Source organism: Gossypium hirsutum, chromosome A02 (assembly GCF_007990345.1).
Source record: "Gossypium hirsutum isolate 1008001.06 chromosome A02, Gossypium_hirsutum_v2.1, whole genome shotgun sequence".
Classification (NCBI taxonomy): domain Eukaryota; kingdom Viridiplantae; phylum Streptophyta; class Magnoliopsida; order Malvales; family Malvaceae; genus Gossypium; species Gossypium hirsutum.
In genome coordinates, this window is record NC_053425.1 from 9,648,367 (window position 1) to 9,720,455 (window position 72,089).

The window sequence follows — 72,089 nt, forward strand, 5'->3', positions numbered from 1 at the left end:
ATCCTCGTTGAAGTTCCCCCCGCTCCCGAAGCAGAGAAATACCACCGATGAAGGAGGTTGTTCATCCAACCATTTCATGATATCAGAACTTTGATGGACCTCACTTTTACGCTCGAGATCCAATATAGGTCCCACTGGATAAACTACCATTAAAAAGAGAACTGATTGCATGAGATTCTAGCTCCCAAAAAGTGCTTATCATTATCCCCTTGGCTTTTCTCAGCCATCTTACCAAGGTAGTCGCCGTAGAATTAGATTCAGGATTGAGCAAAATAGTGGGGAAGAGTTTAGATGAAACAGGGTTGAGATAGGAGGGTATGGTGAACTCAGTGTCCGAGTCCTTTAACTCAACGATGTTAACATTTTGCTCATCCTGAAGGGCTAGTGCATGAGATTGAAAGCCGAGAAAAGCTGCACTCGATGCGTAGAAAACATAACTAGGAACACCCAACTGGTTTCCCACATCGATGAACGGAGTTAGAAACAAGTCGATAACAAACCCGATGAATCGAGAGCTGGAGTAGTGAAGTATGTTGTTGGTAGCGTCTTTCACTAAGGGTGCATGGGCTTGCAAATTACTGATATGATTGGAGAAAGAGATATCTTTTTGGGTTTCAGGTTGAGGGAGTTGAATGAATTTGATGCGAGTGGCAGTGAGAGAGTGGATGTAGGCAGTGACTTGTGCATCGGGGTTTAACTTCAAGATGAGGACGGTAATGGAGAGTTCGGAATGGAGATCCACCAAAAGCTGAGCCAGTTCGACCATAGATGCGAAATGGCCCATTCGAGGCATTGGGATGAACACTAGCTCCGCCATCACCACCACTGAAACAGAAACGGAAAACAGTGAAGCGATGGAACTCTACAGAAGACAATGAGGTCGGTAGATATCATAGATAAAGCGGAGGCCATCAAGGGAAAGGACATAAATAGGTCATACACGTTATCCGTATTTTTCTTAATAATTTAATATTGCATCAAAATTTTTATTTTAAATTTTAAAATTTCTGTTTTAAAAATAATTAAGTTCAAATAAAAATCCATTAAATTACTGACTTGACGTAGAACATCAAGTGGTCCAAGTTGTAATAAACTTAGAAACATTTCTAGAAGGGTTAGCCTATATTAGATTAAGAAATTTGGGAAGAAAAAAAAATATAATATATACTAGATTTGGGTGATTATGACATTGTAATAGCCAATTTTGGCCTAAAAATCTAAACCAATAAAATAAAAAATAAACTCACCAAATCAATAATAAAAGTCTAAATTTTCAGTCCATTTTTACAAATATCATGGCTAAATTCATTAAATCAAACCCCAAACTCAAATAACAACAAGCCCAAACCAACCCTAGCCCAGTAGCTATCAACATTTTCAGGAAACAAAAAAAACCTTAGCCACCAAGCCTTTAGCCGCCGCATGCTAGGCCAACCATTGGCCACCTTGCGCAGAACCTTCCCCGCACGCCACCACCGGCCTCCCACGCCTCTAACACCTGCAGAGAGAAATTAATACAAAGTAGCAGAAGAAATAATGGCAAAACGACAAAAAGAATGGATGTAAAAGGTTGTAATTTGGCCTTAAAAGCCAGAGGATCCCTTTTGTAGCTTTTTTACACACAATGAGTAATTAAAAACGCAGAACAGAAATTTAAAAAGGTTGATCTTGGTTTTCTTTTCTTTGTTTTCTGTTCGTTTTTAGCTTCTTCTTTTTTTTTACTACAAATCTATTTTAAATAAAGGTGGGCATAAAATAAATAAAGGGAAAGAGAGGAAAAGATCTCACCGGATTCGCTTACGGTCACGTTGTCGAAGACCCCTTCTTCGTCGTCGGGATCGAGTCTAAGAGGGAGGGAGAGACCCCCTTTTCTTTCACATTTTTCGGGCTAGAAATGATTTGTCCTTGATCCAGTCTAAAAAAGGGCTGAAAGAGCTCGATATTGTGCAATTCCGGCCATCGCTCACGGCGGAGACGTGGTCAGACGTTGGCGATGATGGGTATAAAACCCAAGCAAAAAAGAGGAAAATAAGAGAGGGGGCTAATCTCTTTTTTTAAAAAATAGAATGACAGAAATGAGTATTTAAAAAAAATAGCTTTAATAGCCCAGCAAAACGTTACCATTTTGCAACCACCCCTACGCCTCAAAACAGCGTTGTTTAGAGGGGAAAACCGCGTGACCCGACCCGCACCCACGGAGGATCCTCACATTTTGACCTACTGGTCTATTTACGCGTTGGATCCCTCCGCTTTTATAATGCGTTTCAATGTGGTCCCGTGTTACCTTTTTATTTTGATTTTTGCCCCAGAATTTTGCCTCTGTTTCAATTTGGTCCTCCGGCCATTTGAAGAAGCAGACCCTTGAAACGCTGCGCATAAGGGGGTTGGGATTATTTTCCCATTCAATCCCTCAATGTTTTAGCACATTTCAAATCGGTCCGCTGCTTCATTTTTTGTCTGAATTTCCCCTTTAATTTTATTTAGATTTTGATTTAGTCCTTTTTAAATACTTGCATTTATTTTATTTGAATTTGGACCTTAAAATTTCATTTTATTTGCAATCTAACCCTCTTTCATGTAAATTTTGATTCTTTGATCTTTTATTATTACTATTTATTTTAAACTATTTTATTTATCATAAATTTCATATATTAAACTGTTTTAGATTGTTTTAGATGTATTATTCTAAATTATTTCATACACTATATACTTTAAATTGTTTTGTATATATTTCTAAACTTATTTTTATGTACAATACACGGAATACCATTAAAAATTAAAGGCAAACTTTTTCTTGAGAGCACAAAGTGTCGTGTCCTAACTCACGCGATGTGACGTTTTATTACTTCGAGACGAGAGAGTCTTTAACACTTTTTTCTCAGCCTAAGTCAAGCGTTTTTTAAAATCGACGTTAATAAAAAGGATCGTATTTTAAATCCGTTCCCGATTTTCAACTTTTAACAAGACACTAACTAATCAATTCGTTACCAATTTTTGGGCGTGACGAGGGTGCTAATCATTCCTCTCACGTAACCGACTCCCGAACCCGTTCTCTCGAGTTTCGTAGACCAAAAATGTCGTTTTAGTAAACTAAAATGTTTTATTAAAGCAAAGGTGATCCAATCACAACTAATAAAGATCGATGGCAACTCCCGTTTTAATCTTCGCTTTCAAACAAAGTCGATTCCCGTCTTTCAAAAAATGGTTTCGACAGCTTGGCGACTCCACTGAGACTTTGAGAGTTGAGCCATAAGTTAATTAATTTTTGTCCTTTGTCGAAAATTGAAAATTCGTTTTAAATTTATGATCCCGTCATTGCATTTCATCTTTGTGGTTTTTGTCTTTATATATGATTGGCTTTTGGTTTGAGTCTCTTAGTATACTTTTGCGCATCATATTGCATTATTGGTCAATTTTACCCATTTAAGTGGGAGTGAGAAACTATTCCTTCATGAGGTCTTCACCTTCGTATAGGATAGTGGATCACTTTCGGGACACATCCGTACCTGCGTCTTCGTGAGATTTTCATCTCCGTATAGCCGTAGGAAAATGTATTCCCCTGAACTAAACTCGGTCTGTATGAGCCTATAATGGATGAGGATCGAGGAATCTGCCGATTCAGGTACCTTTACTCTAGAACCAAACCACATGTTATGAGCCCTAAGAGTCTACCCTAGGTAGAACCACGCCAAACCCTAGTGGTTACCCGAATAGGTGCTTGATTATTTCCTGTTTGCTTTGAGTTCTAGTCATTGTATATAATACTGAATGGTAGTGTTTTACTGTTATTGCATGGCATCTTATCATAAAAAGGTGTTGATTCACGTTCGGTTACTAGATAGAAAAGCTTGGCATGGAAAACGGGCTTCTTGATAGAGTGGAGGATAATGCGGCCGTCCGAGTATGGTCCGAGAGGACACAGCAAGAGAAAGATGATAGTTTGACCGAGGGATATGAGTCGAAATTGTGGGATTTCACTCGCATCATTGTGACTCAAAATGACCTACAAGAATTAAAGGAGATATGGAATAGTTGGAACAACGAGATCAAGCAACTCTTCTACTATAATTATGACGACTTACCCTATTTGCTCGATGTAAAGGTGGACAAGTACTTGTTTCGAGCCCTCGCGCAGTTTTGGAATCCAGCCTACAGTTGTTTCACCTTCAGAAGAGTCGATTTGGCACCTATTGTGGAAGAGTACATGGCTTTACTTCGTTACCCGAAGATTCAGCCTAACAAGGCCTATTCAAGAGCTGTTAACGTCCCGACCTTCTTGAAGAAGTTGATGAATATCACGGGGATGAGCGAACAGTGGGTTGTAAGCTGAATTAAGCAGAAATGAGACAGTAAATGTATTCCTTGGAAGAATTTGAAGGACTTGATCTTAGCACACCTGGATATGAAGAAGAGGGTTGACGTTTTCGCCTTGAGCATTTATGGTTTGGTTGTCTTTCCCAAGGCACTAGGACATGTAGATGAATCAGTCTTAGACCTATTCGACTGACTTGATAAAGGGGTCGCACCCGTCTTGGCAATCCTAGCAGAAACTTTCAGATCCTTGAATATATGCAGGAGGATAGACGAAGGAAGATTCATAGGATTTACGTAGTTATTGTTGACTTGGTTCCACAGTCACTTTTGAAAAGTAGAAAAGCTCTCCTATCGAGTTTTCTCAGAGAACTATTCCCCATTAAGAGAATTAGTGGCTACACCGAGGAGAGACAAAATCTCAAAAGAGAAATTGATAGCTATTCTCCAGAATTTGCAAGTCGAAGATGTTGAATAGAGGGCTCCATGGATGATCCCCAACACAATCTTATATCGGTGCAGTGATTTTGACTGGGTTCATCTACCTGAAATATGGGGAGCCATTGGATACGCTCCACTACTTATGTTAAGGCAGTATCGATCAAGGCAGTTTATACCGGCGACACAAGGGTTTGCTCAATGTGAATTCTCTTATAAAGATGACAATTATAAGAAAAAGGTTTGTGAGATATCAGATACTTGGAACCAAACTCGAAGAATAAAAGGATTCACCACGGGCCCGATGACGACCCCTGAGTATGAATGGTGGTGGGGTAAGAGAGTCAACGACAATATCCCTAGGTTGAAACAAGGGAACACTCGACCGATAGAAGAGCATTTACGAGTCAACCCGTCTGAGTTAGATATCATCAAGAAAGACGTTGAGAAAAGAAGTTTGGAATTGGGAAGGAAAATAGAGCAGTTAGAAGAGGAGAAGATGAAGTTAGGATTAGACGTTGATATCTACAAGCTAGAGGCTGAGAAATCGAGGAAGGGAAAGAATAAGGCTGAGGAAGATTTAGATAGTCTAAAAATTGATTACAAGAAGCTGCTTATGTCGATAAGAACTGCCGATTTAGGTAAAACATCAGAACAGTGGCGTCAAGAAATTAAAGAAGAAAGGACTAGAGCCGATCATTGGGAGAAGAAGTTTAAAGACGTCCGAGTACAGGATGACACTCTGAAATAGAGTTTTTTGGAAAGCCAAAGCGAAAGAGAGAGGTTACGAGATCGGGTGGCCGACTTGGAAAAATTACTACATCAGCATCGTAGTTGTAACTGGTAATTGAGTTGAAGGCCAGTCTAAGCAAGATCGAGGAGTTGAGAGGGAAAATAAAGGAACTCGAGACTGCATTACGAGATAGCAAAATTTGAGTGGAACTCATTAAGACAAACAATGAACATTGCAAAGAACAGCTTCACCGCTCTCAAGATCAGATTAGAGATAGAGATTATGTCATTGGCAAAGCTGTGGCCTAAGTTAGAGAGGTAGCCGATCATTTGCAAACCTTGGCAGTTCAGGTTGATGTATTAAGCTTAAAATACGAGTCAGAATCAGATCGATGTTGAAATTTAGCTTGGCTTCTTAGGAAGGTTAAGGCTTTAGGCATTAGGGCAAAGTCATATATGTAATTATCCGCTCTATGTAAATAAATTTTTCTTCTAGTAAAGTTGTTCTAATGAAATTGAATCAGAATCATTGACCTCTTTTTGCATTCATTTCATCCATTTGCATTACATTTCATCATATGCATTAAATTTTACAAAAAGACCCTAATTAAACAAAATTATTTCAATTAATCTGGAAACCAACAAGAATCAACCAACCAAATACCGCTACAATACCCGTCGCAAAACCAAAGTAATGGATCGGAGACTAGAAAGATTGGAATAGATGCAAAGGGACATGAAAGAGCAATTACAAACACAGATGCAAGAGTAGTTAGCTAGAATCCAACAGGACGTGAGGGAACAAATGGAAGAATCCCAAAATAATATGATAGGTCAGTTGGCGCAGTTGCTAGCTAGAGAACGTGAAAAAGGGAAGAGCACTGCGTCAACTCAGGGATCGATAATGAAGACCCTATTTATCTCCCGGGTTTTACTCCTGTCAATGACCAGACACATCCAGAGGTGTACCCACGAGTGGTACCCGTCACTATCAGGCCCCAGCAATATCAGGCTGGTGCCTCGGCACCGATGAACTTTCTTATAGGCTCGGGCTCTAATCCTGGGGATAGTCCAACTAATCCAGTTGTCTTTGACCTTGATGACATGGTAGAAATAGAAAAGGCAAGAGTAGATCTGGCAAAACAACTCGACAATTGGTGCAAATGGCTTGAAGAAAAATTCAAAGCAATGGAGACCGCTGACTACCATTGCGGGATTGACGTCATAGATTTAAGCTTGGTCCCAGATTTGATTCTCCCATCAAAATTTAAAAACTCTGGAGTTTGAAAAGTACAACAGGACTAGCTGTCTCGAAGCTCACATCACAATGTTCTATCGAAGGATGGCAGGATATGTTAATAATGATCAATTATTAATTCACTGTTTCCAGGACAGTCTAGTCGGGTCTACGGCCAAATGGTACAACCAGCTAATCCGTGCCCAAATTCATTCATGGAAGGACTTGGCACAAGCTTTCATGAAGCAATATGGCCACGTGATAGACATAGCACGCGACCGAATCACATTACAAAACATGGAGAAGAAACCAAGTGAGAGCTTTAGGTAGTACGCCCAAAGATGGAGAGAGGTGGCAACGCAAGTCCAACCAACTCTTCTAGAGAAAGAAATGACCATGCTTTTTATCAATACTCTAAAGGCTCCATTCATCAACCACATGCTGGGAAGCACTACTAAGAGCTTTTCAGACATAGTGATGTCTGGAGAGATGATACAAAACGCGAAAAGATGTGGGAGGATAGACGCAAGGGAGAGCACCAAGAGATTAGCCCCGAGGAAGAAAGAAAATGGGATAAATAATGCGAGCATTTATAACAAGGGCTATTGAAAGCCAATTACTGTAAGCCAGCCAAGGATGGTGACTGCTAGCCGTCAGGGCCCCCCGAGGCAAGAATCCAATGCAAGGCCAAATACTAAAAGATTCTAGTTTACGCTGATCCCAATGACGTATAGGGAGCTTTACCAGAGTCTATTCGACGCACATGTGGTATCACCATTCTGCTTGAAACCCATGCAACCCCCATTCCCAAAATGGTATGACGCAAACGCCCAATATGAGTACCATGCAGGGATAACGGGGGCACTCAATCGAGAACTGCACTGCGTTTAAGAAATTGATTGAAAGACTCATTAAGATGGGTATCGTAAAGTTCGACAACCCATCAGGACCTAACGTAGCAGGAAATTTGTTATCCGATCATGCTGATAAAGGGATAAATACAATAGTCAAGAGTTTGGGCAAAAGAATCAAAGCTGACATAGCAGAAGTGAAAACCCCACTGAGTTGGGTTTGGAAGCAAATGGTCGATGAAGGCTTAATTACACAAGATTCGGAAGAAAGGCTCGAAGGAGCTGGAAAATACTGTAATTTTCATACTGATGAGGGTCATGACATCCAAGAATACACTGAATTTAGAACCATAGTACAAAACCTGATGGACAATAAAGAGATGAAATTTTACGAGGAAATCAAAAGATCAGAAGAATGAGAGGTTTACGCCTCAGAGGAATAATCAATAGAAAGGGTCCAAAAAGTTAATTACTCTGTGGTGATCATTTCATAACCAAGGAATGATGAAGCAGGAATACAGATAGTGCCAAGAGTCATAATCTAGAAACTTGTATCCTTTCCTTACAAAGATAGCAAAAGGGTTCCTTGGAATTACGACTGTAACGTGACGATCGCGGGAGAGGAAAACCCGGTTAGCACTTTAGAGGAAGGTCAAGATGAGGGTTTCTATACACGTAGTGGAAGGCGTTATACCCCGAACAAAAAAGTAGAACCAGTTAAAGAAAAATATGTGGTTGTTGAACAAAAAAGGGAGAAGACGACCAAACCTGAATCACCTGTCAATGAGTCTGTGACAGAAAATGAAGCTAAAAAATTCTTAAAATTCTTGAAGCATAGCTAGTACAACGTTGTAAAACAATTGCACAAACAACCAGCTTGTATATCGGTACAAGCCTTACTCTTGAGCTCAGAGACTCACTGCAGTGCATTGATGAAAGTGTTAAACGAAACATATGTTGCGGATGATATCTCTGTCAACAAGCTCGATCGTCTGGTCAATAATATCAGTGCCAATAATTTTATTTTCTTTAATGATGACGAAATACCACCACGAGGTATGGGATCTACAAAGGCTCTACACATCACCACTCGCTGCAAGGGATACACATTGCTGGGGGTATTGATTGATAATAGATCAGCGTTGAATATCCTACCCTTGTCCACGTTAAATAGGTTGCCAGTGGATAGCTCTCACATGAATACATGTCAAAACATAGTGAGAGCATTTGATGGTAGTGAAAGAAAAGTGATGGGAAGAATCGAGATACCTCTTTTGATTGGCCCAAACACATAAGAGGTGGACTTCTTGGTAATGGACATCAAGCCTTCTTACAATTTCCTGTTGGGGAGGCCGTGGATTCACTCGATGGGAAAGTGCCGTCGTCATTACACCAAAAATTAAAGTTCGTAACTGAGGGTAGATTGGTAACGATAAACGCGGAAGAAGACATCATTGCATCCGTTACCAGTAACCTACCGTACATAGGTGCGGACGATGAGGCGATAGAGTGTTCCTTTCGATCGCTAGAATTTGTCAATGCTACATTCATTGTCGAAGGGAACAAGATCCCATTTTCCAGAATATCCAAAACTATGAGGATAGGCTTGTGATTGACGATCAAAAAAGGAGTATTGCCAGGGAGAGGACTTGGAAGATGCCTCCAAGGAAGGATCGAAGTACCGATGCTAAAGGAAAAATGAGACCGCTTTGGCTTAAGATTTAAGTCAGATACGAAGCAAAAGAAGAAAGAGTTGGAGAAAAAGCAAGAGAGTAGAAGAGCGCGTCTGCATGGTGGTAAGTTCAAATGGAAACCAATGACCTTTCCTCATTTATCCAGAACATTTGTTTAGGGAGAAACTATCTACCCCGAACAGAAAATGGCGAGAAAGAAAACCATAAAAGAAATGTTGAGAAGTTTGAGCATTAACACCATATCTGAAGAAAGAACTGAAGAAAGAAAATTATCTGGAATTCGTCCTTACATCCCTGGAAGTGTTTTGAACAATTTGACCGCGGAGGAGATCCCTGTAACTTTTAGAATTAACTTAGAGTAATGTTCAAAATAAGCTTATTGCTCTAAGCCTAGGAGCAATAAGAATCCTTTTATGAAATAGGCATATGTCCAAATATCGTTATTTCAATAAAAAATACATTTTTGCGTATTATCTTGAGCAAATATTCTTTTATTCTTTCTACTTCATTCATAATCATACCACACAAATAAATATTCTTAGATTCTTTTATTCTTTGGATTTTTCTTCATCCCTATAACAGGTCTCCAGTTATCAATGATATAAGTAACACTGCTACTAACTCAGAGTCTCCTTTTGAGCAAGATATGTGTATGGAGGATCCTCAGGATTTTGAAGATAACCAAAACTGTAACCTATCTCCTGACTTGTTAATGGTGGTAGAGCAAGATGAGAAACAAATCCTACCTCACAAAGAGTCAGTAGAAATTGTAAGCTTAGAAGAGGGAAAAAAGGTGAAGATTGGAACTTGTATTGCCGCATAAACAAAGCGAGGCCTCATCGAGTTACTCCAAGAATTCAAAGATATCTTCGCATGGTTATATCAAGACATGTCCGGGTTTAATACTGATATTGTGGTACACCGACTCCTCATAAAGGAAGAGTACAAGCCAGTTCAACAGAAACTCTGAAGGATGAGACCTGATGTTTTGTTGAAGATAAATGAAGAGGTTAAGAAGCAATTCGACGCTGGTTTCTTACAAGTGGTTAAATACTCAGAATGGGTATCCAATATAGTCTCAGTTCCTAAGAAAAATGGGAAGGTACGAATGTGCGTGGACTATCGGGATTTGAACAAAGCCAGCCTAAAAGACAACTTCTCGTTGCCTCAGATTGATATATGAGTGGATAACACGGCAGGTTACTCACTTTTCTCCTTCACGGACGGCTTCTCGGGATACAATCAGATAAAGATGCATCCTGAAGACATGGAAAAGACCATATTCGTAACCATGTGGGGAACATTTTGTTATAAGGTAATGCCATTCAGACTGAAAAACGCAAGAGCGACATATCAGAGAGCCATGGTAACTCTGTTCCATGATATGATGTAGAAGAAGATTGAAGTTTATGCTGATGATATGATTGCAAAATCCAGAACAGAAAAGGAGCATGTGCAAGTTATGAGGAAACTATTCTTAAGGTTAAGGAAGTTCCACCTAAAGCTCAATCCTGTAAAATGTACCTTTGAGGCCATGTCAGGAAAACTGTTGGGATTCATAGTCAGTGAAAAGGGGATTGAGATTGACCCAGATAAAGTCAAGGCCATACAAGAATTACCTTCGCCGCGCACTCAAAAAGAAGTTCGAGGTTTCCTAGGAAGACTAAATTACATTGCTCAATTTATCTCACAACTGACGGAGAAATACGACCCCGTATTTCGTCTCCTTAGGAAGCACGATCTAGGTGTATGGGATGAGGAGTGCCAAAAAACTTTTGATAAGGTCAAGCATTACTTGTCCAATACCCCAGTACTGATGCCACCTTGCCTAGATAAACCACTGATACTGTACTTGGCAGTGTTCGAAAACTCCATGGGATGCGTACTAGGCCAACATGACGAGTCAGGAAGAAAATAAAAAGCAATATATTATTTCAGCAAGAAATTCACAGAATATGAGACAAGATATTCGTCGATCGAGAAGTTGTGTTGTGCTTTGATTTGGACAACCCGAAAACTAAGACAGTACATGTTGTACCACACAACTTGGCTCACAAAACTAGACCTTTTGAAGTACATGATGGAGTTAAATTCTTTGATTGAAAGAATGGCTTATTGGAAAATTTTACTTTCTGAGCTTGACATAGTCTACGTGAACCAAAAGGCTGTAAAAGGGAGTGCAATAGCAGATTTTCTGGCCAGTAGAGCTCTAGAAGATTATGAGCCTTTGAGCTTTGATTTCTCGAATGAGGATCTAATGTATGTTGCAACTGCTGAAGAAGACTCTCAAGAAGGCCATCCTTGGAAGCTAAATTTTGACGGAGCCTCAAACGTCGTAGGCAATGAAATCGGGGCTATTCTAGTATCCCCAAACGGAGATCATTATCCTTTTATTAGTAAATTGGATTTTGATTGCACAAATAACATGGCAGAATACGATGCATGCTTTATAGGCATCCATGCAGCCATAGAACGCAAGATCAATGTATTAGAGGTATACAGATATTTTGCATTAGTAATCTACCATCTTAAGGGTGAATGAAAGACAAGAGACCCTAATTTGATCAATTACCGAAGGATAGTTCTCGAGTTAATTGAGGAGTTTGACGATATCACTTTCTGCTACCTCCCACGAGATGAAAACCAGATGGCTGATGCCTTGGCAACCTTAGTTTCTATGATCAAAGTGAACAAGCAAGAGGATATGAAGCCTATCCAAATGAGTGTTTATAAGGCTTCGGATCATTGCTACAACATCGATGAAGAAGAAGAAAAAGATGATCACTCTTGGTATTAGGATATATTGCGATATGTAAGGAATCGTGAATACACAGACCAAGCGACTGAGAACGATAAAAGGACATTGAGAAAGTTGGCTAGTGGCTATATCTTGGATGGAGAGATCTTATATAAAAGAAAGAAGGATCAAGTGCTCCTAAGATGTGTAGACACTGTCGAGGCTAAGAAAATCTTGGAAGAGGTCTATGAGGGTGTTTGTGGAACGCACGCTAATAGTTTTAAAATGGCAAGATAGGTTATGAGATTCGGATATTATTGGTCCACTATGGAAGGGGATTGCATCAACTATGCCAAGAAGTGCCATAAATGCCAACTTTTATGGAGATAAAATTCATGTACCTCCTTCACCACTTCATGTCATGACTTCACCATGACCTTTCTCCATGTGGGGCATGGATGTCATAGGGCCGATCTCGCCGAAAACATCTAACGGGCATCGATTCATCTTTGTGGTCATCGATTACTTCACCAAGTGGGTAGAGACCACTTCTTACTCCAACGTCACAAAGTCGGCAGTTAGCAAGTTCTTAAAGAAAGAAATCATATGTCAATATGGGATACCTGAGAGAATCATATCAGATAATACACTGAACTTGAACAATAGCACGACAACAGAGGTCTGTAACCAATTCAAGATCAAACACCATAACTTGTTACCATATCGCCCAAAGATAAATGGTGCGGTGGAAGCGGCCAATAAAAACATCAAGAAGATTGTGGGGAAAATGACTGAGACTTACACAGATTAGCACGAGAAATTACCATTTGCCCTCTATGCCTACCGAGTGTTAGTCAAAACCTCTACCGGGGCAACGTCTTTCTCTTTGGTTTATGGAATGGAGGCAGTTCTGCCTATTGAGGTCAAGATTCCCTTTCTACGAGTACTGTCAGAACTAAAGTTAGATGAAGCAGAATGAATCCAGTCTCGATATGATCAGCTGAACTTAATTGAAGAAAAGAGGCTGAAAGCTATTCGTAATGGTCAAATATACCAAAAGCGAATGATGCGGGATTATAACAAGAAGGTATGCCCTAGAGAATTCCATAAAGGAGAACTTATTTTGAAGAAGATCCTCCCCATACAAAAGGACTTTAGAGAAAAATGGATGCCAAATTAGGAGGGACCTTATGTAATGAAAAAGGCTTTCTCTGGAGGAGCTCTGTAATAGCCTAAATTTTTAGTGGTGTCAGAACAGTGATTCGAGATCACTAAATCCGATAAATGAGTAGAAAATATTAATAATTTAGTGAATATAAGTTAAGTGTGAAGTTAGGAAAATTTTTGAAATAGCGAATAGTGTACTAGAAATAAAAATTTTAAAAATTAGAATCGGAAATGAGATATCGAGAGTTTAAAAATTTTAAAACGAGCCATAAATAGTTTTATAAATATTTATGGAGTGTTAATAAGTTAGTATTAAAGTTTCGTTAAGAAATTTTAAAGTTTCGATAGTTAATTGAATAAAAAAGATTAAATTGTAACAAATGTAAAATTATGAGAAATGATTAAATAGCTTAAATGATAAAAGAAAGAGGGTTTAAAAGGCAAAGAGACCCAAGGTCTATTTGAGCTGGACGGCAAGGTGCATGAAATCAGTAGGAAAATTGATGAATTAAGGGCAAAATTGGAATATTGCAAAATTTACTTAATAAACTAGGACTAAAGTGGAATTATCTAGAATTCTCATTATTTTTCTACATTCTCATCAGCAAAAACACCATAGAAGGGTTTTCTTAAGCTGGTTTTTCATATTTTTACTGCAAATCGAGAACCCGAAGCAAGTCGAGAAAAAGAAAAAGTAGCTGATTAGTCCCTGAACTTTCACAAATTTTGGAAATCGACCCAGGTAAGTTCATATGGTTGAAGTTTAATGATTATATGTTAATTTTATGAATTATACAATGTAATATGTATGATGAAATATATTTATTGATAAATAGAGAATAAAATAACAACATGAAAATCGAATAAATGATTAAATTGAGCGGAATGTCGGATTTGAGTACTTCTGATCAGTGACAAGGGTAGCCTCAGCTACACTTATCTGATCAGTGATAAGTGACAAGCGACAAGCGACAAGTGATAAGTGGTAGCTTTAGCTACACTTATCTGATCAGTGACAAGTGATAAGTGATAAGTGGTAGTTTTAGCTACACTTATCTGATCAGTGACAAGTGATAAATGTGATCAGTGTAAGACTGTGGCAGGACTATGACTTCAAAATGTGATAAGTGATCATACTCAAGACCATAGTTATACTATGGCAAAGTGAAAGTGAAGTACTCAATTTTCCATAACCATTCCCTAATTTGGTTAAAGAATGATATGTGACAAATGGGCCCAAAAGAATTAAAGGAAATGGATAAGTGGTAGTAAGTTTATACAAGAGAACTCACCAATGGCTGTGGTTGACAGGTGAACTTAATAATTGTGTATATTGTATAAGTGTATAAATATTTGGTAAGATTTATGTTTTATGCCTATGAACTTACTAAGCTTCTATAAGCTTACATGAGTGTAATCAATGTCTCTTGTAGATTGACGTGGAAATATACGGAGGATCGGATCAACACAGAGGATCACACTATCCAGATTATCTCCGGTAGCTTTCGTAAATTTCTTTTTGATTTATATGCCATGTATAAGGTTTGATGATTATATAAATACTAAGACTTGTTTAAGAAATATACATTAAAGTAAAGAATGATGAATATGTTAAATAATATAATTATAATAGTAGTATAATTTGGTATCAAATTGATTGAAATGAATTGGTTGGTTGGATTGGTCTCGATTTTAAAATTTACAGGGAAGGTTAGATATTTATAAAGGGGTTATATTGAGCAGAAAAAAAAATTAGGATTTTGCGAAAAATTCCCTATGGTTTCGATTTAATTCTGGTTTGGTCTCGAAGTATGTTTTGGGCTCTAGAGGCCCATCTAAAGGACACCATGACATGTTTTAGTAAATAAATAGTATTTAACTCGTATTAATGGAAAATAATTCGGTAAACTCCGGTAATGCCTCTTACCCTATTCTAGCGACGAATATGGGTAAGGGGTGTTACATTTAGTGGTATCAGAGCCCGGTTTAGCCAGTTCTCGGAACATGTGTTACGTGTAAAGTGTTTAGAAATACATGCCATATAAATTTGTGATAGTGTGATGTGTATGATCCGATCTAATCTTTGTCATTTTTATAGATATTCTTCGATTATAAAGATGTCAGATAGACCTGAACGTACTGAACAGGAGGAAGCTAACAGTAGAGTGCAGACTTTTGAACAAGGAACAAGTAGTGATATTCCAATTTCTATGATGCGAGAGCGAGAACTTAAAAATATGATTTATGAAGTTATGAATCAGTGGTATAAGGAGATGATACAAGAAAGAAGTCAGGCTCAACCACCTTCTCCCCCTACTGCACCACCTGTGGCACATCCGGTGGTTCCTCCACCTCCTTTAATAATTGAAACTAGTAAACGTTCTCCGATTGAAAAGCTTAGGAAGTTTGGAGCTGAGGAATTTCGAGGGAGATCAGATGATGACCCTGTAAAAGTTGAGTATTGGCTACAGAGTTTTGTAAGAATTTTTAAACAGATGGCTTGTTCTCCGGAGGATTATCTACGATGTGTTGTCTCATTGTTAAAAGAAGAAGCATATAACTGGTGGGAAATTGTGGAAGCTGTAGTACCTGCAGAGAAACTTACTTGGGAATTTTTCCAGAATGAGTTTAAAAAGAAATATGTGGCGAAAAGATATCTAGATAAGAAAAAGAGAGAATTTCTTGATCTACGGCAGGGAAATAATTCAATGGCTGAATACGAAAGAGAATTTGTCTACCTCAGCAAATATGCTCGAGACATTGTACTTACTGTAGAAGAAATGTGTATCAGATTTGAAGAAGGGTTAAATGATAAGATTAGAATGATGATTGGGGGTAATGAAATATGGGAGTTCGTTGTTCTGTCAGACCGTGCTCAAAAGCTCGAAGAAGTATATAACAGAAAAATGCAACGAGATCGAAAAAATAAAGAGTCATTTAAAAGAGGTGCTTCTAAGTCATTTTTAGATTTACCGGTGAAGAAATCTAGAGAAGAAATTAGTCGAACTACATCCGTGCCGGGAAGATTGGGTAGAGGTAGATCAAGACAATTTGATTTCGGGGTATTTGATAGACCTGCAGCAAGTGTGAGCAGTGTTTAGAATACTCCCCGGCCTAAGTGTCAATATTGTGGAAGACATCATTTCGGTGAATGCAGGACTAAGATGGGGGCTTGTTATAAATGTGGGGCTACTAATCATCTTATTCGAGATTGTCCCCAGCTGCAAAAAAGATGAAGTAGATCAGAAAAAGATACAGAAAACCACTCCTCAAATAAGTAGACGTTCGGGCCAGAGTAGTGCTACAGGGGCTACCCGTTCGGGTATGAGAGAACCAGTTAGTCAATCAGAAAATAGAGCACCAGCACGTACCTATGCCATTCGAGCAAGGGAAGAGGCTACGGCTCCTGATGTAATTGTTGGTATTTTCTACCTTTATGATGTTACTGTTTATGCATTAATAGACCCTGGGTCTACTCATTCATATATTTGCAATATGCTAGCATCTGAAAAGAAATTATCTGTTGAGTCCACTAATTATGATATACAAGTCACTAATCCATTAGGTCAAAGTGTGATGGTTAATTTAATATGTCGTAATTGTCCACTGAAAGTGAAAGGCTGTGAATTCCCTGCTGATTTGATGTTGTTACCCTTTCGGGAATTTGATATTATTCTGGGGATGGATTGGTTAACAAAACATGACGCTGTAGTAAACTGTCGAGAGAAATGAATTGATTTGAAAAATCAGACAGGAGAAATGATTTCGGCTGAGTTTGGAAATATGAAAGATAATGTCTGAATTATTTCAGCCTTTTCAGCTCAGAAGCTAATACGGAAGGGTAATGAAGCATATTTAGCTTATATTCTTGATACTTGGGATTCTGAATCAAAGTTGAAACAGTTTCCAGTTGTTAATGAATTTGCTGATGTGTTTCCTGAGGAATTTCCAGGTTTACCACCAGATCGTGAAGTTGAGTTTGTGATTGATGTGATCCCGGGAACAGCTCCAATATCCGTAGCACCATACAGAATGGCACCGACTGAATTAAAAGAGTTAAAGACTCAGTTGCAAGAATTTTTAGATAAGGGGTTTATTAGACCGAGTACATCTCCTTGGGGTGCACCTGTTTTGTTTGTGAAAAAGAAAGATGGTTCGTTGAGATTGTGTATAGATTACAGATAATTAAATAAGGTTACAATCAAGAACAAATATCCTTTGCCCCACATTGATGATTTGTTCAATCAATTGAAAGGTGCTACTGTGTTTTCAAAAATAGATCTTCGATCTGGGTATTATCAGCTGAAAGTTAAAGAATTGACGTGCCAAAAATTGCCTTCAGAACTCGGTATGGTCATTATGAGTTTCTGGTAATGCCATTTGGTTTAACTAATGCTCCTGCTGCATTTATGGACTTGATGAATCGGATTTTTCAACCTTATTTGGATAGATTCATGGTTGTATTTATTGATGATATATTGATCTATTCGAAGACCGAGCCTGATCATGCATAACACTTGAGAAGTGTGTTACAGACTTTGAGAGAGAAACAGTTGTATGCAAAGTTCAACAAGTGTGAATTTTGGCTACATGAGGTTGGATTTCTAGGTCATATTTTGGTTACATGAGGTTGGATTTCTAGGTCATATTGTTTTAGCTGAAGGAATTCGAGTAGATCCAAGTAAAGTGTCAGCAGTGGTGAATTGGAAAACTCCAAAGAACGTAACAGAAGTGCGAAGTTTCCTGGGATTAGCGGGATACTACCGCCGATTTGTTAAAATTTTTTCAATGATTGCCTTGCCGGTGACTCGACTACTTCAGAAGAATGTTGAATTTGTATGGTCTGAAGAGTGCCAACAAAGTTTTGACCAGTTGAAGAAGATGTTGACAGAAGCTCCAGTGTTAACTCAGCCAGAATCAGGTATACCATATGTTGTGTACAGTGATGCATCTTTAAATGGTTTGAGTTGTGTTTTAATGCAATCAGGGAAAGTAGTGGCATATGCTTCTCGATAATTAAAACCGCACGAGAAAAATTACCCTACCCATGATTTGGAGTTGGCCGCAATTGTGTTTGCTTTAAAAATCTGGAGACATTATTTATATGGGGAAAAATGTTATGTGTATACCGATCACAAAAGTCTGAAATATTTGATAACACAGAAAGTGTTGAACTTGAGACAGAGACGGTGGCTCGAACTATTGAAAGATTATGATCTTGTTATTGATTATCACCCGGGGAAAGCTAATGTGGTCGCTGATGCACTTAGCCGAAAATTATCATTGTTTGCAATTCGAGCAATGAATGTTCATTTGTCTGTTAATGAAGATGGCTCAGTATTAGTAGAATTGAAAGCAAAATCTACATTCCTTCAACGGATCCGTGAATTACAGAGTGATGATCCGAAACTAGTGCTGAAACGACAAATGGTTCAGGATAATTTGAGTTCAGAATAGAACGTTGATGATGGTGGTATGTTGCGTTATCATAATAGAATTTGTGTTCCGAATAATCCAGAATTGAAAATGATATTCTTGCTGAAGCTCATAATAGTAAGTATTCTATTCATCTGGGTAGTACAAAAATGTATTGCGATTTAAAAAGAATGTACTGGTGGCCTGGTATGAAGCGAGAGATTTGTGAATTTTTTTGCAAAATGTTTAATCTGTCAGCAGGTGAAAGTAGAGCATCAAGTACCAACTTGTTTATTACAACCTATTATGATTCCTGAATGGAAGTGGGAACACATTACGATGGATTTTGTATTAGGATTGCTTGTGACTCCAAAAAAGAAAGATTCAATCTGAGTTATCGTTGATAGATTGACAAAGTCGGCACATTTTATTCCAGTCAGATCAAATTTTTCATTGGAGAAGTTAGCGGAATTGTATATTTCTGAGATTGTGAGATTACATGAGTTCCGATATCTATTATTTCGGATCGAGATCCGAGATTTACTTCGAGATTTTAGAGTAAATTACAGGAGGCTTTGGGCACCAAATTAAATTTCAGCACAGCTTTTCATCCTCAGACAGACGGGCAGTCAGAGCGAGTGATTCAGATTTTAGAAGATATGTTAAGGTGTTGTGTACTTGAGTTTGGCGGCAGCTGAGAAAGGTATTTACCTTTAGTCGAATTTGCTTATAATAATAGTTATCAAACTAGTATTAAAATGGCACCATTTAAAGCTCTGTATGGAAGAAAGTGTAGAACTCCATTATATTGGTTTGAATTAAGTGAATGGAAACTAATGGGAGTGGACTTGATTCGGGAAACCGAAGAAAAAGTTCGTATTATTCGAGATTGTTTAAAAGCTGCCTTCGATCAGAAAAAATCATATGCAAATTTAAAGAGAAGAGATATAGAGTTTAATGTGAGTGATCGTGTATTCTTGAAAGTGTCACCGTGGAAGAAAGTTTTGCGGTTCGGTAGAAAGGGAAAACTCAGCCCACGATTTATCGGGCCGTATGAAATCATTGAAAGAATCGGTCCGGTAGCTTATAGATTGGCTTTGCCCCCGGAGCCTGAAAAGATTCATAACGTGTTTCATGTGTCTATGTTGAGACGGTACAGATCAGATCCATCACATGTAATCCCTTATACAGAAATAGAGCTCCAACCCGACATGACTTATTCAGAAGAACCGGTGAAAATTTTAGCTTGGGAAATTAAAGAGTTAATGAACAAATGGGTACCGTTAGTAAAAGTGTTGTGGCATTGACATGGTGTGGAGGAGGCAACCTGGGAAACAGAGGAATCAATGAGATCACAATATCCGAACCTATTTTCAGGTGACAAATTTCGAGGACGAAGTTTCTTAAGAGGGGGAGAATTGTAATAGCCTAAATTTTCAATGGTGTCGGAACAGTGATTCGAGATCACTAAATCTGAAAAATGAGTATAAAATATTAATAATTTAGTGAATATAAGTTAAGTGTGAAGTTAGGAAAATTTTTGAAATAGAGAATAGTGTACTAGAAATAAAAATTTTAAAAATTAGAATCGGAAATGAGATATCGAGAGTTTGAAAATTTTAAAACGAGCCATAAATATTTTTATAAATATTTATGGAGTGTTAATAAGTTAGTATTAAAGTTTCGTTAAAAAATTTTAAAGTTTCGATAGTTAATTGAATAAAAATGATTAAATTGTAACAAATATAAAATTATGAGAAATGATTAAATAGTTTAAATGATAAAAGAAAGAGGGTTTAAAAGGAAAATAGACCCAAGGTCTATTTGAGCTGGACAGCAAGGTGCATGAAATCAGCAGGAAAATTGATGAATTAAGGGCAAAATTGGAATATTGCAAAATTTACTTAATAAACTAGGACTGAAGTGGAATTATCTAGAATTCTCATTATTTTTTTGCATTCTCATCAGCAAAAACACGATAGAAGGGTTTTCTTAAGCTGGTTTTTCATATTTTTACTGCAAATTGAGAACTCGAAGCAAGTCGAGGAAAAGAAAAAGTAGCTGATTAGTCCCTGAACTTTCACAAATTTTGCAAATCGACCCAGGTAAGTTCATATGGTTGAAGTTTAATGATTATATGTTAATTTTATGAATTATACAATGTAATATGTATGATGAAATATATTTATTGATAAATAGAGAATAAAATAACAACATGAAAATCGAATAAATGATTAAATTGAGCGGAATGTCGGATTTGAGTACTTCTGATCAGTGATAAGGGTAGCCTCAGCTACACTTATCTGATCAGTGATAAGTGACAAGCGACAAGCGACAAGTGATAAGTGGTAGCTTTAGCTACACTTATCTGATCAGTGACAAGTGATAAGTGATAAGTGGTAGTTTTAGCTACACTTATCTGATCAGTGACAAGTGATAAATGTGATCAGTGTAAGACTGTGACAGGACTATGACTTCAAAAGGTGATAAATGATCATACGCAAGACCATAGTTATACTATGGCAAAGTGAAAGTGAAGTACTCAATTTTCCGTAACCATTCCCTAATTTGGTTAAAGAATGATATGTGACAAATGGGCCCAAAAGAATTAAAGGAAATGGATAAGTGGTAGTAAGTTTATACAAGGGAACTCACCAATGGCTGTGGTTGACAAGTGAACTTAATAATTGTGTATATTGTATAAGTGTATAAATATTTGGTAAGATTTATGTTTTATGCCTATGAACTTACTAAGCTTCTATAAGCTTACATGAGTGTAATCAATGTCTCTTGTAGATTGACGTGGAAGTATACGGAGGATCGAATCAACACAGAGGATCACACTATCCAGATTATCTCCGGTAGCTTTTGTAAATTTCTTTTTGATTTATATGGCATGTATAAGGTTTGATGATTATATAAATACTAAGACTTGTTTAAGAAATATACACTAAAGTAAAGAATGATGAATATGTTAAATAGTATAATTATAATAGTAGTATAATTTGGTATCAAATTGATTGAAATGAATTGGTTGGTTGGATTGGTCTCGGTTTTAAAATTTGCAGGGAAGGTTAGATATTTATAAAGGGGTTATATTGAGCAGAAAAAAAAACTTTGGGATTTTGCAAAAAATTCGCTACGGTTTCGATTTAATTCTGGTTTGGTCTCGAAGTATGTTTTGGGCTCTGGAGGCCCATCTAAAGGACGCCATGACATGTTTTAGTAAATGAATTGTATTTAACTCGTATTAATGGAAATTTAATTCGGTAAACTCCGGTAATGCCTCCTACCCTATTCTAGCGACGAATACGGGTAAGGGGTGTTACAAGCTCTGATTTTGACTGAGATGGATGGTAAAAGCTTTCCTAATTTCGTGAATTCAGATTCGGTCAAGAGGTACTTTACCTAAATAAAAAAAAAGGAGAGGCCAAGGCGAAAACTAGCAAAAGGGTGCTTTGAGACCAAAGGGGTTTTGAGTTGAAAACTCAGGAATGGGCAATTCAAATTTTGATCAAAGATGGGGCATGTGGTAGTCTTGTCTTCTCTAAATGAATGAGAAAAGAGATACTACATCTTGGGGCATCAACAAAGTACTATTGGTCTTCTAAACGCATATCAAGTTCAAAGGGTCCTCAAGAAGTTTTGTGCAGAGAAGCTCATGCTACGATATCTGAGGCACCTATTCTCATTTTATTCATTTTGTATCTTAGAAAAATTTGATATCTTGATTACCTTATTCATTTTGAGCTTTGCTTTCAATAAAATTCCATCTTGTCTATTACGATAATCTTTTTCAAGCATTTTTCATTGAAATAATGATTAATGGACTAATAATATTCAAAAAAGGAGTTTTGCATATTGCTCTGAAATGCTTCTAAATGATACAAGGACTTGAAATGAGACTAATTAGTTTGAATTACCCAAATTCAAGGGTTAGAAACATTGGAAAAAATAGCCCAAATTGTGATTATTCTTTGGGTTTTCTGCCAAAGATACCAGCTGAAGAAAAAGGACAGAGTAATACGTCAATGATAAAACCTCGATGAACAACGAGTAATATCAAATTAAGCATTAAAAAATGACATTTTTTACATTCATGCAAACATCATTCATACACATCTAGCCAGTAGCATTTGATTCATTTTGATCATGACATTCTAATCATTCGGCATAAATTGGCCCATGAAATAAATTCAACAGGTCATGTTCTCCAAAGAATGGTGTAATAGACCAGAGAAATCAAAATCCTACACCCCTGAAGATGCAGTGGGACGGATTGAAATCACCATGGCGAATCTTGTCTCCCTAAAGTTGTAGTGGAACAGATTGAAGCCGCGAATCTTATCTCCCTGAAGTTGCAGTGGAATAGATTGAAGTTACAGATCTTATCTCCCTAAAGTTGCAGTGGAATAGATCGAAGATAGAAAATCTCATTTCCTTGAAGTTGCAGTGGAACAGATTAAAGCTATGAGTTACAAGTCCTATACCTTTGAAGTTGCAGCAGGTCGAATCAAATCCACCATGCCAAGTCTTATCTCCCTAAAGTTACAGTGGAGCTGGCTAAAGATAGCAAATCTTATCTTTCTGAAGTTGCAGTAGAGCATATTAAAGCTACAAATCCTATACCTCTGAAGTTGCAGTAGGTCGGATCAAATCTATCATGGCGAATCTTATCTCCCTGACGTTGCGGTAGAGCAGATTGAAGCCACTAATCCTATACCCGTGAAATTGTAGTGGGACGGATTAAAGTTACCTTGGCAAATCTTATCTCTCTAAAGTTGTAGTAGAGTAGATTGAAGACACAAACCTTGTCTCCTTGAAGTTGCAGTGGAATAGGTTGAAGTTACAAGTCTTATGAAGTTGCAGTGGAGTAGATCAAAGCAATAATTCCTATACCCCTGAAGATGCAGAAGGATGAAATGAGGCTATTTGAAGAACTGAAGAAGTCAAGATTAGGCAAGACTAGACAAAATTGGCTCTTTTAAGGTCTTTGCTCCATTCTCGTTACACGATAATGAGCAAAGAGGGGCAGCTGTAATAGCCAATTTTGGCCTAAAATTCCAAACCAATAAAACAAAAAATAAACCCACTAAATAAATAATAAAAGTCTAAATTTGCAGTCCATTTTTACAAATATCAAGGCCCAATTCACTAAACCAAACCCCAAACCCAAATAACCCAAACAAGTAAAACCCAACAAGCCCAAACCAAACTTAGCCCACTAGCTATCAACATTTTTAGAAAACAAAAAAAAACCCTAGCCACCAAGCCTTCAGCTGCCGCATGCTAGGCCAACCATTGGCCACATCGCGCAGAACCTTCCCCGCACGCCATCACCAGCCTCCCATTCCTCTAACACCTGCAGAGCGCAGAAGAAGTAATGGCAAAACGACAAAAAAATGGATGTAAAAGGTTGTAATTTGGCTTTAAAAGCCAGAGGATCCCCTTTATAGTTTTTTTACACACAACGAGTAATTAAAAACGCAGAACAGATATTGAAAAAGGTTTATCCTAATTTTCTTTTCTTTGTTTTCTGTTCGTTTTTAGCTTCTTTTTATTTTTTTATTACAAATCTATTTTAAATAAAGGTGGGCATAAAATAAATAAAGGGAAAGAGAGGAGGAGATCTCACCGGATTCACATGTGGTCACGTCATTGGAGACCCCTTCCCTATCGTTGAGATCGGGTCTAAGAGGGAGCGAGAGACCCCCTTTTCTTTCGCATTTTCTGGGTTAAAAATGTTTTATCCTCAATCCCGTCTAAAAAAGGGCTGAAAGAGCCCGATATTATGCAATTTCGGCCACCGCTCATGGCAGAGATGCAGTTAGACGGCGGCGATGATGGGTATAAAACCCTAGCAGAGAAGAGGAAAATAGGAGGGGGCCTGCTTTCTATTTTTTAAAAAATAAAAGGAGAGAAATGAGCATTTTTTTAAAAAAATTGGCTTTAATAGCCCAGCAAAACGTCACCATGTTACAACCCCCTATGCCTCAAAACGACGTCGTTTAGGGGGAAAAACCGCGCGACCTGACCCGCACCAACGGAGGATCCGCGCATTTTGACCTAATGGTCTATTTGCGCGTTGGATCATTTCGCTTTTATAGTGCATTTCAATGTGGTCCCGTGTTACCTTTTTATTTTGATTTTTGCCTCAGAATTTTGCCTCTGTTTCAATTTGGTCCTCGGGTCATTTGAAGAAGCAAACCCTTAAAACGTTGCGCATAAGGGGGTTGGGATTATTTTTCCATTCAATCCCTCAATGTTTCGGCGTGTTTCAAATCGGTCCACTGCTTTATTTTTTGTCTGAATTTTCCCTTTAATTTTATTTAGATTTTGATTTAGTCCTTTTTAAATACTTGTATTTATTTTATTTGAATTTGGACCCTAAAATTTTATTTTATTTGCAATCTAACCCTCTTTCATGTAAATTTTGATTCTTTGATCCTTTATTATTACTATTTATTTTAAACTATTTTATTTATCTTAAATTTCATATATTAAACTGTTTTAGATTGTTTTAGATGTATTATTCTAAATTATTTCATACACTATATACTTTAATTTGCTTTGTATATATTTCTAAACTTGTTTCTATGTACAATACAAGGAATTCCAATAAAAATTAAAGGGAAACTCTTTCTTGAGAGTACAAAGTGTCGTGTCCTAACTCACGGGATGTGACGTTTTATTACTTCGAGACAAGAGAGTCTTTAACACTTTTTTTTCAGCCTAATTCAAGCATTTTTTAAAATCGACGTTAATAAAAAGGATCGTATTTTAAATCCGTTCCCGATTTTTAACTTTTGACATCAAGACACTAACTAATAAATTCGGTACCAATTTTTGGGCTTGACAAGGGTGCTAATCATTCCTCTCACGTAACCGACTCCCGAACCCGTTCTCTCTAGTTTCGTAGACCAAAAACATCGTTTTAGTAAACTAAAATGTTTTATTAAAGCAAAGGTGATCCGATCACACCTAATAAAGATCGATGGCGACTCTAATTTTAATCTTTTCTTTCAAACAAAGTCGTTTTGCAACATCAAGGAATTGTGGCCTAACTTATGGGGTTTCAATTTTCTCGTTGATTCTAAATAGCCAAATATCCTTTTGAGTTTTAAAATACACGAAATTCCAATAAAAATTAAAGGCAAACTCTTTCTCGAGAGTACAAAGTGTCGTGTCCTAACTCACCGGATGTGACGTTTTATTACTTCGAGACGAGAGTCTTTAACACTTTTTTCGGACTAATTCAAGCGTTTTTTTAAAATCGACGTTAATAAAAAGGATCATATTTTAAATCCGTTCCCGATTTTCAACTTTCGACATCAAGACACTAACTAATCAATTCATATTTTAAAGTTTTCCTTTCTTTGTTCCATTACTCTTCTCTGAATCTTCTCTCGTTTTCTCTATTATGTTATCACGCTCATCAAAACAAAATCAAGTAGAAAAAAAGAAAGAAAGAGGGCAACAACTTGCAATCCAAAATACCATAAAAGAAAGTTGAATGTTAGTATTCCCTTCCTACTCAATAGTCTAACTAGTACCTTTTTATTTCTTTGTCTCGTTCCTCTTCTTTGACTCTACTCTTGTTTTCTCTATTATGTTTATCATGCTCATCAAAACAAAATCAAGTAAAAAAAAGAGAACGAGAACTTTCAATCCAAAATACTGTAAAAGGAAAGTTGAATGTTAGTATTCCTTTCCTAGTCAATAGTCTAATTGGTAAGTTTTTCTTTCTTTGTTTAGTTCCTCTTCTTCAACTCTACTATTGTTTGTTCCGTTCCTCTTCTCTGACTCTACTTTTGTTTTCTCTATTATGTTTATCATGCTCATCTAAACAAAATCAAGTAAAAAAAAAAAGGATGACAACTTACAATCCAAAATACCATAGAAGAAAAGTTGAATGTTAGTATTCCTTTCCTAGTTAATAGTCTAATTGGTAAGTTTTTCTTTCTTTGTCTCGTTCCTCTTCTCCGACTCTACTCTCGTTTTCTCTATTATATTTTTTGCCTTTTCCTCCTCTTTTCGAAAATAGAAAACTACTAATACTAATACTCTTCTTACCCACGTCTGATGCTATAGGTTTTAATCCTAAAAACTAACTTATAAACTCTTTTCTGAATGGAGTTCTAGCACAATACCAAATGTGCCCGAAGAAGAAAAGCAAGGCAAACAAAGCATGCCTAAAAATAAACCAACCCCTTGGACTGGTATGAAAAACACTATTGGATTTCAAAGTAGCATGAACTAATTCAAAAATTTCACGTAATTGAGCACACCTAGTATATTTTTTCATAGTAGTAGGACCACTGTAACTCACTTCATTGAGTTTGCCTCCATAGAACTTAATAGTTACACCTATTTGTTTGACAATATACTTTGATTCTATCCTTCTAAAGGGACATCCGCTAAAACAATTTCGCCTCTGTCTACCAAAAGCAAGGTAAAAATAAAATTAAACAAAGTAAAAATATTATGGAGACAATTATATTGAATTGCATTTTGCTTCTTTACTAAAAAAAGAACATATTAAACCATATACATTAAATCAAAAAGTAAATTAATACATCTCAAATTTTTTTTAAAAAAAATTTTAAACGTTGAGTCATTTTCCTACATGTGAGCATATAAATTAAATTTAAAATCAATATGCTAATTTTATGCCAAATATTTTGTTTATCCCAAATCAGTATTTAACAATGTGTTTATCGCCTTTTACTACACTTAATGGAATCTAAAAACAGACATGCATTCTTACAATTTTTTGACACTAATTAAATCATAAAACGAATCCTTTACGTTGCATCTTTGTCCATCTTCTTCAATATGTAAACAAATCATTTTTGTTCATACATAAATATTTGTTACGTACTTTTTTTAATTGACCAATATTATATATTAAAATTATTTTTTTATGGCGATGCATGTATTTAATATATATTAATTAAGTTATATGTAATTTAATTATTTTTTTATTTTTAAAAATTTTGTATTGTTTCACTAAATATATGTTTACGAAATTAAAACATAATAATATATAATTTTTTTTTAAAATGGTAATTGAATGTCATTTATTCTATATATTTTTGGTATATTATTCAATACAAAGAGTACCCGAATATATATATATAATAATAATAATATCTAACTAAAATATATTATGCACATATTTATACACATATATGTATTAATATAAAATAATACTTGAAAATATATTGTGAATAAATTCTGTGTATTTAATTATTTATTAAAATAGTAAAATGATTAAATCTTTGCATATTTATCGAGTCTTATCTATTGGAATCAAAGATAGAATATATGTAATTTTATTATAATATGCTAATAAATATATAGTATTATTATAAATATATATTGTAATAATATGATTTTATTAAAATAAATAAATTCAATGGATAATTAAAAAATAAATAAATTAAATGTAAAATTGGAGAAATCGTCACTTGTCGCAAATGTAGTGTATGTAATTTGTTATATTAAATTATACTAGTTTTCGTATTTAGCAATGTACAAGTTTGCTTGCGCGTATCAGTTAAAATGTATTTAAATTATTTTATAATTTTGCTTAAATTTAATTTTATGATTAATATTTAAATTAATATAAATGCATGATATGTACAAATTTTTAGATTAAATATAGATGAAATTTTTTATGAAACCCATTAATTTGTTATTTATGAAATCTATTTATAATAAATTTTAAAATCGAATTGCTATACTAGTGCAAATAAGAAAACATAGTAACGGATTACAACTAAGGCCAAGAGTGAAGTATCATATACCTAGCAGCTATTAATGCCAAATGAACGGGAGTCATATGACTAATGCCAAATGAAAGTATAAATTTTATATTATTATATTTTTAGTGTGTTAAAGTTAACTATTTGAAACTGTCAAAATAATATTACAGACACTTTAAAAATTATTTTCTCCTAAGTTACGTCATCGAAATGGATGCCACACGTATTATTTGAAAAATCTTGAAAATAATTTTTATTGGGTACCAAAAATTTCGCTGAACCTCACGAAAAAGTCACCAAAATTTGACCCAAATAAATATATGGATTTTACGAAAAATAGATTAAAAACACAAATGTTGGAAAAATCTAAACCAAAACTCACCTTAATTGCTGAAACTCTATCGATTTGCCCTTCCTTTGCATTTCTTCCTCTTCTCTAGGATTAGCTTCTCCCAAATTGTCAAAACCATCGTCTAACATAAAATACCGTAAGTGATTCTTTTTTTTTCTTCTATTCTATTCTTTTATAAAAACTATTAGAACAATTTAAAATAATACCGATTTAAGAAAATGGTAGGTATTACAGTTGTGATCTTGTATCCTTAAGAGTAGCAGTTTGAGGAACAATAATGTATAGTGGAGTTTGGGACTGCATTCCATTTGTATTATTACCCACAACAATCATACCGTAGTGTAATGGACCGAAATTTTTTGTCTCGCGATCCGTGCAGTTTTAGGCGAACCGTTCGTTCTAAACTCGCCTAAGTCAGCCTAATCACCACAAATGATGATTCCTTTATAATTCCTTCAAGGTACCAATTTGTATAGTGAAAGTAATTGTGCCAAAAGAAGCTATAAAAGAACAACAGAAAGCCACAGAAAGAATGCACGAGAGGTGTTTGAGTAAATGCTCTCTAAGAATTCTATTACTCTTAAGAATTCAATATACAATGGATGATTTACAAGTGATGGAAAGACTCTCTATTTATAGTTGAGCTCCCCCAAAACCTACGGTCCGAATTAAGTTACATCGACGGACGAGATTAACCTATCCCTTAAATCATGGAATTTACAAGATACATAATATCAAATTTAATCTAATCTTTGCAAGATATGATTTCTATCAATCTTCTAAGATTAGTTCCTATATTTAACAAAGTAGTTTATGTTGCCATATCTTCATCATTGGGCCATCCAAGTTTCAATTTGACAGGTTTTTCTAACAATTCTTGAATCGGGCCAGTTCTTATGAACTAAATGATCTCCATCTAATCGATAGACCTCCATATAATGTATTTTATGCCACGGTCACAGGCTTTACACTTTGGCCCGCGACAAAAGTACCGAGTTTACTTATTAACATGCTTACCGATGAAGAATTTCTATCATATGAATTCCTAGGAAGGGGGGAAACAACACTTGTCAGCTATGGATCACAATTAGGATGCGGAAATTGAGATTTGTCTTGCTTTAAAGCATTCAAAATGCTTCAGACCAATGCTGCGTACACAATAACAATGATGTCTACTTTAATTTCTCCACGTTAGAATGCCTTTATCCAAGGTTGTAATATAATGGATAATATTCTTCTGGGTGCTGACATTAACATATTATTCGCCAAAAAGTATTTTAGGGGGGCTTTAAAATTGATAATGTGCAAAGTAAAGATGGAAACAAATGGAGACAATTGATCGCTAATGGTAGTCCAACAACTCCTCTAAAGCGGAATAGGACAAGATGACTTCTTCCTAATATGCCAAAATGTGCTCTCATGATCAAATATTGCAAGGTGTGAGAATTGCAAAACAAAGTGTAACTATCTCGCGTTTTTTCTTTGTAGATGATAACTATCTATTTTTTTAGTGTTACTATCCTGTCCCGTCGTGCTAATATGCATATAGTAGCCCTTTATGGACATATGTCAAACTTAGCGATTAATTATAAAAAAATTAGAATTATTTTTCTAGTAATTATATATATATTTATAAAATAACAGTTTTTTATATTATTATTTTGAAATTAAAAATATAAAATATAAAAAATCTATTTTTTTAAAATATAAAAAATTATAAATATATATGAAAATTAGGGTAAATTAATAAAATAGTCACTTTTATTTACCTCAAGTTACATTTTAGTCACTTACGTTAACATGTTGTAACATTTTGGTCACTGAGCCATTAATTGTCATTAACGGTGTAACAGTAAGCTAACATAGTACGTTAAATTATCATTTCAAACAAAAATTTTAAGTTAAATTATACAAGTGGTCCCCATATTTTCTCATTTTGAGTAATTTAATTTTTTTCTTTTATGTTATTTTAATTTTCTTTTTTATTTTTCTTTATTTTTCATTCTCTTCTACTTCTTCATTGTTTTTCTCCATTCTCCATCACTTTTAACATAGTTTTTCTATGTTTTCCATTTGTTAAAACTAAAAGGGAAGAAGAAAAAGAAAATAAAAAAAAGAAAAAAATTAAATTATTCAAAAAAAAATAAAAGTAGGGTAAACTATAGCCATGGTCACTTTTGTTTACCTAGGGTTACATTTTAGTCACTTATGTTTGAAATATCACGTTTTTAGTCACTTACGTTATCATGTTGTAACATTTTAGTCACAAAGCTGTTAATTGTCATTAATGGTGTAACGGTAAGCTGATGTGACATGTTAAATCATCATTTCAAATAAAAATTTTAGGTTAAATTATACAATTGGTCCCCCATATTTTTTTGTTTTGAGCAATTTAATTTTTTCTTTTATATTCTTTTTAACTTTCCTTTTTTTTCATTCTCTTTTGTTCTCCCTCTGTTTTCCTACCTTCTCCATTTCTTTTAACATATCAAGAAGTCAAATTGGCGGTGAAGAAACTATAATTTAACATATTAGATATGGAAAAGGGAGAAAAACAGAGGGAGAAACAAAAAAGAATAGAAAATAAAGAAAAAAAGTTAAAAGAAAATAAAAGAAAAAAATTAAATTGATCAAAATGAAAAAAGTATGGGGACTAATTGTATAATTTAACATAAAATTTTTATTTGAAATGATGATTTAACGTGTCATGTCAGTTTACCGTTACACTATTAATGGTAGTTAACGACTCAGTGACTAAAATATTACAACACGTTAACGAAAGTAACTAAAACGTAATATTTCAAATATAAATGACTAAAATGTGACATATGATAAATAAAAGTGACTACTTTAATAGTTTAAAATGAAGATGGAGAAATGAAAGTGTAAGGAATTTATTTTACCCACGTTAATTCCGGATGGGTTTTAAATAATTTTATAATTTTTACTTGTTACTATTTATATATATTATTTTGTCATGATTTTTAAATTCCTTGAGGTTTTATAAAATATTGATTTATTAATATTTGGTTTTACATATTTTAATATTTGTACAATAATTTTTTATAAAATATAAAATTATTAAAAAAATAGGTTCAAAAGTTTTTATTCATATCTCTTTATTTTATTATCTTAATTAATTTAAACTCTATTTTTTTTAATACTACTATACACAAGTCGTGGGCACAACTGTGGCTGCAACAACGAATCTGGTCACAGAAAAAGACAAAATTAGATAACCAATTTCTGTGGATTCGGTCCTACTACTCTATATTTAATTTATTGTTATATTTGTTGTAAAAAATTATATTTGATGGTTTCGATGGCCATCAGTTGTGGAAGTAAAATAAATGTTGTAATTTTCTAATAAATTTATATGTCTTGAAAAGAAGTTTAAATTTGATATATATTAGTAAATTGGGCCTAAAACAGAAGTTAGGGTTGGGTTAAAATGGAAATTGACTTTCTGAACTTGGCAAGTTTTAATAATATTAGGGCCTTCGCGTAGGCCTGCCTTGATTTAAAATTTTGTGTTTGAACTCTTGGGTTTGTGGGTTTTGACCTTTAATTGGTTCTTGAAAAAACGAATTAAATTGGACCCAAACAAATTTAAAATACAAAATGAGTTAATTAAAACAAAGCGAGTTTCAAATTTTAGGAATATTCATTTAATTTTATGTTTAATAATTGCGGAATTTCATACTAAAATGGTTTGGACAAAATTGGATCGTATAAAAAAATACTAAAAATTTATTTTTAATTAATTTGAATTGAATTACTGATAAAATGTTTTTATAAAATAATCTAATTATCATGTAATTATTTATTTATAGTATTAAATTTGGATTCAGATTTGGCTCACTCTAAGAATAAATCCTTATCTGTTTCCTATTGGCTTATTTAGCCTAGTCTCTATACAGGTTAGAATAAGTATCTTCTGAGTTTCCACCAAGTATTGAATCAAAAAGCAGCACTGGGACATACATACGTACATGCATGCACCACAAGAAATTTTGTGGAGAGTTCCAAAATTCCAAGACGGAATTATCTAGGCTAGAAACTTCTCTCTTTGTTCCTATTCGTTCCCTGCACTGAACATTCATCATTGGTGATGAAAGAGAGTTGGTTTGTTCTTTAGTCATTACACTTACAGAAGAAGCTCTTTATTTATCTACTGTCAGTCTTTTTCTTTGCTTTTGTTACACACTTGATTGGAGCTCTTTTTCCTTCTTTGCTGATCCCTTCTTCCTCCTGAAGCTTTTCTTAGTCTCAGGTATCATCTCTCCATTCACTACAAACCTTGCTATCAGTATATTTATTTATAGGCTAATTGGTACTCTATATTCAATAGAAATGAAAATCCCTTCCTTTGTATGCTTTTCCAATAAACAAAGTAAGAGTCACACGAATCATAACATTCTTCTCTTAATAACTATGTATTCTTTAGTTTGGTTTCTGGGGCATGTTCATGTTTAAAGTGACAACTTGTAACCTCGGGGAAACCTTATTGTAACAAATGATTGATTTTGGCTCATTCATCGCTTCATCAAATTGCTTATCAAACAATTTACATGCTTTTATAACCCCCAAAACCGGTCTAATTATAGTTTTAGTCCCTATACTGTGCTGAAATTTGAAATTTTATCTTTTTAGTTTAATTTGACATAATTAGGTACTCTACTTTTATAATGTTAGTAACTGTTAATTGATATCATTAAAGGTGACGACGTGGAGTTTTTTTTTGTTTGTTTGTTTTTGGGCTACCTACTACCAACATTATAAAGGTAAAGAGATCAGATGATGTTAATGGCAAGAGTTAATAGTGTTATATGTCAATTTGGAACTACTACTAAGATTACAAAAAGTAGAGATTCAAATTATGCCAAAGTAGAAGGATTAGATCTCAAATTTTAGTATAGTAGAGGGACTAAAAATCAAAATTAGACGTTAGCATTCCTCACACCAGTCATGGCATCCTTGTCCATGACTTTTCAATCTTCTTCCTGGGGATGTGAACTGTAATAGCTTTCATGAAATATGTGATGAATATGCTATTTATTAGTGATAGTAAAGTCATTTTTCTTACTCATTGGACACAGTATACCTTGGAAAAATGGGGGATAAATTTGTTTTATTGGTAATGTGCCTATTGACTTCTACATTCTCCATGAGTGTGGCTATTACTTCCTCCTCAAATGGTGTGGTGAGACTTGGTCTGAAGAAACAAAGCTTAGGCTTTAACAGTTTATATGCTGCTACTAGAATTAAAGGGAGGTACAGTACATATGCTAAGGGAGCAGTAACTACAACTCAAGACTCAGATGATTCAGAAATGAATATAATTTCCTTGAAGAATTATCTGGATGTTCAGTATTTTGGAGAAATTGGAATTGGTTCACCACCACAGAATTTCACTGTCATCTTTGATACTGGCAGCTCCAACCTGTGGATTCCATCTTCACATTGTCATTTCTCTGTCAGTCAATTCTCTTTGTTAAATGATAAATAAATACAACTTGAAAAGGCAATTTTCCATTTCTAAGCAAATCAAGTTCTTTTCTCCATGCAGGTTGCTTGCTTTTTCCACTCCAGATACAACTCTAGCAACTCCAGTACATATACAGAGATTGGTAATTTTGTGGAGAATATTGAAAGCCCATTTTTAGTTTTAAACCAAGAGCTGATTTCTTATTGGTTTTGGTCCAGGGAAACCTTGCAAAATTAATTATGGTTCTGGAATGATTTTGGGGTTTTTCAGTGAAGATAATATAAAAGTTGGAGACCTTGTTGTCAAAAATCAAGTGGGGTGCCTTGTTTTTTCTCTAGTTTTATCATGCACTAATGTGGTTTTATTTACTTTTATCTCATTCTGCTTGTTAGTCCTATCATCTTTCAGGTATTTACAGAAGCCACAAGAGAAGGAAGTGTTGTTCTCTCTTTGGCAAGTTTCGATGGGATACTTGGACTTGGTTTCCAGGACGTTTCTGTGGGGAATGTAGCACCACTTTGGTATATGCCTATTGGCTTGACAACATAATCCAGTATAACATTCTTTTATTCATCTCCATTCACCATAAATAAATGTTTTGAATGCTTTTGATGCAGGCACAGTATGATGCAACAAAGCCTTGTTGCTCAAAAGGTCTTCTCTTTCTGGTTCAACAAAGATCCAATGGCCAGTGAGGGCGGTGAGCTTGTCTTCGGTGGTGTTGATCCAAAGCACTTCAAGGGACAGCATACTTATGTTCCAGTCACTCAGAAAGGTTATTGGCAGGTACACTTCCTCTCTTTATTTATTTATAAATGTATTTCTATGTCATCTCTCTAGAAAATTTTCTGAAATATTTTTTTTTCCTTTTTTATTTATGTTTTCCTCATCTAGATTGACTTGGAAGATTTTTTAGTCGCAGACCAATCCACAGGTAATCTACTGTATACTTTTGTCTAGGACCTTCCCTGTGACTGTCTAGTAATTAATAATATTGGAATCCAAATTAATTTTACAGGATGTTGCATCAACTGCACTGCAATAGTGGATTCAGGCACAGCTTTCATTGCTGGTCCCTTTGTACGTGCAGCTATCTTTATCGGAAAATTCTAATAAGCATGGTTTCTTGTTTTACAAGTTTTCTTAACAAGATCACCATACTTTTAGGATGCTGTGAAAAAAATCAACGATGCTATCGAAGCAAAAGGATTTGTGAGCATGGAATGCAAAAAAGCAGTTTCTCAGTATGGAGATCTTATATGGCAGCTCCTGTTATCTGGGGTTTGTTTGTCTCTAATTTTCTTATTAATGTATATATAATATTCATTCATGACTATAGGATGTCAATGTGCCTTTGATGTCTTGCTTTACAGCTACAGCCTGACAAACTATGCTCCAGTATTGGTTTATGCTCCTTCAATGGGACTCAGCATCTAAGGTCAGTTTATTTCTTTCATTGATCTATACATGCTTTCGAGATTAATATATATCATATCAGTCTCCTATTACTAAACTCAACACTAAGATATACAACTAATCTGCACAGTGATAGTATCAAAATGGTGGTAGAACAAAAGGGAGAGACACACAATGTTGGGCAGGACCTTGTATGTGCCGCTTGCGAGTTGACTGTAGCGTGGATGAGGACTGAAATGATGCAAAAGAAAACACGAGGAAAAGTAATTGAATATGTTAACAAGGTCCTTTCCCTAATCCCTATGCTCCCCCCTCCCCCAATTAGTACTTACAGAAATTTCTGCTTCAGACTAACAAAATATTAATTGATTCTCTACTGAAGTTGTGTGATACCCTACCAAATCCAACAACACAACTAGCTGTAGATTGTACCAAAATACCAAGCATGCCTACTGTTTCATTTGTCATTGGGAATAAATCCTTCCACCTCACCCCGGGCCAGGTATGGTACCATATGTTTTTTATTTATCAGCATGACCGATATGAATGAACAATGCCTATTTTCATAATTTTGTGAAGTTGATGTGAAATGGAACATCGTCTGCTTCTTACTGTCTTAATTTTTATCAACGAATCAGTACATCCTCAAAGTGGAACAAGATATGGCTACCTTCTGTATCAGTGGTTTTATTCCATTGGATGTTCCTGTTTCTCCTCCCCAGGGTCCTCTCTGGTAACTTCTCATGCCTTGTTTCTATATATAGTAGCTCTCTGGCCATCAACATTATATTATTCAAGTCATAAATGCTTTGACATATTTGTTTTAGTGTTTAACCTTTTTTCCCTTCATTCATGCAATTGCATCTTTTTTGCATGTGTAGGATTCTTGGGGAGATCTTCATGGAAGCATATCATACGGTGTTCGATTTTGGTAATCTACGAGTTGGATTTGCAGAAGCTGCTTAGGGTCTGTTCAAGGAAATAAAGCAAATGCTATTTGCAAAGAGGGATGATTGCTTTGCTTGGCGGCATTGTATGGCTGGATGATGTTTTGTTATACTTGTACTCAAGTTGTTAGGCTATAGTATTTTATCCCACATATCCCAATTGAAGGGAAAGGATTTCAAAGACCTATTTTGTCAACTTTATTTCCATATAGGTACCAGGACTAGCTTTGCATTCAAGTTCCAATCACATGCAGTCCATTTCTATCATGGAGGCAATTTTCAGTAAACCAAACATTTTACATCTCATTTGATCTAATGTGATCCAAAAATGACACCATGACCAGAATGGCTATTGCATTTATACAGTGTCCATAGTTAAACATAACAAAGTATTTAGCCAGAAGTAACAAACAACCAGTGTCAAGCTCTCGAGGCTAATCAAGACAACACATTGCAAGAAATGGAATTATGAAGCCACCATTCCTCACAGTTTCTCTTGGTCAGTTCCTTGATTAGTTGCAGGACCTGCATGGTACTGGATCTTCCAGTACAACAGATTCTCCTAATCCTTTCTTGCTAGATGTGATATATGGAGGCTGCCCATGTTATTGCCTTTGAGCTTGAATTCAGCCCTTTTTTATCATTCAGCTACCTTTCTCTGCAGTCCACAGAGATGTAATATTTGCTGCCACTCTTATGAATATCTGCAACGAAAGAAGAGATGGTTCCTTGTTTCCATCTCCTGCTTGCACAGGCAACAATTCTGTTCAACAGATATTCCCTGGTTGGTACACTAGTCCTTAGCAGGCAACTTAATAGCCATCCAAGCAATGATCTAACTAGCCCTAGACCGGGGGACAATTATTATACCCATAACTAAGTAGGCTAAGGCTCAGAGCAAGATCAGGTCCAAGAGAGCCTGAATAATCAAGAAAGCCAGTTGTCACACTATAAAGAAAACTCCTGGCCTGACAAGGAGGTTCTCCACTACTTGTCACGCAGCATCACCGTGAAGATAGCTACCACAGTTGGCTTGTCAGGCAGGCAGACCGTACTCATCATGAGTACAAACTCCGATGACCCCATAGCATTGCTGACTTAAGTATCAGAACATGTCCCACAGAACAAACTCCCAAGAGCTCCATCAACTAAGTGATTGTTCAATATAGACTGCATGCCACTCCAAACTTTTTGGAATTTTAGCTTTATTAGAAAAAATCACTAAAAAGTTGCGACAGACCTAGAAGTTGCTCTATGTTGTTGTGTTGGTGGTCAGTCAAATTAACTCTTATTTGGATTTGTATAAACACTGATTTAAGTTCCTATAAATTATAAGTTAATGCAATAATAATATTATGGGTAAACTACACCTAAGGTCATTAAATTATTCATAAGTTTATGTTTTAGCCACTCAACTTCAAAAAGTTATAAAATATCATTGAATTGAACTATTTGAAAGTTTTCATTTAAATCAGTAGGCTGTTAAAATCGCTAATGTATGGCATTCTCTGTTTGCACTGTCTGTACCAATCGAAAGCTCTACTTTTTTTTTTTACAGTTCATTCTTTTCACGAAAAACTTTGAATGTCACGAATCTGCGAACCAAAATCCAAACGACTTTTTTCTATGATCTCTGACACTGATTGTCAAATCAATTTGGATCCAAGCTATACTCTTCTACTTGTTAATGGGTATTGATCCAATGCCCCGGTCACCGCATTGTCGCTTGAAGCTTGTTAGTCTGACTTTTTAAAAAAAATTTAATAGTCCAGTGACTTAAATAAAAACTTTCGAATAGTTTAATGATTATTTTGTAACTTTTTGAATATGGTGACTAAAATGTAAACCTACTAATAATTTAGTGACTTGAGTAGAGGCGAAGCAGGGGGCTGGCAGGGCCCCGGCCCCCCTAAACTATAAAATTGCTATGAGGCCCTTATAATTTTTTAAAAATTTTAAATTAATAAAGATAAAATTAAACTTTCACCCCTAAAATTATAAAAATTTAATTTAATCTTTTACAAATTATAAAGATGTAAACTATAAAAAATTAAAATTTTATCCACTCCTTAAAAAATTATTTTTGCTTTCGCCCCTTACTTGAGTATAATTTACCCTAATATTATATTTTAATTGCTAAAAATTTACCATTACCCCAAATTAAAACAAGGAAAAATTTTCTCGGTAGAGGACAATCAAATCCGGTCACGTTGTAAACTGATTAACAACGCTATCAATCTTCAATGTGAAAAAAGACTCCTTTGCTTTGCCATGTTGCTTCACCCTGTGGGTGGTTATCAATTATCATATATGGTTGCTGGAAGCTACGTGGTAGTTTCGCGGCGCACAGCTGCAAGAGAGGTGGTGGATGAGCCACTAAAGCAGAAAACTGTATGAAAACCCACCCATCAATGTGCAATACCTTTGAGGTACTGACGGTGCCCAAACCTCATCTCTCTTTAGCTACTTAAACATGAAGCAACAACATCTACCCCATTACAAACCTTGGGTCGCTCATCTCTTTACCCCAAGATCAACATCAGGTATGTATGAACTTCCTCAATACTTCTCACAAGATGTGAGTTATACTCATCTTTCTACTAAAGCTGTTAAAGTTTTTCTCCTTGTTAATACAAAGCATGGGTATTAAGTTTCTTCTTCATGCAATCTGTGTATGGACTTGGACAACCTGCTGGGTTCTCACTGCATCAACTGACGATGGGCTAGTGCGGGTCAGTCTGAAAAAACAGCCATTAGATCTTAAAAGATTAAATGCTGCCAGGATAACCCGAGTAGGGCTTGAAAGCAATGTGAATGATCAAGGAGCAGGTGTAGTATACCTAAAGAATTATCTTGATACTCAATATTATGGAGAAATTGGCATAGGTTCACCTTCTCAGAGCTTCTCTGTTGTCTTTGACACTGCTAGCTCTAATCTTTGGGTTCCATCTTCAAAATGCCTTTTTTCTGTAAGTCTCAAGTACTTGAATATTAATTCAGAGGTGTGAAGCCATAGGAACTACATAGTGAAGTCAGTGTGGCTGTATGCAGATTCCTTGTCATTTGCATTCCAAGTTTCGAGCAAGGTGGTCCAGTACTTATACCAAGATTGGTAATTTCGTTGCCTTCAATGTGTTTGATAATTTGTTTGTTTTTTCGGCAGTTGTTGAATTAATGCCTTCTTAAAACATATTTTCCAACATTCTTCAAATTCTTACAGGGATACCTTGCACAATCAGCTATGACTATGGAGATGTTTCTGGCTTCTTTAGCGTGGATCATGTTAAAGTTGGAGAGATTATTGTCAAAGATCAAGTGAGTTTATATCTATATATAAAATATTATGCTTTACATAATTGTGTTTCACAAAACTTATGTATCATTCAGGAGTTCATAGAGATTACAAGGGAAGCTTTTCTACCATTCCTAGTAGCAAAATATGATGGGATTCTTGGACTCGGGTTTCCGGAAATTTCAGTGGAACAAGCTACTCCTCTGTGGTATAATTTTTTTTTTCTAAATTATCTTATTATAAGTAACCTTTTGCAGGATCATTTGTTGAATTTAATCCTAGTTTGTTTTTCCTATGTATAAACTCATATCTTGGTCAGCTGTTAGCAATAGATTTCTCATACTCTATATACAGGTTCAGTATGATGCAACAAGGTCACATTAACCACAAACTTTTCTCTCTGTGGCTAAGTGGAGATTTAACATCAGAGTTGGGAGGTGAAATTGTGTTTGGAGGTCTTGACTGGAGGCACTTCAGAGGTGGTCACACTTATGTCCCGGTTACAAGAAGTGGTTATTGGGAGGTGAGCTCTTAATTTGTTGTTTTCTTCACACTCTCCTCTGTGCTTTCTTCTGATGATAAAGGTTGATATATAACTATGGTTTCATTCATCATTCCAGATTGTGGTGGGGGACATTTTAGTAGAGAGCATTTCGACAGGTGTCCTTTAATCTACTTTGTGTTAGAAAATTAAACATCTTTAGCTAAGTTTCTGAACAGGTTTTCATAAAATAAAATTTATACAACATACTTTTATTAAAGAAAATAAGAAATACCTTGAGAACCTAACACATTAACACTCAAGATGGGATCTTGTTTATTTTGCAGGAGTATGCAAGTTTGGCTGTGCAGCTATTCTGGATTCAGGGACACCCTTAATTGCTGGGCCAACTGTATGTGTTTGTACCGTTTGCCTTCTAATCAACTCTAGATTCAGTGCTACGGATTTGTATAATTCTTTTTCTTGGTTGTTTTCACTGTTATCGCCATTTAAGTCTCACTAGCAGCAATTTCCAGCAAATTGTGGATCAGATCAACAGTGCAATTGGAGCAGAAGGAATTGTAAGCATGGAATGCAGAAATGTTGTTTCTAAGTATGGATATGCCTTATGGAACACCTTGATATCTGGGGTTAGTTATCTTTTTCCATTTATTTATGTTCAGTACACCAACTCTTGATTGGTATAAAGACATTTATTTACTTATTACTGAAGGTACGCCCTGAAATTGTGTGTGTCGATGTCGGGTTGTGTTTATATAATGGCTCACAGAAAGTGAGGTAAAATTTTGCATATTCCTTCTATTATTACTATTAGTATTACTGGGGGGAAAATTTGGTATGGTTATATGTTGAGTCCTCAACTTGAACCCCTGCAGTGGTCGGCTGAAGACGTTGTTAGAAGATGAAACTATGGAAGGGTCAGCCATGGGTGAGAGTGCTGTCTGTACTTTCTGTGAGATGATTGTTTTCTGGATTCAAGTTCAGCTCAAACAACAGAAAACAAAGGACGCAGTCTTCCAATACGTGGATCAGGTGATTCTTCTTGCGGACAATTAAGTAAATTTGTCTTGTCCAAATAATATCACATCAATCATTCATAAATACATGCATGCATACATACATACGTTAGACATGGACTAACAAATCTTTTGCATCTCAATGGCAAAGCTATGCGATGATCTTCCAAATCCCATTGGAAAATCATTTGTGAACTGTGGTTCCCTCGAAATTCTGCCAGATGTTACATTTACCATTGGAAACAAATCTTTCCCTCTTACTCCACAACAGGTATAGTATATGCTTGAAGATTTGAACATTTATTCTGGTCTTAATTTTGATACTGCAACACATGCAACTTAAGCATTATATATACTAAGTTTGCTTATCAATATGGACAGTCTTCTAGCACAATAGAATTTTGATACTGCAACACATGCAACTTAAGCATTATATATACTAAGTTTGCTTATCAATATGGACAGTCTTCTAGCACAATAGCTTAATTTCATATATACTCTAGACTTTCGGGAAACAGATTGAACTTTTCGACATGCAGCGTTCCTTGTCAAATTCCTGATCTTACCCTATATGTATGTTTTTTTTTTCCATTGACATGCAGTATATTCTTAAAGTTGAAACAAGCTATTCTACAGTGTGTGTCAGTGGCTTTGTCCCTTTGGACGTGCCTCCCCCACGAGGTCCAATCTGGTACGACGACATAAAAAATCTGTTTTTTTGCCATTTGAGACATAGTTGAAACTTTCAATCTGGGTTGTTAATGCATGCAAGTGTGACTCACACTGAACTGACTGGTGCATGTTGCATGCAGGGTACTTGGAGATAGATTTCTAAGCGCTTACCATACGGTGTTTGACTTCGGAAATATGAGGGTGGGATTTGCAAAATCTGCAAATTAAATATTAATAAACTGGATATCTCACACCCTGTAATCCACCGACATTCATCCGAGGGCAGATGGATAACAAGGGAAGGGAAGAGAAAGGAGGCATCACTTTTTAGATATTCTATTTACATAATGCTCATTCTGCTTGAAATGCCTTGTGTGTAATGGTTAAATATTTCACCTCGTCAATAAACTGCAGTCCAACCTTAGTTCCAATGGTCCAACTTTTTAAAGTGGATGCTATGAACACGTAAAAGTGATCCAAATTATTGACAAAAGTATACTGTATACTGTTTTTTTCTTTTTATTGTATATACAATTAATATTTATAATAAATTAAAGCTGGGTGATGCCGTCTATACAGTGCATTTAGTAGAACTCTACCTCTTTGGACAATGAAAACCAACTTATACAAAATAAATAAATAAATAAAAGGGAAAAAAAATTCACTTGATAACTTTCATTTCACCGTCACTATTGTGTTTGAATCTAAATATATATTTTATTATTGATTTTAATTTCACCTTTACAGTAATTAATCTCATCATTATTGTTATTTTTAACCTCACCAGAGACAACTATACCATCCATCCAAAGGAAGCTATGGTTTATTGTCCTGCTGCTTATCAGTGATCATAGACTGATGAAGCTAGGATTATGGTGAGCTCCCTTATATGAATCCATGTTTCCATATAATTACAGTTGAACTGATTGTTGCTTGACTTATCATTTATCCTCTGTTTTTTATTACCGCTTTTTGGTCATCAGATTCTTCAATCAGATGCGTATGCATTTAATTCTCCATTATACTTTCCTAGGCAGTAAAAGAGTAGGGTTTAAGCATATATTTCACATATATTATGATGGATTGGGGGAAAAGAGAGATTGCAGAAATTGTTGTTCAACCGGTGGAAAGTAAGGGATATATATAATACAAATATAAATACAAGTGGACAAAGGACTTTGTTCAAATCTTCAGTCATTCATTCCGAATTCGATCCCTAGATAACCCTACCCTTATCCAAGGAAAAAAATATAAATACAAGTTATGTTTGTTGAATTTATTAGAGCAAATATAGTGTCAAGTAGAATACAATTTATACTCATAGCTTAGCATACTTCTTAAGATTGTCTGCAGCATCTTTAGCATGGTCTGGCACAGGCAAGTTGCACAAAAGAGTAACCCTTGATGATGATACCAAGGTTCTGCTATCCGAGCTTGAAGCTGAATCCTTTGTTTTCCACAGTCGAACCTCCCATACCTACCATTTGGCAGCATTAATTAAGTAACCTTCTTCATATACACAATTGTATGCATTTTTTTAGCAACATTATTTAGGGCACGGGTGGTAGACATTGGCATATTTCCTTTAAAATTATTTTACTTTTTGATAGAAAATTTGCCGATTGATCCATAGATAAGCAAGCGGTAAAAGACTTGCGGTTAAATCTTTAGTTAACACCCGTTTCGAGTTTGATCCCAGGACAACCCCGATTTTTAGTGATGGAGAAAGCATTTATGGAGAAGAGAAAGACCTCATTTTGCATGTAAATTGTAGACATTGATACTGATGACAGAAGTTCTTCCAAGAAATTTACAGCGAGCAGTATTGAAAAAGATAGAAATGGAATGGCTATTCAAGTGAGAATTGAATACACGTCTCAATATTTATTATTTAAGATTTATCCCTTTAGAGACATACATACTAGTTGATTAAATTATGTACATTAAAATATTTGAAATCGTCCACGTCTCACTGCTTACCGCACCTTCATTCTTAGTTTTTTCAAACTTGATAACAAGTATAGCCATTTTATTTATTTACATGTACAGCGGAGCATTAGGCAACGAACATGCAAATAAACAAATATAGACAGAATTTGATGCCTAAGATTAAAAAATATATATCAATAAAAAGTTAAATTATTATTTAGGGTCTGAATTTTACAATCATTCTCACATTGAGTCCTTTTGTCTAAAAAGAAATCAAACCCCAGACTTGGATTGCTGTTTTTATCATTTTATTGCATATAAAGTATCCAACAGATAAACTTTTTTTTGTTAAACTGCTTTTTTTTTTTTTTAGTATAGTAAAATGGGATTAAATTCTCAACACCTAATAAATACATAAATGGGAAAATAGTAACAGTCCGTACCTGAATGGTCTTGCCAGGACTGACGGGGGTAGCTTCAGCGAAGATAAAGTCACCAAGTTCAGCGCGCTTTAAGTGATTGATGCTAAGGTGGATCCCAGCCACTCTTTGGAAACCGCTAGCCATGTGAGCCCCGATGCTAGCCAGCGCCTCCGCTATCAGAGCCGATACTCCACCGTGCAACACCTTGAACGGCTGCTTTTTGCCAATACAGATTGCAACTTTATTATTTCAAAACAAAAAACGAAAAGAAGGGGAAAAATCTTTGTAACTGAAACCTGGCAGAACTTGTGGGTAACATGTAGGTGTCCGTTAACTTTGGTAGGGGACAAATCTTGTAATTGAAACCCCAATAAATGGAGCGCAGAATCCAGATTGGCCGTCTTGTCCGAAGATGAAGATGACGATGATTCATCCATTCAGAAACCACCTTCAATTAACTCTATAATTTCTGTCTGAAATTTATAATCGGAATTTAAGACATGAGAAATGGTGTTGTTTGAGATTGGTCGTTCGTCGTCAACAACCTTTCGCTTTTTTGGGTTTTGGTTTTTGGTGTGAAAGAGTTTTAAGGATAATGTAATTACGGAGCACAGACAGAAACCTTATCGGCCGAGCCATTTGCATTTTGGAATAGAGCGGAGCCAACAAAGCAAAGGGTATTTTGGTATATTAACAAAATCAAAGCTAATGTGGTTCCTGTCCGGTGGTCGGTAGGTCAGGTAGCACTTGTGCTTGGTGTGTGTTGTATGGCCTCATTAACCTTACTTACTTAACACCATAACCTAGCATCTAAATTTGTAGAACAAATTTTAAGTTTTAATTTATTTTTTTTCTTTTATTTTTTTATCTAATCATTGAATTTATTATTTATTGATTTGAAAATTTACAATAGTTAAATTATTAAACTATTAATTATAAAAAGATATACGAAATAATAAAAAAAATACTTTATTTTTACATCACTTTTAAGTGAATCCATTCCCATATTATTATATGAATATTAAAATTACATACTTAAAATAGATTTAGACTAATGATGTAGAAATATAAATAAGGTATTGAAGTCATATCTTTAATTGCATCAAAATTTAGGAGGAAATATATTATATTATCTTATTCTAAAATAGCTGAATTTAAATTCATCATTGTCTATAAATATAATTTTCAACACTTTATTTATATATAAAGAGAGTTTGGATATTTAAATGTAAAATGGCACCCATTAGTCAAACTAAAAACATATAAATAATCATTCCATAATTCTCTTAATGAAACATGTTTTATAGCACGTCGAATCATTTAGTAGGTGAAATTCCAAGATTAGGTAGCAGCAGTGGATAACATATGTAATTTGTCACACACCACCTACCACCTACCACCTACCACCACCCCTACTTTCTTCTTTACTTATTTTTATATTTTAACAACATGAGCATTCATCCCAAACTATTTTCTCTTAAATTCATATTTTTTTTAGTAGGTGTTGATACATATTGCTGATTGATTATTTTTTTATGGAGATTTATGCGATTATTTAATTTAAAAAAAATTTATAACTCGTTTTAATGTTTAAAATTGAATGTATTTTTTTGTTGAAAGACTTAATTAATTTTTTTTAAAAAATACAAAAACTTATTTAACCCTTAAACCTTTATAAAAGAAACAAAGAAAGGAAACCAAACCAACAAGTCTTTGAGAGCTAAAATTTTAAAGTGTGTTTAAACTAGAGATTTAGAAGGAAAAAATATAATTGATAAGATACTTTATAAGGAGTTTTAAAACATGTTTTCTTAAGTGTTTTTCATTTTCCAAGAAAATAATACAAAAATAGCATATGTTCTCTAGAATCAAACTCAACCTTAAATTTCTTGTTAAAATTCTATTTAGAGATGTGATCTTCCAAAATTCTTCATAATCTTCTTTCATTTAGTTCATACTGTCTCACTATATAAAAAAACTTTAAACTTCAAAATATAATTTTTATTTAATTCTAATTATTGGGGATCGACTCTATTAAGTAACGAACAAATAAAAAATAACGGAAGAAATTGAGAAATTGAATACACAAATTTAACGTTGAAAAACTCCTCCAAAGAGGATAAAAAATAATGGACAAAGATAATTTTACTATAATGGCAAAAGAATGAAGAGTACAAAAGATGGAGGGAAAAATTAAACCCCAAAACCCAAAACCAAAGAACCCTCAAAACGTAAACACAAAATTCTCCAAAAGTGTTATGAGTTCTAATCTTTTAATGGGTGTATTTTTTAAAGTTGTAAAAGAGCCTATTTATAGGCTAAATTTGTAGGTCAAATAATAATAAAATAATCTATACTAATTAGAGTTCGACTAAAACAAAAAAGACAGAGTTTAACTGGGAGATTATCTCTCAAATTTGACTGAAATATGAGGCATACTCAATAAATCTCCACATTGACTAGTATTTCCACAACGCCATCTTTGCCAAAGCCTGTTACGAGCTTATCTTGAACTATGTAGGGAATTAACTAAGTCGAAACTGTACTTAGAAGCTGGAAGACTTCTAGCCTTCGACTTGTGCACTACCAAATCAAAACTAACTCAGGTCTGATTTTCACAAACACAGTGCCCTAACTTTTCAAAACCTGCATCCAAAAAATAACTTTATTTCAACGAAAAGTCATACATTTACCCCTCCTATGTCTCCGCTCCAAACGATTTGACTTTAACTCTGTAACAAATAAGGGACGTCTGGTTTCATCAATTATTGTAGTACCTTTTAGAATATAAAGATTGTCGGTCATTTTACTTTTCAACAAAATAAGAGCCTCACGAGACACCTTAATGCCGCTCGACTTGATGTTGATTTTGTAACCTTTCAAGCTTAAAATACTCAATGAGATGAGATTCTTTCATCAACCAGGTACATACCTGATATTTGAGAGTGTCATAATCATGCCATCATGCATCCTAATTTTAACAGTACTTATAACAACTTGGTTTTCAGTGGTGACGGAACAATGGTTTCGAAACCACAAATTTTCATTGTGTCAACTCGTAATTACCATTTTTAGAATATTTATAGAGTTATTAAATCCGTATTAAAATTTGAATGAGAAATTTTAACGTTTAGATAGATTACTAAAGAGAAAGGACTAAATTGTAAAAGTACAAAATATGCTAATTATAGCATTTAGGTGATTGAATGGCCTAAGTAGTAAATATGGGAGGACCAATAGGGGAATTAATCCCTATTTTAGATAGTGGACTGTAATGAGTATTAATAATTAAAGAAAAATTAAAAGAAAATATGTTTAAAGGTAATTTTGCAAATTATTCAAAATTAAAGAAACAAATTGAAACAAAAGCTTTATTTTTCTCATTTTTTATCTTCTTCTTGGTCTAACCTCACAATTGATGAGCTAGGAAGCTTTGTTCATCTTTTGTCTTTGCATGGTAAGTGCCGAAACCATTTTTTTAAAAAAGGGGATCGACTTTGTTTTGAAAGTGAAAATTAAAACGGGAGTCGCCAACGATCTTTATTAGGTGTGATCGGATCACCTTTGTTTTAATAAATCAATTTCAGTTTACTAAAACAGTGCCTTTGGTCTACGAAACTTGAGAGAATGGGTTCGGGAGTCGTTTACGTGCGAGGAAGGATTAGCACCCTCGACACGCCCAAAAATTGGTACCGAATTGATTAGTTAATGTCTTAATGTCGAAAGTTGAAAATCGGGAATGGATTTTAAAATACAATCCTTTTTATTGACGTCGATTTTAAAAATGCTTGAGTTAGCTTGAATCGATTGTTTAGAGATTTCCTTGTCTCGAGATATCAGAGTATCACATCCCGTAAGTTAGGACACAATACCATGAATTCACGAGCACAAAGTTGTCTCCTAATTTGAATGAGAATTTCATGTGTTTTAAAACTTGAAAAGGATATTTTGCTATTTAGAAACAACGAGAAAATCGAAACCCCGTGAGTTATGGCACAATTCCTCGATATTTCAAAATGCATGACATTGCCTTATTTGGAAAATTTTGCTTTTGAATAGTAGCGAATGCAATATTCAAGCAAGATGTGTTATTTATTTAGGTTAAAATAAGGTGATTTATTGGATAAATACATTGAGGTTTAATTTGTAAAGCGATGATATGAAATACAATATAATAATAAATATGGGCGATAATACATGACTAACATCACGTAAATATACAACAATAAGGTAAAGATGCAAGTGAACAATTTATGATACATGCAATGACGATAATGGCTCACATACATCATTCACATACTAACATTAGCAAAAAAGGAACAAAATATATTTAGCAATCTAAAAAAAAAAAAAGAGAGTATAAAGCAAGTCAAATTGAATAAAATAAAATAAACAAGACGATTTAAAAGCTAATAGGCAAGTTGAAACAAAATAAAGTAAAATACGAATTTTTTTTAAAAAAGAAAAAAAAAATCAATAACGTATAAAGCAATTTAAGAAAAGATAATATGTATAATTTTGGAACAAATAATGTGCATAAAAGCATAGCATATAGCATGAGTAATAAAAATCTATAATGAATAATAAATAGAATGTTTTTTTAAAATAAATAAATAGAATTTGGAAAGGTATATGAAAACAATTTAAACTAATGGAATAAATTTTAAATAAATAATACAAAAGACGATTCTAAGATATAAAATGGTACTTTTTAAAGTAAAATATGATATATAATGTGTTACGAAAAATGTTTTCAACATAAGATAAAATAATAATATTTTTTACCAAAATAGCCATGCAAATTAACGAAATATAAAATAAGCAAACAAATTACAAAAGAGAACATAACATAGATAATATTTATATAAAACTTGGAATAAACAATTCTAATGAAGAGTGAAAATGAAATAAACTACATGTGTATATGTTATAAGAATTGATGGGTAAAAGAAAACTTAGAAAAAACGCCCATAAAAGAATTTTTGTTTTTTTTTTTTTAAAAAAAAGAAGGCAGATATACAAATGACACATAAATTTTAAAACAAAATACATTATAACCTCTAGGTAAATAGCAAATGAAGCACGTAATAAAACGTGGTAAAACGAATCGAAATAGAAAAGCAATACCAAATAAAAGAGTAAAAGAAACAGTATGCATTATAAGTGACAGAAAGCCACCAAAGTCTAAATCGAAACGCGCTCGAAATTGTGAGGACTAAATGAAACAATATCCCAAATCCAATGCGATGCGTTTTGACTTCATAGGCCAAGGATTAAAGCGAAAATGAAATGAAGTAAATGGGCGAAATTTAAAAGAAAATGCAAAAGGGATTAAATCAGATAGCGCAGGAAAAGAGGAGGGACCATGATTGAAAATATCCCATTTTAGCCTTTTAAAAATGCTGCCGTTTCTGTGACCCCTTTAAGCCATTCTTTTTCTCTTTTTTTATTTCAGCTTCTATTGTTTCAAGAAGGAAACAGAGGGTCCCTTGCTCTCCCTCCCTCCATGGCCACCGCAAAGCAAAAAAGAGGAACTTCCGGTTCCTTGCTCCCACCACGGCCAATGGTCGAAACCCCGGGGTTCGACGGCCTCCAGATCGGCGAGAGGACACCGAAACGTACCCGTACCGTGAATCGGAAGTAAATCTTTTTCTTTCTTTTATTAATATTTCGTGAAATAAAAAAAAAGAACGAAATAACAGACGAGAATCAGAACTGAAAACCAAAAAATCTCCTCTTTGAAAGTTTGTTCTTTTTTATTAATCTCCCCATTCAAAGTGTTCTTCTCCCCTCCTCTTTCCTTTGTCTATTTTCGTATAAAAATAAAAATAAAAAAACAAATGATACAAAAAAATGAAATGAAATCAGAACATAGAACAAGACTAGCAATAAAATCAACCTTCCTGTTTTTGCTATTGTGATTTTGTTTGCTAAAGTTCGTGTTCCCCCTTTTCAGTACAATCCCCTCTGCTCCAAAGATGAGATTTTGGCTTCTTCTTTAAAGTCGATCTCCAAAACATTTCTTTCATTTTTATTTTGTTTTTGCTCTTTTGTTTATCTTTTCCCCCATCATTCGCGTGCTTCCTTTTGTCTTTGTATTTGCTTTCATTGCAGGTGCTATGCGACGCGTGGAAGAGGCGACGTTCAGGGGTGTGATGACCGAGGTGGCATGCGTGGTGGTTGGCTTGCGTGGGGTGAGCGGCGGCTGAAGAAAGAGGCTAGGGTTGCTGAAACAATTTGAGTAGTTGGGTTAGGGTTAGTTTTAGGCCTATTGGGTTTATTTGGGCTAAAATCTGGGTATTGGGTTTTAATTAGGTTTTGTTTTAATTTTGGGCCATGTATTGGACTATTTTTTGTTTATTTGGTTTGGGTTCTTTTTAGGCCAAAATTGGCTATTACAGTAAGTAAATTGAATTTTTTTTTTGTAGTTTTTATGTTTATAAGATCGTTGTAACTAGGTCCAATTTGCCCATACCCTTTTTTTATTTTGTTAAAAATTTTGGAAGTTTTTATTGATGAATATTAATTTTTTTGATGAATACTATGTATTTGGAGTTTTGATTATGCTATTTGATGAATTTGTAAAGTGATTTTTGTTAGACTTTGATTTTAGGATTAAATTGTGCAAATGCCAAAATTTTAGGGTTTAATAGTGAATTTAATGTTTATTAGAGACTTTTTGAGGGCCTAGTATATTTGGATTAAATATTGACTTGTGAAAAATGGTTAATTTGATGAATTTCGAGTTAAAAGACTAAATTACAAAAATTGTAAATATTTGGGGTAATTGTGTAAATCCAAAAAATAAAAGGATATTAATTGTAAAATGTATTGGAAATGAAATATATACTAATAAATGAGTAATTTACATTTTAGGTCAAGATCCCGTAGATACTCGTGGAAAATGAAAAATAGTGGAATAGTCCTTGAAATTCTGCAGTTTCTACAATTTAGTCAAGGTAAGTTCGTATGGTTAAAAATTAACTTTTATATAAATAGGTGATTGATATTACATGATAATATACATATGTACCATTTTTGGTAATGAATCATTGTTTGAATCATAATATTGAATTTGATGTTCGTTTTGAAATTGAATGCAAGATAGAGTACAATTGTGTTTTGGTATATTATGGGGGTTTGGAGTGGAGATGGTATTGGAGGAGATATTGGTATATTACCCAAGTAAATCGAGGTTCAGCATTTGTTGCGAACTCTTGCATTATACTTTCTTTTTGGCGTGGTTCGAGTGGATCAACTCTTTCGAGCTTCTGTTAAGCTCTTATGTGCTTCTGTTTAGCTCTTAAGAGCTTCTGTTGGCGTGTTTCGGGTGGACCAGCTCTTATAAGCTTCTGTTGACATACTCTTACCCATAAGTCGATCTTTGAATAGAAATCTCGATAAGGAAATCTATTTAATGAATTTAAAAGATATGTTACTTATCCTATATTGATCTGAACATCGATGAATTTATCAATTGAAATTGTGTATGACAAGGAGTTATCATGGATGATTATTATTGTTAGAAATATTATAATTAGTTCAATAAGATTTATCGTTTAATACATCAAACTTACTAAGCTTCATTAAGCTTACTTGTGTTGTTTAATGTCATTATAGATTCTTAGAAGGTTGGACGATCGAATCAACACTCAAAGTCACACTATCCAGCTCATCTCGGTAGTTTTTGGAATGTTTAATTCAGATTATATGGCATGTATAGACTCTTGTGTGGTTTTGGTTAATGTTTGGCTATGTAAATATTATGAATGATATTTTGTGCAAATAACCAACTTACATATTACATAAGAATAAGGTTTAGTTTTATGCTAGTATGTATAATGTATAGTTATAATTGAAATATTGTGATTGTGGTACCTTTGATAGGTATTTTGATTAGGTATTGTGTGAGTGAATTGATGAATTGAATCGATGTTTATTTTGTTGTAAAGTTATATATACTTGTGCTACCAATGAGGGTACACTGGTTAGGCACTTATTAGGTTGGTTTTGGTGTGTTTTCGACTCGATTAATGTTGTTTTGAACTGATATTTTGGTTGGTATTTGAGTTTCCAAAGGTCCAAACAAACTTGAAATGGTAAACTTGTGTTTTAAGGTTTATTTTGGGGCCACACGGCCTGAGACACAAGCGTGTGTCTCATCAGTGTATGACACATGGCCATGCGACACAGTCGTGTGTCCCCTGTATGTTCAAAGCACGCAAGTAAGACAGTTACATGGCCTATCACACGGCCTGATATACGGGTGTGTGTCTAAGCTGTGTGAGTCACACAGCCTGGCCACACAGCCGTGTGAACCCTGCAGTCCAAAATTTTCAACTTTTTCCTAAAATTTCCAAATGTTTCCGATTTAGTTCTAGACTATTTCTTTAGTATTTTTACGGCCTCGAGGACTCAATTAAGGGACATTATGAATGTATTTGATTGTAATTAGATTATATTAGTATTGATGTGTGAATTGAATGGCTTACTATTTTGTTGGTTAGGTAATGCTCCGTAACCTTATTCCGGCGACAAATATGAGTTAGGGGTATTATAGTACCAATACCGATTATCTTACTGGATGAATAGTTTCCCATGCACACAACTCACCTTCAACCAAATTGTATGTGGAAAACCATTCTCTATTAGGATATATATGGAAAGAACATCCTGAATTTAGGATTGGCTATCACTTGTTGATACTAACAAGAAATCATCACCACTTTCTTTAGTCAAATTAGCACCAAATATATTGTAACAGCCCGATTTTGGGCCTAGTCGGAACAGTGGTTTTGGGACCACTACTCCAAGGCCAGAGAAAATTATTTTAGTATTATTTTATTTGTTATAATATGATTTTATAAGTGCATGTTAATTTTGGTATATTAATTTTAGCGATTTCTAGTCCAATTTCGAAAAAGGACTAATCGCGTAAAAAGTAAAAGTTGTGTTTTAATACCTAAAGGTGTTAAATTGCCTTGTATATTAAATTGGGGGTCTTTAAAGTGAAATTAGGCCATTGAAAGTGTGATGGCCGGCCATGGGAGACAAAATAGTTGAAAAGTCAAAATTAGACAAAATAGTTTTATTATTAACAAATAAAAAAAAGCTATCATTTTTCTCTTCCCCTTCACCGAAATATGCAGCAAAGAAAGGGTTTTGAAGCTGGAAAATTTCAGCAACATATTTCCCTTGCTTGTAAGTGATTTTAATGTCTTTGCTTGATGATTTTTGTATTTTTGGAACCCCTAAAGCATAAACTTTCATAAGAGGGGATTATTTTGCAAAATGATGAAGAGTCTAGGGTTTTACCATGAGAGTAAATGTGTTGTTTGCTGTGTTTTTATGGAAGATTATGAGTCCTAGTTGTCTAATAAACAACTTTTGTGAAAGAAATTGCATGAAAATACCTTAAAAAAGGGCTAAATTGCTAAGTTGTAAAATGAGTTGTAAATGTGTAAAATAGTTGAAATTATGAGTTGATATAGTTATGAAAATGGTTCATCTAGACTCAAGGAGTAAAGAAATGTGATAAAAATTAATTTACGAGCATTGGGGCAAAAGTGCAAATATGCAAAAGTTAGGGGTCAAAATGAAAATTTGCAAAAATATGATTTTTAGACCCATATGAATATTGTGACTGATTGGTAGGCTAAATGTGATATTATAGATGATGAAAATTGAGACTTGGACCTAGAACGGAAAGAAATCAATTTATGGACGAGTATGTCCTTTTCACCTTTGTGGTATCGAGGTAAGTTCGTATGTAAACAATACCATGCTATACATGTATTTAAATGTTATCATTACATGAATTGTACAGATATTAATGTGTATGTGATTAATAGAAATATGATAAGACAAAGCCTTAATAGACGAGGAAAAATCCCGTTTGAACCTTAGGAATAGAATAGGATACGAGTGACATGTCACTAGGAATTATGAGTCTAGATGACTAGCTCGAGAGTGAGCATTGAAATGTCATGAGATATGAGGTAGCTTTAGCTACAATTGAGGCACTTATGTGCAAAGGCTTTTCCGAGTATCCAATTAGTATTCCAAGTGTTCAACGGGCAACCCAAGGAAAGAGTTGATGATGGTCCCAATGAGGTAAGTCATTGGTGAGTATGCACTCGAGTTATGTTACGAGTTGTGCAAGTATGTATACTAATCCTATGAGAATGCCTTGATATATGATGATCTATGATGCATAATATGTGTTCTTACCATGATGGATAAAATGGTGTTGTATTAATATTATGAACAATGACCATGAATGAGTCTATTTTCACATGAAAGAAATAGAGGAAGAAAAAGACTTCTATATTGTGTGATATTTAAATTCTTGTGAAACAGGGTCTGAATGAATTTGAGATCTCCTGTTCTGATTTTATAAATTCACCGTAAATTTTACAAAAATTATTAAGAGTCATACCTTACTTGCATAGATTCCTTATTGAGTCTATTTTTAAGGGAAACAAATGGCATGGTCATTGGAATTCTGTACATGGAGAAATTCGATTCGTAGTGCATAGGGTTCAGAGTAGTCATACCCTGAAACAGCGGAAACTTTAACTAATAAAATGTACTAAATGGCTTGACCAAAAAATTCTAGAAAAAAAATATTAAGTAGAAATACGAGTCTAGTTTCAAGATAAATAGACGAGAACATTATTCGAATCCTGTACTATGAGATAATTGAACTTTAGTGCAGAAGGGTTGAAACTGTCAGACAGTGAATCAGGAGCAAACTTGAGGAATAAACTGTACTAATTGGCTAAGTCAAAAATTCTGGAAATTTTATGAAAGAAAGATAAATGAGTCTAGTTTCAGGAAAAATTAACGGAACTTAATTTGGAGTTTCGTAGCTCTAGATATAAATAATTTAGTGACTGTTGCTCAGGAAGACAGCTTGTAGTGAACTTAAGAATATGTTGTAAACATTGATAAAACAAGTTAATGAGTTGCTTATTGTTTTCATATGAACTTACTAAGCGAAAGCTTACCCCCTTATTTCCCATGTTTTCTAGAGTTTCCAGGTTAGCTCGGGTTGGAGGCCTTCAGAGATATTATCACCCTATCGAGTTAACGTTATCGGAGTAAGTAAACTCAAGTGATTCAAGTCTATGGCATGTATAGGGTTTTAATGTGAGTATGCAATATTATGATTTAGCCAAAGGCATTGGCTTGTTTTTAAGGTAGTATTAATCATGTAAATTGGCCTATGTCGGCTAATGACGTTATGGGCCCATATGATTATTCTTATGCATGTATGTTATTATCTCTTGTGATGTGGCTTACAACATGTATGCCTAGAGATTGAATTGAGATTCATTGATGAGCTAGTAACTAATGCAGGATTAAGTGATTGGTAAATAGTTAATAATGCTTCATGAATGGTTTGTGATGTAATGATAGTTATGTCTAGTATGTGGTAATGATATGGGAAAATTCTATAATATTTATTGCATAAGAAAATAACTTGAGCATAACATGTTTGTAGATGTTTAAGAGCTCATTTATGCCACGTTGTATGTTATTGGATAAGTATGTATCTATGCATGTGGTGTGAGAGTGACAAAAGGCTTGATAATTAGCCTATTTCTGGCCACACGGCCTGAGCACATGGGCGTGTGAAGCCTTAACGCAAGAGATTTTTCTAAGTTTTTCATGAGTTCTCGATTGGGTCCCGAACCGCCCCGAATGCATGTATTGGGCCTCGTAAGCTCGCATAAGGGACAGATTGCATGTGAAAAGAAAAGTTTTTAATTATTTGAGATTTCATGGCCCTGTTTAGTATGAAAGTGTTAGTAAAAGTCAGATAGCACCTCGAACCCCGTCCCGGCGTCGGATGCAGGCGAGGGGTGTTACATATATCTTCCTTGTTACTCTCAACAACCCTTTTATTTCACAGTTTATAACAATTTGCTTTGACATGACCGAACTTCTTACAATAGCAACACCTTTTGTCTCGCTTCTTTGATGCTACCAAAATAGAAGCTTGCTTATCTACCTTGATATCTAAACCAAACTCATTGTCGAGTTTTTCTTTACTCAACAAATGACCCTTTACATCTTCGAACGAAAGTTTGTCTTTGTCATAAATCAGGGTCTCCTTGAAAGACTTGTATGAAGAGGGTCAAGAGCACAATAATATCATATTTTGATCTTCGTCGTCAATCTTAACATCAACATTCTTTAAATCATTCAAAAGAGTAATAAATTGACTAATGCGATCTTTAAGAACCTCACCTTCGTTCATGCAAAATATAAATAGACATTGTTTCAACATTAAACGGTTAGCTAGAGATTTAGTCGCATAAAAATTTTCTAACCTTTTCCACAAGGTGGATGAGGTTTTATCCATCAAAACCTCCTGCAATACCCTATTTGCGAGGCACTACTGGATTGCAGACATGGTCTTTTCATCAAGCTCTTCCCATTTGTCTTATCTAGATTCTCAGGCTTTTTCTCAATAACAACCTTTTTCAGGCCAGTCTGAACTAGAATTGTCATCATCCGAACTTGCCACAAAATGAAATTTGTGACACCATCGAACTTCTCAATGTCAAACATTGTTGTTGCTATCTCTGAACAGGCTGGTCTACAAAAATTGAACTAGCACTGATACCACTTGTTGGGGATCGACTCGATTAAGCAACGAACAAGTAAAAAATAGCGGAAGAAATTGAGAAATTGAACACACAAATTTAACGTGGAAAAACCCTTCCAAAGAGGATAAAAAACCATGGGCAAAGATAATTTACAATAATGGAAAACGAATAAAGAGTACAAAAAATGGAGATAAAAACTAAAGCCTAAACCCGAAAACAAAGAACTCACAAAACGTAAATACAAAATTCATAGGTCAAATAATAATAAAATAATCTAGACCAGTCACAGTTCGACTGAAAGAAATAAACAAAATTTAATTGGGAGATTATCTCTCAAATTTAACTGAAATATGAAGCATAATCAACACTAATATATATTTTCTATTGTTATTTTTTTTCCTTTTACAAACTAATGATATGAATACAAATTGCATGTTTTTATATTACATATTTTTAATATCCTTATTTTTCTTTTATAATTTTCTAACTCACAAAATTTTAATAACCTTAATTTTTATTAAAAATTTATTGAACTAAACAAAATAATCATAATAATTATTAGCATTTTGAAATGATGCATTTGAAATACTACATTTTAAAAATGTAGGGCAGAACAATTGTGATATGGGCTAGATATTGAAGTTGATTTTGTAATTTTAATATTTTTATTTGACAGCTTTTGGATTTTTCCTGAAATTACATGAAAAAACAATGTGTTGAAGTGTATGTGTTATATCATTTTTATAATTCATGTGTAATTGAAGTTTTGAAGCCTGAAGTTTAGTTCATTGACCAAGAGTGTTTACCTTATAATTGTATCATAGATTAAAATTACAGGAATTATCTACTTATTATATGTGTGACAATGGATTGCTCTTACTAGTGATACGTGCACTGTACCCCCAAAAAGTAAGCTGCTTGTCCGCATCTCATAACTCAAACTTTGTTATCATCCATTCCTCTAATTTATAATAGGGTAAATTATATGGTCACTTTTGTTTACTATAATTTACATTTTAGTTATTTATATTTAAAATATTATGTTTTAGTTACTTACATTATCGTGTTGTAATATTTTAGCTACTGAGCCGTTAATTGTTGATAACAGTGTAACGGTAAGTTGACGTGGCACGTTAAATTATCATTTCAAATAAAATTTTTAAATTAAATTATACAATCAATCCCTATATTTTTTTATTTTGAGCAATTTAAATTTTTTTCTTTTATGTTTTTAGACTTTTATTTTTTTCCCTTTATTTTCCATTCTCTTCTGCTTCTCCCTCTATTTTCCTACTTTCTCAATTTCTTTTAATATGTCAGGAAGTTGAATTGGCAGTGAAGAAAGAAGCATGAAGTCGAAAGCCATCATTGCCTATAACCAAAACTCATACCATGCTTCTTTCTTCACAGTCAATTCAACTTTCTGATATGTTAAAAGAAATGGAGAAGGTAGGAAAATAGAGGGAGAAGTAGAAGAGAATGGAAAAAAGAAAGGAAAGTTAAAATAAAATGAAAGAAAAAATTAAATTGATGAAAATAAAAAAAATATAGGGACCAATTGTATAATTTAACCTAAAATTTTTATTTGAAATGATGATTTAACGCGCCACATCAGTACCATTAACGACAATTAATTGCTTAGTGACTAAAATGTTAACGTAAGTGACTAAAACGTAACATTTCAAACATAAGTGACTAAAATGTAATCTAAGGTAAACAAAAGTGACCATGGGTGTAGTTTACCCTTTGTAATATGTAAAATATATATATATTTCAAATAATAAAAGATCAAATGAAACAATTAAATTTGAATTAAAAAATGCATTTTGAAATATAAAAGAATTAAAATTAATTAAAGTAAAAATACTAAATTCGCACAAAACATAAATTACGGGGAATATTCATGAAATGTGAAATATATTTTTTTAAAGTTTATAAAAATTACAAAGTACGTTTTTCAATTAAAAATATTTGAAATATAAGTTAACTATTTTTAAACATTTAAAGCATTATAAATATAATGGGTTAATACATGGTTTGCTCCAAGAACTTGTCTAAAAGTATCAAGTTGGTACCTAGTTGGTATTTGAATGTTTTTTTATCTACTTGATACCTAAACTTGTATTCAATCACCCAGGTTGATATCTCTGCACTAACACCGTTAATTTATGCTAATATGGTATTGATAGCCAATTTATGATGACACATGGTAGATCTCAGTATATCATGTGGCGGATATAAATTTAAAAAAAAAACTTGAAGAATATATAAATTAATAAAAAAAGTTTTTTTTTCACATCAAAAATGAATTTGGACAAATTGTTGTCTAGATCTAGATATCATTTGTCTAGCTTAATTCCTGAGTACTTTTAGTAAGTTTATATGCTTTTTTTATAAAACAACAAGTTATTTGTATTATTATTTTAAAATTAAAAATATATAAAAAAATTAAAAATTAAAATATATAACTTAATAAAAATATTAAAATCTTTTACATCAAAAATGAGTCTGGACAAATGGTTGTCTAGATTCAAATGCAATATGGACAACATTGTCTAGTGCTATTTAGTTCTTTTATTATTTACGTAAATTTTTAGAAATTTATAATTTTTTAGTTATTTTGTATTTTTTAATTTTATATATTTATATATTTATAAATTTATGTATTATATATTTTAAAATAATAATAACTTAAAATTTGTTATAAAATAAATAGATAGAGAGTAAAGAACAAAGAAAATCGGAGAGCAAAATAGAGTGTATTTTATTGATCAATCAGGATGTTTACAAAGCTTTTCCAAAGTCTCTATTTATAGGCATAAGAAGTATAAATGAAGTAGAGATCTACTTCTAATGACTATTATAATTTAAAATATATAAAAATTTATTTAGATCTTGATGAACATCCACTTAATAAGAAATTCATAACACTCCCCCCTTGGATGTCCATTGGTAGATAATGTGTCTCGTCAAAATCTTATTAGGAAAAATCCCGTGCGATAAAAACCTAATGAAGGAAAAAGAGTACACAATCTTCTATTACAAGTTGCCCAACCTAATGGGACAAAACCTTGGTTAAAGGAAAAAATTACAACTTGTTTTTACTTCCCCTCATGAAAACATCACATACTTTCTCATATTCTATGTATTCAATCTTGAATACTAGTTTTTCAAATGACTATTTGAATGTATTTACTAAGCATTTATAGCACCATTCTTTTGAAAGTCATGACTGAGGGGAAAATTTAGGGGAAATATATTTTGATCTGTTTAGGAGTTTCAACAATAGTCATAACAAAATTTAATCATGATCCCTCTATAAAAATACAAAATAGATATTTTGGATCATTTTATAATCCTTTTTCAACTACTACTGACTAATTCAAGTTTACCAAATATGTTCAAATTATTTCAACTCATATAAATGAATAATTTCTCGAAAATTTAAATATGCTTCTAGCATTCTAAATCCTTCAAGGATTTTAATATAAACTTTACTATATAGTGATTCATAAAAGGTTGTAACAACAACTATTAGACGCAAGTTAAATTCGTTATGAACTTTCGATTTAATAATATATCTAAAGGTGATTACATCCACCACAAAAGAATATTATATCTTTTCATAATCGATACCAAGACTTAGCGAAAAACTTCATATTTTATTCAGTTTTTGCAAAACTACTTCATTTGTACCCTCATTGGCTTTATACCTTTAGATGTTTGGACTATTGGTCTAAAAACTCCACGAATTTGAGTTGCGTCTTTCTGTTTTAACCAATCTATTTCATATCTATATTTCTTAGTAGATTTATTCAAGATTCTCCTTTTATTTCATTATTCCAACAATAATATTACATGCAAAACCATTGTCGACCACTTTTATTATCGGTTCGATATTTTCTCGTATTGACATAACTTATCTAGATTTATTTATTTTCACTATTTTAATCTTCAACTTCAGGTACTTAAATCTCTTATGGAGTTTTAGTTATATCTTGCGTCACTTTTGGAGCACCCGCTTTCACTATATGACTATCTAGATTTATTATTTTCTTTTAAGAGAATTTTTATATTTAGAACTTGTAATGAGTTATCCTTATTGAACTTATGGTTCAAATTACTCTTCCCCTAACTTATTGCAAGTTATTATTTCTCCCCCTTTAATGTCGAAAACTATTGAATCAAAATAGTAATCACAAATCAGGTCATAATTGAATCTCCAATACATTTAAAACATATAATAATATAAGGAGACTCATAATTAATATATATTCTCAACTTTCTTTGAGTATTCACTCATCTTTTTTGTGGTGGAACAATTGGAACATAAACGCACATACAAAAATTCAAAGATGAGAAATATTTAGCTCTTGACCAAAAACCAATTGTAATGGGGGGTATTTATAACTTATTGGCTTGATGTGTACAACACGTAAATCAAAATAATTCAATGTTGAAATAGAAAGTTTAGTTCTCATAAGTAATAGTTTAGGTATTAATCAAATGCGTTCATTCAATAATTTCTCTAAACCATTATGCTCATAAATAACAAGTTTTTATAAAAGTTTTCAAACTCAATCAATAAAAGACTGAGATATAAATTTATCAATGTTAGCAAGACGAATTGCCTTAATTGCATAATTTGAATTTAATTATTTAAAAAAGGAATCTTGCAAACAACAGGTTGCAAGTTGATAACACATATGTGATTATTTTGTAGATGCATCTACCAAAATCATATAATATCAAAACCACCCTCATGATGGATGAATGGGCCCATATTCATTTTAGAAATGGAAGACATTAAATATCAACTTTAGCTAGTGAGTTTCTAATGATCAATTTTCATTGAGAACAAGTAACAAATGAGAATTCTTTAAATTAAAGAATCTTCTAGTTCTTTAATGAATATTCATATGAACTCTCAATTAATTTTTGCATCATATATGATCCAGGATGGTCTAATTGGTCAGGCCAAGTAGTAAATGCATTTGTATCAGTGAACTTCTGGTTTACTTTAACATGCATGTAACCTTCCAGACCTGACTTAGACATTATGGCTAGATTGAGAAGGCTACATTAGCCACCGAAATGGCTAAGCTACCTTACCTTACTTTTGAAGATTTTAAATAAGCTCATTTTAAAGAAAACCATAGTTGTGCTTTGAATTAGTTTGAAACATTCATTTATTAGGTTGTGTCTACTTAGGATTCACCTTATTATTGATAGTGTTGTTTTAGAAAAAAACATTTGTTCATCGTTTTACTTTGTAAAAACTTAGCGCTAACTAATGCAACCGAAAAACTATTATTCATGTCATTCTAGAAATCTAGTCACCTTATCGATTTTTTTTTCAAAAACGGTTTCTTTGCAATGCAAGGGAAATTAGGGAACAATGTTAAATTTTACTTAAGCCTGATATCATGGATTTTTTGGTTATTATGTTTGAGTAATCCATGTATGCAAAAATCCCCAAATGAAAAGTTACCAAGCCAAAACCAGAAATAATTAAAAATTAAAAACCAAAACCAATAGAGATTGATTAATGCTTGTTAAAAATAGTTTGAGGTCCAAGGTGATTCTTCGTATGCTGGGCCTGGTCCTAGTTTCAAGGTTTACTTGAAAAGTTAAACACTATGGGAGTGAGCTTATGAAAGCTCAGTGTGAGTCAAACAGTTGTTTAAATAGACACAAATATTGAATGTAGTGAAACATATTACCATTAATAGAAGAAAACAAAATCATAATTGGAATTTCATATCATTACATAGTCATTATCAAATCGATGTCAAACGGTGTATGAGCATGATCATCAATCATTCGAGTAACAATCAGTAATTTTGATATCATTCAATACAACACAACACAATATGTAGCATAAATCAATAACATTCAAGTATGTCGTGAGCATGATGCAATGAAAAAGGTTTCCTACCCATATCATCCGCTACACACCATGAGTTCCCCATAACCCGTCTATCAAACTCCAATGAATACGAGCATATCTCGATGTGGTAAACCCACCGAATGACAATAATGCAGTAAAACTATTAAATAACAAATAATGCAATATAATCGCCAATCCCCTCGGTACTCCTAATACAGTGCACTGACTAGAATAAATGTGGACTTAATATGTCGCCGGTACTCCATGGAACTCCTCCTTTAACCACAAAATATCTCATCCTAATGCACATGCAATATGTCATATAATATCATACATGATCATAATTTAATACTTTTCACATTTAATTGACATGTTCAAATTTCCCTCAATAATTGAATACTTTTAGTGAATGGAATCAATGTTCCAAATTTCAAATTACCATTAAAATGGTATCATTCAACATTACACAATTTAACATACTTTTACGAATTTCCAATGTGCATGTATAGCAACCTTTCCAATATAACATAGCAAAATTTCCATGCAATTATATCATGCATAAACTCATATTTCAGCAAATCATGCTATACATACAACCAATCTCATACCAAATAACACAATCATGCATCATAATATCAATCACGTAATCGTACTGTCAAACTAGCATCTTTTCTAACACCTCAATGTTTTAGGGCTCGAAACGTACTTGGTTTGGCCACTTACAAAATTAATTATTTGGATATTAAGCCATAATTATTTGGCTATTAAGCCAATCCAATTAGCAAGCTAAATCATCAAGTATAACATGATAATTATCATTATCAAACCAACTTATGAGTTTAGGAGCCACACTTTATTTTTCGCTTTTTCGCAGCACACTAGCGAATCTTCTAATTTTTTTAATAAACCTTAAAACAAACCTAAATTAAAAATCAGTATAAATTAAATTAATTCACCTCTTAAGCAACCACCTAAACACCCATTTATGGTTTCAAACCAATCATTGCAATTACAACTATTTTATGAATCCAAACTAGTTAGATTTCTTACACTGTTTTGATGTGAATCGTATGCGTGAACGTCTTTCAGCTTTACGGTTGACTTGGTGCATTCGGGTCAGCACCTAACACATTTACATACTTGAAAATAAGTAGCCAATATTGATTAAAATCCTTCATTTAATTAAACTATAACCTTTACCCAATAACTATGTCGAAACAACAAACTTGCTTACATTTAATCGCACCTACGCTTCTCGATTTGTGAGATCCAAATGCCCAATTGATCAAGAATGTTTTTCCCTCATTGATATGTGATTAGAGGCTGATTAGGAGTGTAACGTCCCAAAATTTATATTTCTGTTCTGTTAATTTACGACACAAATATCTGTCTACTTCAATGGTTAAGTGTTCTGGGAGTGCCTAATAAGTCTTGGGTTCGAGCCCTGACTTTGGCAAATTTTTGATATTTTTATGAATGAAGCCCTATCTCTAGTCAGTAGGCTCGTAATTAAAGGTTTGTAAAATTATATCAGAATGGGCTTGTTGGTCTGGTGTTAAGAGGTGTATGGGTGTGATGGAGGTTCTGTGTTTGAATCCCTGCGCGAGCAATGGAATTATTTTTTGCTGGAGGCCGTAGGAGTGTTTGAGGAAAATTAGATTCTGAGTAGTGGAGTTGATTGGGCAAGTGGGTGAGTAATTTGGGGATTAGGAAGTTATTGGGATATTATTTTGTTTCCCATTATTGAAATTCTCTCTCCCCAAAAAGTCTCTACCGTTTCTCCTCATTCTCCCCCATTTTTGCTGCCGAAAATTCAATCATCTCCTTACTCTCTCTTTTGTGATTTCGGTTCCTATTTGTTTATTACTGCGCGAAGTTGGATTGTATGCACGTGGTAAGTCTTTCTTTTGGTAGCCTTAATGTTTTTCCTGGTTAAGTGATTGAAGATAGGTTTTAGTGACAGGAATAGGTTTTGGTGACAGGAATCAATCAAAGGGCTGTGCATCGGTCCCAATTGCCATTTTAAAGGCGTGAAAGCACTGTTTTATTTTGAAGGTAAGAGTTATCGCTCAAATGGTAAAAATTCTCGTTTTGGGTTTTGGTTAGTTCGGTAGTTTAAGTGATTAATCGAGTGTATACTACACAATTGTAGGTTGGGATTGCTTGGAGGGACTTTTGCATCGGATGCAAACCAGGTGTGTACCCGAAACACTGAAAATGGGGATCGGTGAAAAGCCGAAAAAGTATTATGTTCACGCTACAAGGGCGTGTGGTCGCCCGTGTGGTAGGCCGTGTGACGGAACACGGGCGTGTGAGCGATGAGCCAGGCCGTACACACTTGACACGACCGTGGGATGGTCAGGCGGACCGTGTGTGACACACAGACTTGACCAATTTGGGCCATGTGGGCCCACACAGATGAACCATACGGGTGTGTAGAATATTGGGCCAGGGCATTTAGGATATTGGGCCAATGCCAATCTGGGCCGTGCGGGCCTCACGGGCAGATCACATGGGCTTGTGAGCCTAATTTACTGATTTGTTTGCTAAGTTTACAAGGGTCACTCGAGACGATTATAAACCTACTGTGGGGTCGGGAAGCAATGCTTTGATTCCCTAATTGACTGAATGATATATGTATGACTGTTTACTGAGCATGATTAGAATATTGTACTGATTATATGCATGACACTATGCAATAGCATGCCATGGCTATATGTTGCATTGCATGGGGATGGGATGATATATGTGGAGGAAGTGTACTGAAAGGCTTTAAGCCTAATATACTGGCAACTTAGTTGCAAATTACTGTCTAGTGCCATTTTCGGTACTATTTTGGAGTGTAGGGATGGGTGGGTTGATTATATCCCCATATGAAGTGTAGGGTTGGACAGAGATGGTGTGTAGAGGCTGGCTGGGTAGGACTTATTTACTGCATAATCTGTTACTGTACTGATTACTAATACTGTAATGGGCCAAGGCCCAAATGCATGATTGCTTTTGTACTGAGAAGGGCTAAAGCCCTAACTGATACTGTCACTGATGCTGAAAAGGGCTTAGGCCTAAACTAAGTTTATTTTGTATACTGTCTGTTTGTTTACACAGGGAATTACACACTGAGTTTATGTAAACTCACTCTTTCTGTTTAATCTGTGCAGGTAATCCCCAGACTTGACGAATCGGTGTTGCGGAGGACTTGGCGGTGGCCACATGAACCTAAACTTTTTCTTCAACTTTGGGTATTTAATTTTTAATTATATTTTGGGGTAGTTTATTATGTAAATTGCGGTCTTTCTGGAACTTTTACTTAATTTGGGTTATTATTTATTTTTATGGATTTATAACTGCTAAGACGTTTAAAAACTCAGTTTTAAAAAAAGTAAAGTTTTATCTAAACATGTGATTTACTCAAAACGACTTTTAAAAGCTTCCGCAATGAAATGTGTAAAAACGTACGACTAGATAAGTAACAATTTTGGGGTTAACAAGTGTAAACAAATGGAAAATTATTTTATCGTAACAACCTATTTTCAAACGCTATCACGTGGCATCGCCTGATTCGGCCATAACGTCTAGGTCAGATTTGGGGTGCTACAAGGAGGGTTCAAGAACTCAAATTAATGCTGGAAATAGATGGACTAGAATTTAGAAACAAAATAACTGCCTTTCTTGCACCTATGCGCATGCATCATCGCCCATGGTGGCCAAAATTGGGGCTGATTCAAGAACGATGTTGAGATCTTTTTAAAAGATGGAAAAATACCTTTAAAATCTTTAAAATCTGCCCAAATTCCAAATCTAGTACCTTTAAAATCTTTAAAATCCGCCCAAATTTCAAATCTAGAAATTTAGGTTTTTAATTAACAAGATTAATCAAGAAATTGAAAGAAAAAAGAGACATTACACAATCTAATATTTGAAAGGGGCGGCAATGACACTTTTTTGGCAATGTTGGAATTGATCTTGGAGGTTCAAGATTCCAGATTTGGGGTTGATTCAATTGGAGAAAAATGACAACAATATGATGGAGGAGATGATGCAAAATCTTGTAGCAAAAAGAAAATAAAAAGATGAATAAGCTAGGTGTTACAGGCGACAGCAACAATGGAAGAAAAAAGAAAAATTAAAGATCAAGGAAGAGAGGAGAGGGGAGGAACAACTAGGGTGAGTAAAAATTTTTATTCTGATTATTTTGTGTAAAATTAACATTTATACCTAGGGTTACAAGGACATGGACGACACACACATTAAAAACAAGGGATTTTGTAAAAAATTTAATTATTTTACATGAGAAAAGATTTGAACTTGAGACATCAATTTAATTTCCATGCTTCCACACTTATCAATTAACCATTGGACTATTGCCTTATTTTTGAAATAAATTTGCAATATTTATTTTAAAAAATAAGGCGTGTCACATATTAAGGTTTGATGCAAAATTTGCAAAATAATAAAAATGATACGAGAGAAGGGATTTGAACTTGGGTTATAAGAAACGTTTTACTAACACTTATCCAACAAACCAATACATCATTTATTTCCTAAAAACACATAGGTAATCTCAAAATTTAAGACATGACCACACTTTCTCGATTAACAAATCCGATTCTACTAACCCTCGATTTTTGGGATGCTACAACGGATTTCAATTGTACTAATAATGTCAAGATAAGTTGTAACAAATTGATAATTTTACTGTCATTCCTTTTACTTTGTATCCACATATAAGTACTATTGTGACATTTACTATTAGAAATGTCTAAATCAATGTGAAGTTTATAATGCCACTACGTCAACAAAGTAAATATAATTTCCAAACAATTATTTTATAATGCCACTACGTCAACAAAGTAAATATAATTTCCAAACAATTATATGCAATATTCGCTTCAGGGAAAATGCAAAAATCTTCAAATATAAAAAAATGATTATAAAATTTATTATATTTATTGCAAACATTCACTTCAAGGAATATGCAAAAAGTAATTCAGACAACAATGTAAGCATATATTATATTTCTTACCAATAAGATTATATATATATCATCTATTTCAAGGAATGATAAATTAATATAAATCATTGAACATTCTATTTTAAGAATAAACATTTGGCAACATTTTGAACCACCCATCTTCTTCTTATCTATTTGTCAATAATGACAATAAGTTAAATTTCATAATTGTTATGAATTGCTACATTCACTTCAGGGAATGAAACAAAATTGGTGGAACAAATAACTCGTTATTTTGTTTAGCCATAATGAGATATGAGGTCAATTCAAAATACTTTTAAAGCCCTTTCAATAAGAGTTTTGCATAAACAATTAACTACCAAGAATAATTAACTAGGTCATGTATAGAAACAAGTCTAAATTAAATATATAAATAAAAGTCACATTTCAAACATAAAAATATGATATAATGAAAAACTAGCAATTTTTTCTTTAATAACCATCATCATAAACATGCATGAAATTTAATTCAAAATCCAACCATTCATACTCATAGAACTTTTCATTTACAATTGCTAATGCCATTTCTCGAAATAATTAACACATAGAAGAATATAAAACGTATGAACTACTACCTTTAATAATTCTTTGAACTAAATCAAATCTGAATAACCATAAAATTCATTGGTTTGTTAACATAAATTTGCATACTAGATATGTTTTAATCAAATATATTATTTAATTAGAAAACCTACTATTGCGATATAAATAAATCAGTTAATATTAATTTTCATGAACAATGAGATGATTAAAACAATATGTAACCCATGGAATCAATACCTAAAAAGAAGATCATCTCAAAAATTTAAACAGTATATCAAGTCGATTTAATATTTAAAAACGTACCTTTTTTGTTCTGCATTGAGTCTTAACGATAAGAAGTAAGCAAATTAAACTCCAGTAGTAGACTTTGAATCTAATAAAAATTTATTAATAGCAAACTTTGAGAGTGAATCTTATCTTTCAAGTGTACAATAGATATATAACCAATGACTTTTCATACATAAGTTGTCTCTTTTCTAAAAGAGTTCTTGCAGATTCTTGGTTTTTTCTTGCTTTCTTCATTTTTCCACTTCTGGTAGTGAGAAAATTTATTACGACCATCCCCATTATAGTCCAACTTACTACATCCATGTCAAAGATGATGTCTTTCAAATTTATTACATATTGTTATATTCTCTTTAGGGAATGGGTAGGTTTCGTAATTAAAAACTTTTGCTCAGTCATAAGTAAATTTTTTTCATGATATTGCTACTATAGGAGCACATTTGAAGTATGAAAAGTTGAATAAGTTCTCTCTTACAATGTTCTCATCAGTAATATTTTTTCACGTAATTTTAATTGAGAACTTATTTTGAATACTGTAAATTTTTACTCATAGTTTTAAAAAAATTGCAACATCAGGTGCAACCAACCATAACGAGTTTTAGATAAAATTATCGTATTCTATTACTCCTATTTTTTCTTTTAAATTATTCCACAATTTAAGTGGATCTTTCACAGTCAAATATTTTGATTTTAACTCTTTAATAGGGATGATGACAAAAGAAGATCACAAAGATAGTTACTATTAATTCAATTTATAACAAGAGTAATAAATATAAATTAATAACTCAATCCTCTTTTGCTTCATATGAAATATGATATTTTTCTCATTTACAATCTCAATATGAGATCCATTATAAATATATTTTAAAACCAATAGATTAACCATCACAAGATATTAATATATTAGCTCTTTTGGAGCTTTCGACTAATTTTGTACTATCAAATATTGAGATAATATTGGTTTATATTTTCTTTTGCATTCATTTCAAGGAATGCAATAGCTTTACTATGACGAACTTATAAATGTCCCAAAAATTCTTTATTTTATAATCACCATCGTAAATATATGTGGATTTCAAATCAAAATCTATCTATTCGTGTTGTCATGATTAGTCACCAGTTATAATAAACATGATATAATAATATTATAGTAAAATATACCCGAGATTTTTTAACATCATCGTTATCACCCTGGCTATTATTATAAGCACTATTACAAGTAGTAAAACAATTTTGTTTTCGTAATGACATTTATAATCTAATAGTAAAAATCATTTAAGAAACAATCAAAATTTCGTGTATGATGCTTGAAAGTTATCCAATATACATTGTACCAAATCTGAACACCACATATATGTTATAAAATCTTATGGAGCTCTAATCAAATATTTATAAATTTAATTTTAAAGATATAATACAATCATTCAACGTTAGCAAGTTAACAAGACTAATCCTATCAAATTTCCCTTTAATCAATTATGGTAGGTTAATAACACTTTCCACCATAATTTTAATCAAATTACAAGAATATTTAACAAAAATAATTTAATAATCAAACCTTTAAACATCTAAATATTATGCATACTACAATTTAATAAAAGAATCTTAGTTTAAAAAAACTTTAAAGTAATAATATTTTTTTATAAAATAAATTTATCAAAAATAAATCAACAAAGGAGAAAAACATACCATGTAAGGATTATATAAATTTTTTGCATAAAAGGATATAAAAAAATTTAGAGATTTATATGTACTTGAGTGGTTAAAGGCCCTGATGATTACTCATAATGCACAGACCTCAATTGAAATAGCAGCAGCTCTAGGAGGCAATTGACAACATTAAATTCTGGGATATTTTCGTGACTTATGGAGAAAAATAATTAAAATAGAATCGTGCTGATAATGTGTTATGAAAAAATAGATAGAGAGTAAAAAAAAAAGAAAATGAGAGAGTAAAAGAGAGAACGTATTTTATTGATCAATGAAGATATTTATAAAGCTTCTCCAAAGTTTTTATTTATCGGCATAATAAGTATAAATGAAGTAAATATCCACTTAATAAAATCTTGATAGATATTCACTTAATAAGATATTCATAACAAAATTGATATTTTATAAAAACAAATTAAATTAATTTCCAACATCTTGATTTACCCACACACTAGGACCTGTTCAAATAAAGTTCGTAAATTCTACGAGTGCCTTTTGATCACCAAACACGGGAGTTGTTCCTACTCAGATTCTTTGATTTTCTTTCCACTAAATTCATGAACTAGATTTTTCAATAGTTACAAAGCTTTCAACTTTCTATGCCGGAGCTTGCTCTTATTCAACTTCTTCTCCCTTTTCTGCCATATATGGCAGCATTAGGCAACTCTCTAAGTGATCGTAACAACCACATTGAAAGCAAAGATTTGGCAGCGACTAGCATTCAATCAGCTGGATGTTGTCTTTGATGAATCTTTTGGAAATTAAGGGCCTGTTCAAACCTCTGCACACCTCCATACGTGCAAAGCATCCCCCTGTTCCACAACCGGTCTTGTAGTCAATTTTAATGACCTTACTTACAGTATCTCCGTTTATACATTGCACCAACCAAACCCAGGAGAAGTATCCTTCCAATTACGTTGCTCTGATGAGATTGCATAAAACTAGACGACCATGGCTATATTGTAAGATATTGCACAAACACCACCTACGGTTCCCTTAGACAAAAACTTTAGTACAATAATCAACCTGCTCCAATTTAACAATATAGCAGCTTTTGTTTAACAAGGCACTAAAACCAATCTTTGTTCCAAGAAGCTTTATGATGACAGTTTTGGACTAGTGTATGAATTCTATCAGAAAATTTAATCGATGGGACTCCATTCACAAAGTGTATTGAAACTTCATCTACCAACTACTCAATATCCTCCTCATCAACAGCCTATCCTTCCTCATCCTCTGTTGTTTATCCCAGCAACTCCTTTAATGTCAAATCAATCACCATGTGAGTATCATCTGTACGGTCCTCTCTTAGCCAGACTTTCTTCCACCAGCCCTAGTGGGCTTCAGCTCAGCCTGTTTTTCGCATGCCTCTTCCATTTCGTGTCTCTTTTTCCTTGTTTAGTTAAGCCCTTAGATTCTACCTAGTTTTTCTATCAATAAAGTTCAATGATAATCATTTTGAAGAGCTTCTAAATATTTGAAAGAAGTATGTAGCATTTAATTGATTGATAGTGTACGTTTAAACGTATCAAATATGAACTGATCTTTATTTTATCATTAATTGCTGAAATTAACGCTTCAATCTCATTCTTCACCATACAAGCCTTGTTATCTTGGTAGCGTATCAAGTATCAACTTACAAATAACC

General features: G+C 33.8%; 3 protein-coding genes, 1 long non-coding RNA gene and 1 pseudogene across 9 annotated transcripts; 3 read left to right on the forward strand and 2 right to left on the reverse strand.

The window, feature by feature from the left end:
* Positions 1–1,130, reverse strand: part of LOC107951557 (anthocyanidin 3-O-glucosyltransferase 2-like) — a 2,096-nt pseudogene extending 966 nt beyond the window's left edge.
* A 31,581-nt stretch (positions 1,131–32,711) lies between these two features.
* Positions 32,712–36,789, forward strand: LOC107951558 (aspartic proteinase oryzasin-1). Of its 3 annotated transcripts, none has more exons than XM_041090511.1 (14): positions 32,712–32,974; positions 33,801–34,177; positions 34,271–34,331; positions 34,408–34,502; positions 34,598–34,710; positions 34,807–34,975; positions 35,084–35,123; positions 35,208–35,269; positions 35,357–35,470; positions 35,569–35,627; positions 35,736–35,889; positions 35,988–36,107; positions 36,244–36,338; positions 36,487–36,789. In XM_041090511.1, the coding sequence occupies exons 2-14, from the start codon at positions 33,815–33,817 to the stop codon at positions 36,569–36,571; spliced, it is 1,530 nt and encodes a 509-aa protein (XP_040946445.1). In that variant the 5' UTR covers positions 32,712–32,974; positions 33,801–33,814; the 3' UTR covers positions 36,572–36,789. The 3 variants fall into 3 exon arrangements, with proteins under 3 accessions (XP_040946445.1, XP_016742128.2, XP_040946447.1); XM_016886639.2 differs by having other exon boundaries at positions 32,718–32,974; positions 35,563–35,627; XM_041090513.1 differs by having other exon boundaries at positions 32,725–32,974; positions 33,964–34,177; positions 35,563–35,627.
* A 1,999-nt stretch (positions 36,790–38,788) lies between these two features.
* Positions 38,789–42,608, forward strand: LOC107951559 (aspartic proteinase). 4 transcript variants are annotated; one of them, XM_016886643.2, is made up of 14 exons: positions 38,789–39,095; positions 39,280–39,521; positions 39,604–39,664; positions 39,773–39,867; positions 39,940–40,052; positions 40,199–40,367; positions 40,465–40,504; positions 40,673–40,737; positions 40,862–40,975; positions 41,059–41,123; positions 41,222–41,378; positions 41,514–41,633; positions 41,965–42,053; positions 42,175–42,608. In XM_016886643.2, exons 1-14 carry the CDS (start codon positions 39,026–39,028, stop codon positions 42,260–42,262), a joined length of 1,488 nt encoding a protein of 495 aa, XP_016742132.1. In that variant the 5' UTR covers positions 38,789–39,025; the 3' UTR covers positions 42,263–42,608. The 4 variants fall into 4 exon arrangements, with proteins under 4 accessions (XP_016742132.1, XP_016742130.2, XP_016742133.2 ...); XM_016886641.2 differs by having other exon boundaries at positions 38,955–39,095; positions 39,191–39,521; XM_016886644.2 differs by lacking the exon at positions 38,789–39,095 and having other exon boundaries at positions 39,126–39,521; positions 41,116–41,123.
* Positions 42,609–43,160: 552 nt separating this feature from the next.
* Positions 43,161–45,168, reverse strand: LOC107951560 (1,4-dihydroxy-2-naphthoyl-CoA thioesterase 1). The gene is made up of 3 exons (XM_016886645.2): positions 44,682–45,168; positions 44,407–44,598; positions 43,161–43,511 (listed from the first exon to the last, which is right to left on the reverse strand). The coding sequence occupies exons 1-3, from the start codon at positions 44,820–44,822 to the stop codon at positions 43,353–43,355; spliced, it is 492 nt and encodes a 163-aa protein (XP_016742134.1). The 5' UTR covers positions 44,823–45,168; the 3' UTR covers positions 43,161–43,352.
* An 8,351-nt stretch (positions 45,169–53,519) lies between these two features.
* On the forward strand, positions 53,520–55,750 carry LOC107952583 (uncharacterized). Its single transcript, XR_005911545.1, has 3 exons — positions 53,520–53,586; positions 54,059–54,142; positions 55,419–55,750. It is a non-coding gene; the product is annotated as an uncharacterized lncRNA (long non-coding RNA).
* The last annotated feature ends 16,339 nt before the right edge of the window (positions 55,751–72,089 follow it).

What these genes read in the sequence shown, in the direction of transcription:
- LOC107951558 (XM_016886639.2), top strand. Translation starts at nt 33,815, where the DNA reads ATGGGGGATAAATTTGTTTTATTGGTAATGTGCCTATTGACTTCTACA. An exon ending in CTTTCATTGCTGGTCCCTTT is followed by an intron (nt 35,270 to 35,356) that starts GTACGTGCAGCT and finishes CCATACTTTTAG; the next exon opens with GATGCTGTGAAAAAAATCAA. An exon ending in CCTCCCCAGGGTCCTCTCTG is followed by an intron (nt 36,339 to 36,486) that starts GTAACTTCTCAT and finishes TTGCATGTGTAG; the next exon opens with GATTCTTGGGGAGATCTTCA.
- LOC107951559 (XM_016886641.2), top strand. Translation starts at nt 39,192, where the DNA reads ATGGGTATTAAGTTTCTTCTTCATGCAATCTGTGTATGGACTTGGACA. An exon ending in CCTTAATTGCTGGGCCAACT is followed by an intron (nt 40,738 to 40,861) that starts GTATGTGTTTGT and finishes AGCAATTTCCAG; the next exon opens with CAAATTGTGGATCAGATCAA. An exon ending in TCCCTCTTACTCCACAACAG is followed by an intron (nt 41,634 to 41,964) that starts GTATAGTATATG and finishes ATTGACATGCAG; the next exon opens with TATATTCTTAAAGTTGAAAC.
- LOC107951560 (XM_016886645.2), bottom strand. Translation starts at nt 44,822, where the DNA reads ATGGATGAATCATCGTCATCTTCATCTTCGGACAAGACGGCCAATCTG. An exon ending in TTACCCACAAGTTCTGCCAG is followed by an intron (nt 44,599 to 44,681) that starts GTTTCAGTTACA and finishes GGCAAAAAGCAG; the next exon opens with CCGTTCAAGGTGTTGCACGG. An exon ending in GTCCTGGCAAGACCATTCAG is followed by an intron (nt 43,512 to 44,406) that starts GTACGGACTGTT and finishes GCCAAATGGTAG; the next exon opens with GTATGGGAGGTTCGACTGTG.